At 44.6% G+C, this 69,925-nt stretch overlaps 1 long non-coding RNA gene across 5 annotated transcripts; it reads right to left on the reverse strand.

Moving 5' to 3' along the window:
- Nucleotides 1-9,537: 9,537 nt before the first annotated feature.
- LOC142436267 (uncharacterized) lies at nt 9,538-45,955 on the reverse strand. Of its 5 annotated transcripts, none has more exons than XR_012781841.1 (8): nt 45,006-45,955; nt 43,228-43,401; nt 37,111-37,256; nt 31,953-32,064; nt 31,311-31,492; nt 30,120-30,242; nt 28,117-28,243; nt 9,538-18,473 (listed from the first exon to the last, which is right to left on the reverse strand). It is a non-coding gene; the product is annotated as an uncharacterized LOC142436267 (long non-coding RNA). The 5 variants fall into 5 exon arrangements; XR_012781840.1 differs by lacking the exon at nt 30,120-30,242 and having other exon boundaries at nt 9,544-12,288; nt 18,380-18,473; nt 45,006-45,952; XR_012781838.1 differs by lacking the exon at nt 30,120-30,242 and having other exon boundaries at nt 45,006-45,949.
- Nucleotides 45,956-69,925: the final 23,970 nt, after the last annotated feature.

Here is a 69,925-nt window from a genome sequence, read left to right on the forward strand (position 1 = left end):
CCTAGCCTTCAGGCTAGGGCACCCCTAGGCTTCAGGCTAGGGCTCCCCTAGGCTTTAGGCTCCCCTAGGCTAAGGCTAGGGCTCCCCTAGCCTTCAGGCTAGGGCACCCCTAGGCTTTAGACTCCCCTAGGCTAAGGCTAGGGCTCCCCTCGCCTTCAGGCTAGGGCACCCCTAGGCTTTAGGCTCCCCTGGGCTAAGGCTAGGGCTCCCCTAGCCATCAGGCTAGGGCACCGCTAAGATTTAGGCTCCCCTGGGCTAAGGCTAGGGCTCCCCTAGCCTTCAGGCTAGGGCTCCCCTAGTCTTTAGGCTAGGGCTCCCCAAGCCTTCAGGCTCGGGCTCCCCTAGGCTTTAGGCTAGGGCTCCCCTAGCCTTCAGGCTATGGCACCCCTAGCCGTTAGGCTCCCCTGGGCTAAGGCTAGGGCTCCCCTAGCCTTCAGGCTAGGGCACCCCTAGGCTTTAGGCTCTCCTGGGCTAAGGCTAGGGCTCACCTAGCCTTCAGGCTAGGGCACCCCTAGGCTTTAGGCTCCCCTGGGCTAAGGTAGGGCTCACCTAGCCTTCAGGCTAGGGCACCCCTAGGCTTTATACTCCCCTGGGCTAAGGCTAGGGCTCCCCTAGCCTTCAGGCTAGGGCACCCCTAGGCTTTAGGCTCCCCTAGGCTAAGGCTAGGGCTCCCCTAGGCTAAGGCTAGGGCTCCCCTAGCCTTCAGGCTAGGGCACCCCTAAGCTTTAGGCGCCCCTGGGCTAAGGCTAGGGCTCACCTAGCCTTCAAGCTAGGGCACCCCTAGGCTTTAGGCTCCCCTAGGCTAAGGCTAGGGCTCCCCTATCCTTTAGGCTAGGGCACCCCTAGGCTTTTGGCTCCCCTGGGCTAAGGCTAGGGCTCCCCTTGCCTTCAGGCTAGGGAACCCCTAGGCTTTAGGCTCCCCTGGGCTAAGGCTAGGGCTCCCCTAGCCTTCAGGCTAGGTCACCCCTAGGCTTTAGGCTCTCCTGGGCTAAGGCTAGGGCTCCCCTAGCCTTCAGGCTAGGGCACCCCTAGGCTTTAGGCTCCCCTGGGCTAAGGCTAGGGCTCACCTAGCCTTCAGGCTAGGGCACCCCTAGGCTTTAATTTCCCCTGGGCTAAGGCTAGGGCTCACCTAGCCTTCAGGCTAGGGCACCCCTAGGGTTTAGGCTCCCCTGGGCTAAGGCTAGGGCTCCCCTACCCTTCAGGCTAGGGCACCCCTAGGCTTTAGGCTCCCCTAGGCTAAGGCTAGGGCTCCCCTAGGCTAAGGCTAGGGCTCCCCTAGCCTTCAGGCTAGGGCACCCCTAAGCTTTAGGTGCCCATGGGCTAAGGCAAGGGCTCACCTAGCCTTCACGCTAGGGCACCCCTAGGCTTTAGGCTCCCCTAGGCTAAGGCTAGGGCTCCCGTAGCCTTCAGGCTAGGGCACCCCTAGGCTTTTGGCTCCCCTGGGCTAAGGCTAGGGCTCCCCTAGCCTTCAGGCTAGGGCTCCCCTAGGCTTTAGGCTAGGGCTCCCCTAGCCTTCAGGCTCGGGTTCCCCTAGCCTTCAGGCTAGGGCACCCCTAGGCTTTAGGCTAGGGCTCCCCTAGGCTTTAGGCTAGGGCTCCCCTAGCCTTCAGGCTCGGGTTCCCCTAGCCTTCAGGCTAGGGCACCCCTAGGCTTCAGGCTAGGGCTCCCCTAGGCTTTAGGCTCCCCTAGGCTAAGGCTAGGGCTCCCCTAGCCTTCAGGCTAGGGCACCCCTAGGCTTTAGACTCCCCTAGGCTAAGGCTAGGGCTCCCCTCGCCTTCAGGCTAGGGCACCCCTAGGCTTTAGGCTCCCCTAGGCTAAGGCTAGGGCTCCCCTCGCCTTCAGGCTTGGGCACCCCTAGGCTTTAGGCTCACCTAGTCTAAGGCTAGGGCTCCCCTAGCCTTCAGGCTAGAGCACCCCTAGGCTTTAGGCTCCCCTAGGCTAAGGCTAGGGCTCCCCTAGCCTTCAGGCTAGGGCACCCCTAGGCTTTAGGCTCCCCTAGGCTAAGGATAGGGCTCCCCTAGCCTTCAGGCTAGGGCACCCCTAGGCTTTAGGCTCCCCTAGGCTAAGGATAGGGCTCCCCTAGACCTCAGGTTAGGGTACCCCTAGGCTTAAGGATCCCCTAGGCTAAGGCTAGGGCTCCTCTAGCCCTCAGGGTAGGGCACCGCTAGGCTTGAGGCTCCCTTAGGCTAAGGCTAGGGCTCCCCTAGCCCTCAGGCTAGGGTACACCTAGGCTTGAGGCTCCCCTAGGCTAAGGCTAGGGCTCCCCTTACCCTCAGGCTAGGGCTCCCCTAGGCTTGAGGCTCCCCTAGGCTAAGGCTAGGGCTCCCCTAGAAATCAGGCTAGGGCACCCCTAGGCTTTAGGCTCCCCTGGGCTAAGGCTAGGGCTCCCCTAGCCATCAGGCTAGGGCACCGCTAAGCTTTAGGCTCCCCTGGGCTAAGGCTAGGGCTCCCCTAGCCTTCAGGCTAGGGCTCCCCTAGGCTTTAGGCTAGGGCTCCCCAAGCCTTCAGGCTCGGGCTCCCCTAGGCTTTAGGCTAGGGCTCCCCTAGCCTTCAGGCTATGGCACCCCTAGCCGTTAGGCTCCCCTGGGCTAAGGCTAGGGCTCCCCTAGCCTTCAGGCTAGGGCACCCCTAGGCTTTAGCTCCCCTGGGCTAAGGCTAGGGCTCACCTAGCCTTCAGGCTAGGGCACCCCTAGGCTTTAGGCTCCCCTGGGCTAAGGCTAGGGCTCCCCTAGCCTTCAGGCTAGGGCACCCCTAGGCTTTAGGCTCCCCTAGGCTAAGGCTAGGGCTCCCCTAGGCTAAGGCTAGGGCTCCCCTAGCCTTCAGGCTAGGGCACCCCTAAGCTTTAGGCGCCCCTGGGCTAAGGCTAGGGCTCACCTAGCCTTCAAGCTAGGGCACCCCTAGGCTTTAGGCTCCCCTAGGCTAAGGCTAGGGCTCCCCTAGCCTTTAGGCTAGGGCACCCCTAGGCTTTTGGCTCCCCTCGGCTAAGGCTAGGGCTCTCCTTGCCTTCAGGCTAGGGAACCCCTAGGCTTTAGGCTCCCCTGGGCTAAGGCTAGGGCTCCCCTAGCCTTCAGGCTAGGTCACCCCTAGGCTTTAGGCTCTCCTGGGCTAAGGCTAGGGCTCCCCTAGCCTTCAGGCTAGGGCACCCCTAGGCTTTAGGCTCCCCTGGGCTAAGGCTAGGGCTCACCTAGCCTTCAGGCTAGGGCACCCTTAGGCTTTAATTTCCCCTGGGCTAAGGCTAGGGCTCACCTAACCTTCAGGCTAGGGCACCCCTAGGCTTTAGGCTCCCCTGGGCTAAGGCTAGGGCTCCCCTACCCTTCAGGCTAGGGCACCCCTAGGCTTTAGGCTCCCCTAGGCTAAGGCTAGGGCTCCCCTAGGCTAAGGCTAGGGCTCCCCTAGCCTTCAGGCTAGGGCACCCCTAAGCTTTAGGTGCCCATGGGCTAAGGCAAGGGCTCACCTAGCCTTCAAGCTAGGGCACGCCTAGGCTTTAGGCTCCCCTAGGCTAAGGCTAGGGCTCCCCTAGCCTTCAGGCTAGGGCACCCCTAGGCTTTTGGCTCCCCTGGGCTAAGGCTAGGGCTCCCCTAGCCTTCAGGCTAGGGAACCCCTAGGCTTTAGGCTCCCGTGGGCTAAGGCTAGGGCTCCCCTAGCCTTCAGGCTAGGGCACCCCTAGGCTTTAGGCTCCCCTGGGCTAAGGCTAGGGCTGCCCTAGCCTTCAGGCTAGGGCTCCCCTAGGCTTTAGGCTAGGGCTCCCCTAGCCTTCAGGCTCGGGTTCCCCTAGCCTTCAGGCTAGGGCTCCCCTAGGCTTCAGGCTAGGGCTCCCCTAGGCTTTAGACTCCCCTAGGCTAAGGCTAGGGCTCCCCTCGCCTTCAGGCTAGAGCACCCCTAGGCTTTAGGCTCCCCTAGGCTAAGGCTAGGGCTCCCCTCGCCTTCAGGCTTGGGCACCCCTAGGCTTTAGGCTCCCCTAGTCTAAGGTTAGGGCTCCCCTAGCCTTCAGGCTAGAGCACCCCTAGGCTTTAGGCTCCCCTAGGCTAAGGCTAGGGCTCCCCTAGCCTTCAGGCTAGGGCACCCCTAGGCTTTAGGCTCCCCTAGGCTAAGGATAGGGCTCCCCTAGCCTTCAGGCTAGGGCACCCCTAGGCTTTAGGCTCCCCTAGGCTAAGGATAGGGCTCCCCTAGACCTCAGGTTAGGGTACCCCTAGGCTTAAGGATCCCCTAGGCTAAGGCTAGGGCTCCTTTAGCCCTCAGGCTAGGGCACCTCTAGGCTTGAGGCTCCCTTAGGCTAAGGCTAGGGCTCCCCTAGCCCTCAGGCTAGGGCACCCCTAGACTTGAGGCTCCCCTAGGCTAAGGCTAGGGCTCCCCTAGCCCTCAGGCTAGGGTACACCAAGGCTTGAGGCTCCCCTAGGCTAAGGCTAGGGCTCCCCTTACCCTCAGGTTAGGGCTCCCCTAGGCTTGAGGCTCCCCTAGGCTAAGGCTAGGGCTCCCCTAGAAATCAGGCAAGGGCACCCCTAGGCTTTAGGCTACCCTGGGCTAAGGCTAGGGCTCCCCTAGCCATCAGGCTAGGGCACCGCTAAGCTTTAGGCTCCCCTGGGCTAAGGCTAGGGCTCCCCTAGCCTTCAGGCTAGGGCTCCCCTAGGCTTTAGGCTAGGGCTCCCCAAGCCTTCAGGCTCGGGCTCCCCTAGGCTTTAGGCTAGGGCTCCCCTAGCCTTCAGGCTATGGCACCCCTAGCCGTTAGGCTCCCCTGGGCTAAGGCTAGGGCTCCCCTAGCCTTCAGGCTAGGGCACCCCTAGGCTTTAGGCTCTCCTTGGCTAAGGCTAGGGCTCCCCTAGCCTTCAGGCTAGGGCACCCCTAGGCTTTAGGCTCCCCTGGGCTAAGGCTAGGGCTCACCTAGCCTTCAGGCTAGGGCACCCCTAGGCTTTAGGCTCCCCTGGGCTAAGGCTAGGGCTCCCCTAGCCTTCAGGCTAGGGCACCCCCAGGTTTTAGGCTCTCCTAGGCTAAGGCTAGGGCTCCCCTAGGCTAAGGCTAGGGCTCCCCTAGCCTTCAGGCTAGGGCACCTCTAAGCTTTAGGCGCCCCTGGGCTAAGGCTAGGGCTCACATAGCCTTCAAGCTAGGGCACCCCTAGGCTTTAGGCTCCCCTAGGCTAAGGCTAGGGCTCCCCTAGCCTTTAGGCTAGGGCACCCCTAGGCTTTTGGCTCCCCTGGGCTAAGGCTAGGGCTCCCCTTGCCTTCAGGCTAGGGAACCCCTAGGCTTTAGGCTCCCCTGGGCTAAGGCTAGGGCTCCCCTAGCCTTCAGGCTAGGTCACCCCTAGGCTTTAGGCTCTCAGGGGCTAAGGCTAGGGCTCCCCTAGCCTTCAGGCTAGGGCACCCCTAGGCTTTAGGCTCCCCTGGGCTAAGGCTAGGGCTCACCTAGCCTTCAGGCTAGGGCACCCCTAGGCTTTAATTTCTCCTGGGCTAAGGCTAGGGCTCACCTAGCCTTCAGGCTAGGGCACCCCTAGGCTTTAGGCTCTCCTGGGCTAAGGCTAGGGCTCCTGTACCCTTCAGGCTAGGGCACCCCTAGGCTTTAGGCTCCCCTAGGCTAAGGATAGGGCTACCCTAGGCTAAGGCTAGGGCTCCCCTAGCCTTCAGGCTAGGGCACCCCTAAGCTTTAGGTGCCCATGGGCTAAGGCAAGGGCTCACCTAGCCTTCAAGCTAGGGCACCCCTAGGCTTTAGGCTCCCCTGGGCTAAGGCTAGGGCTCCCCTAGCCTTCAGGCTAGGGCACCCCTAGGCTTTTGGCTCCCCTGGGCTAAGGCTAGGGCTCCCCTAGCCTTCAGGCTAGGGAACCCCTAGGCTTTAGGCTCCCCTGGGCTAAGGCTAGGGCTCCCCTAGCCTTCAGGCTAGGGCACCCCTAGGCTTTAGGCTCCCCTGGGCTAAGGCTAGGGCTGCCCTAGCCTATAGGCTAGGGCTCCCCTAGGCTTTAGGCTAGGGCTCGCCTAGCCTTCAGGCTCGGGTTCCCCTAGCCTTCAGGCTAGGGCTCCCCTAGGCTTCAGGCTAGGGCTCCCCTAGGCTTTAGGCTCCCCTAGGCTAAGGCTAGGGCTCCCCTAGCCTTCAGGCTAGGGCACCCCTAGGCTTTAGACACCCCTAGGCTAAGGCTAGGGCTCCCCTCGCCTTCAGGCTAGGGCACCGCTAGGTTTTAGGCTCCCCTAGGCTAAGGCTAGGGCTCCCCTCGCCTTCAGGCTTGGGCACCCCTAGGCTTTAGGCTCCCCTAGTCTAAGGCTAGGGCTCCCCTAGCCTTCAGGCTAGAGCACCCCTAGGCTTTAGGCTCCCCTAGGCTAAGGATAGGGCTCCCCTAGCCTTCAGGCTAGGGCACCCCTAGGCTTTAGGCTCCCCTAGGCTAAGGATAGGGCTCCCCTAGCCTTCAGGCTAGGGCACCCCTAGGCTTTAGGCTCCCCTAGGCTAAGGATAGGGCTCCCCTAGCCTTCAGAAAAGGGCACCCCTAGGCTTTAGGCTAGGGCTCCCCTAGGCTAAGGCTAGGGCTCCCCTATCCTTTAGGCTAGGGCTCCCCTAGGCTAAGGCAAGGGCTCCCCTAGCCTTCAGGCTAGGGCACCACTAGGCTTTAGGCTAGGGCTCCCCTAGGCTAAGGCTAGGGCTCCCCTAGCCTTCAGGCTAGGGCACCCCTAGGCTTTAGGCTAGGGCTCCCCTAGGCTAAGGCTAGGGCTCCCCTAGCCTTCAGGCTAGGGCACCCCTCGGCTTTAGGCTAGGGCTTCCATAGGCTAAGGTTAGGGCTCCCCCAGCCTTCAGGCTAGGGCACCCCTAGCTTTAGTCTAGGGCTCCCCTAGTCTAAGGCTAGGGCTCCCCTAGCCTTCATGCTAGGGCACCCCTAGGCTTTAGGCTAGGGCTCCACTAGGCTAAGCCTAGGGCTCCTCTAGCCTTCAGGCTAGAGCACCCCTAGGCTTTAGGCAAGGGCTTCCCTAGGCTAAGGCTAAGGCTCCCCAAGCCTTCAGGCTAGGGCACCCCTAGGCTTTAGGCTAGGGCTCCCCTAGGCTAAGGCTAAGGCTCCCCTACCCTTCAGGCTAGGGCACCCCTAGGCTTTAGGCTAGGGCTCCCCTAGGCTAAGGCTAGGGCTCCCCTAGCCTTCAGGCTAGGGCACCCCTAGGCTTTAGGCTAGGGCTTCCATAGGCTAAGGTTAGGGCTCCCCTAGCCTTCAGGCTAGGGCACCCCTAGCTTTAGTCTAGGGCTCCCCTAGGCTAAGGCTAGGGCTCCCCTAGCCTTATCGCTAGGGCACCCCTAGGCTTTAGGCTAGGGCTCCCCTAGGCTAAGCCTAGGGCTCCCCTAGCCTTCAGGCTAGGGCACCCCTAGGCTTTAGGCAAGGGCTCCCCTAGGCTAAGACTAGGCCTCCCCTAGCCTTCAGGCTAGGGCACCCCTAGGCTTTAGGCTAGGGCTCCCCTAGGTTAAGCCTAGGGCTCCCCTAGCCTTCAGGCAAGGGCACCCCTAGGCTTTAGGCTAGGGCTCCCCCAGACAAAGGCTAGGGCTCCCCTAGCCTTCAGGCTAGGGCACCCCTAGGCTTTAGGCTCCCCTAGGCTAAGGGTAGGGCTCCCCTAGCCTACAGGCTAGGGCACCCCAAGGCTTTAGGCTACCCTAGGCTAAGGCTAGGGCTCACATAGCCTTCAGGCTAGGGCACCCCTAGGCTTTAGGCTAGGGCTCCCCTAGGCTAAGCCTAGGGCTCCCCTAGCCTTCAGGCTAGGGCACCCCTAGGATTTAGGCTCCCCTGGTCTAAGGCTAGGGCTCCCCTAGCCTTCAGGCTAGGGCACCCCTAAGCTTTAGGCGCCCTTGGGCTAATGCTAGGGCTCACCTAGCCTTCAAGCAAGGGCACCCCTAGGCCTTAGGCTCCCCTAGGCTAAGGCTAGGGCTCCCCTAGCCTTCAGGCTAGGGCACCCCTATGCTTTAGGCTCCCCTGGGCTGAGGCTAGGGCTCCCCTAGCCTTCAGGTTGGGCACCCCTAGGCTTTAGGCTCCACTAGGCTAAGGCTAGGGCTCCCCTAGCCTTCAGGCTAGGGCACCCCTAGGCTTTAGGCTCCCCTAGGCTAAGGCTAGGGCTCCCCTAGCCTTCAGGCTAGGGCACCCCTAGGCTTTAGGCTAGGGCTCCCCTAAGCTAAGGCTAGGGCTCCCCTAGCCTTCAGGCTTGGGGACCCCTAGGCTTTAGGCTAGGGCTCCCCTAGGCTAAGGCTAGGGCTCCCCTAGCCTTCAGGCTAGGGCACCCCTAGGCTTTAGGCTAGGGCTCCCCTAGGCTAAGGCTAGGGCTCCCCTAGCCTTCAGGCTAGGGCACCCCTAGGCTTTAGGCTAGGGCTCCCCTAGGGTAAGGCTAGGGCTCCCCTAGCCTTCAGGCTAGGGCACCCCTAGGCTTTAGGCTAGGGCTCCCCTAGGCTAAGGCTAGGGCTCCCCTAGCCTTCAGGCTAGGGCACCCCTAGGCTTTAGGCTAGGGCTCCCCTAGCCTTCATGCTAGGGCACCCCTAGGCGTTAGGCTAGGGCTCCCCTCGGCTAAGGCTAGGACTCCCCTAGCCTTCAGGCTAGGGCACCCCTAGGCTTTAGGCTAGGGCTCCCCTAGGCTAAGGCTAGGGCTCCCCTAGCCTTCAGGCTAGGGCACCCCTAGGCTTTAGGCTAGGGCTCCCCTAGCCTTCATGCTAGGGCACCCCTAGGCGTTAGGCTAGGGCTCCCCTCGGCTAAGGCTAGGACTCCCCTAGCCTTCAGGCTCGGGCACCCCTAGGCTTCAGGCTAGCGCTCCCCTAGCCTTCAGGCTAGGGCACCCCTAGGCTTTAGGCTCGGGCTCCCCTAGGCGTTCTCTGTTGGTACACGGAATCCAAATGGACTTTTCTATATTGACCTATGGCGTGTGAAATTGCTGAACATTTCATTTGGATGCAATGATTTTCTTGTAGGGCCTTGGATTGTCCATGTTTAGAGTGATACCATCTCCAATTACAGTTTTACATCTTTGCTACCATTGTCAGCTTTTATTAGACACTTGTTGATCAATAACTGCCATAAAGACTTGCAGCATATTATTAAATAAAAGTGGTATTAAATGGTATCCTTATCAGGTGCCAATATGTAAAGGGAAAAATTTAATTAACTATGCATCAAGCAAAATGTTTGTCATTGGCATTGCATTTTGCTGTTTAAGTCAAATTAAATCATGTCACTCTCATAGAAATGTTAGAGAAAAAAAAGAATGAAACACATATGGGTCCTGCTTCCTTCTCACAGTTGTCAAGTTTGGGCTTAGTTGCAGTTACTGTGATGTTCTATGTTGTTGAAGTTCATCCTTTTTTCAATGATATTTTGCTTTATCAAGCATGATGTCCTTTAATGGACAGATCTCTCAACAAATTTCTAATATACTTAAAATGAATTTTCATAGTATCCATTTATGACAAGCATTATAATTGTACAACTTCTAAGCTACAATTGACAGTGCATCAAACTATCAAGTTCTTCACTAGCACTATAATTAAAATGCATCATTTTACTTTTAAACAGCCTCATTCATTTTTCAACTTTCAGTGGCATATGAGACAATTAAAAATAAAATAGCTTGGATCTGGTAAATATTAGTTCTCAAATAGACACTGCTTTTTAAATGTTTAAAGAGGTCCTGGGAAACAAATATGCCCAGGGAAACACATCACTTGTCTATGGCTTCTGTGTATATTGATTGAGGTCCAAGTGAAATGAAATCCTTGACAACTTCAATGATATCTCCATTTTTCATGGTAATTTGTATTGGTCCTATAGTGAGGATTTTGGTTTTCTTTCATCGAGCTGTATTCTGTAGTTAAGGCACCAGTCTCTGATCTTCATCAGTACGTTTTTCAAGTCAGACTACCTTATGGCATGCAGTATTAAGGCATCTTCACACTACAGGGAATTAATAAGGCTTTCACAAATATTATTTCCGTGCTCTTCTATATTTAGGACAACTTCTTAGATTACTTTCTTTTTTTAACATTTTATTACTCATACAACTCTTATCACAATTCATACGTATACATACATCAATTGTATAAAGCACATCTGTACATTCTTTGTCCTCATCATTTTCAAAGCATTTGCTCTCCATTTAAGCCCTTTGCATCAGATCCTCTTTTTTCCCCTCCCTCCCTGCTACCCCTACCTCATGAGCCCTTAATAATTTTTAAATTATTATTTTGTCATATCTTGCCCTATCCAGCGTCTCCCTTCACCCCTTTTCTGTTGTCCCTCAGGGAGGAGGTCACATGTAGATCCTTGTAATCGGTTTCCCCTTTCCAGCCCACTCACCCTCTACCCTCCCAGTATCGCACCTCACACTCCTGGTCCTGAAGGTATCATCCACCCTGGATTCCCTGTGCCTCCAGCTCCTATATGCACCAGTGTACAACCTCTGCTCTATCAAGGTAGATTTCAGATCATGATAGTTGGGGGGTGGGGTGGAGGAAGCATTTAGGAACTGGAGGAAAGTTGTATACTTCATTGGTGCTACATCGCACCCTGACTGACTCATCTCCTCCCCTAGACTCCTCTGTGAGGGGATCTCCAGTGGCCGACAAATGGGCTTTGGGTCTCCACTCTACACTTCCTCCTTCATTCACGATGTTAAGTTTTTGGGTTTTTTTTTTTTTATGATGATGCCTTATTCCTGATACCTTTGGCACCTCGTGATCACACAAGCTGGTGTGCTTCTTCCGTGTGGGCTTTATTGCTTCTGAGCTAGATGGCCGCTTGCTCACCTTCAAGGCATTAAGACCCCAGACACTATCTCTTTTGATAGCCGGGCATCATCAGATTCCTTTGCCACGTTTGCTTATGCACCCGTTTGTCCTCGACAATCGTATCATGGAGCTGTGCAGCCAATGATATGATTTTTTGCTCTTTGATACCTGAAAACTGATCCCATCGGGACCACGTGATCACACAAGCTGATGTGCTCTTCCATGTGGGCTTTGTTGCTTCTGAGCTAGATGGCCACTTTTGCACCTTCAAGGCTTTAAGACCCCAGACGCTATCTCTTTTGATAGCCGGGCACCATCAACTTTCTTCATATTTACTTGTTCAAATGCTTTGGCTTCAGCAATTGTGTCGGGAGGGTGAGGATCATAGAATGACAATTTAATAGAAGAAACTATTCATGTATTGAGGGAGTGCTTCAGTAGAGGCCCAAGGTCCTTCTGCCACCTTAATACTAAACCTATAAATATAGACACATAGATCTATTTTCCCATCCTCATATATATATATTTGCATGTACATGTCTTTGTCTAGACCTCTATAAATGCACTTTGCCTCCTAGTTCTTTTCTCTATTTCCCTTGACTTTCCTCCTGCCCCACTATCATGCTCCATCCCCACCTGGCTTACAGCTATACCTCTTCTTTAAGTAACCTTGCCCTTATCATTCCCTACCAGGCCAGCCACTCCCCACCTCGCCACCAATTTGGATCCCATGTTGCTCCCTTGTCCCTGGGTTTGTTAACACCACTTCTTTACGCCCAATCTCCCCCTATCCCAGGTACCCCCAGAACTGTCGGTCCCTTTGTTTTTCCTCCAGATAGTTCATCCAGCCTGTCTTATGTAGACAAACCTGTGGAGATAATAACATGCACAAAAATAAGACAGAGGAAAACAAAGCAACAGTATACAGCCAGACAACAAAACAACAACAAACCACTGACAAAGAACAAAACAAAACACATCAAGATAGAAAAGCTTGTAGTTAGTTCAAGGTTCGTTTGTTGGCCTTTAGGAGTGTTTTCCAGTCCAGTCTGTATGGGCACCACGCCCTGGCCCCAAATCCACTTTCAGCATTCCCTGGGGACCTTGCCACTCCATTCCCTTGCTGTTCTGCTGAACTCTCCCAGTGATTTGCCTCAGTGTGGTTGGATCAGGTCAGGTGCAATCTGCACACTGTGTCTCTGATGCTTTCTCCGGTAGCGCCATTGGTCACTGAGGGGTTTCATGTCTTATAGTGGGGGCCATGTTGTCCTCTCTGTGGACTGGCTGCTCTAATCAGGAACATCATCCTCACGGCCTGGTGGGCAAGTCTGTGCTCCACTCTCTCCTCCTCCCCTTCATCTGCGCCCGTGTGCTCTGATCCGATATATCCTTCTGCCCGAGCTGTAGAATCAATGTCGTCCTTTGAAACAAATTCTTCTTGGGGGAGGGGCAGGAATCCACTTAATTTTTGGTGTTGGGGCCAGCCTCCCAGACCTCTCCACTGGTTCCCTACTCCACTCCGGAATGCTGCATTCACACCTCGCGGCACTGGGTGGAAGTCTGGTCCCACTTTCCCTGTGGAGATATAAACAATACCCTCCCCTTGGGTGGGTTAGTGCCCCATGCCCCAGCTCACCTTTTCTTCCTTATATTCATCCTTTTATTTTTCTTTCCCCACCTCCTCCCCAGTTGTCTACTATGTGCATCCCTGGTTTTGATCTGGTCTCTGCCATACTACACAGTCTTCAACCCAAAAATGTGAGTATATAGTAACTTTTTCCCCTATGCCACATTAGCATTTTTTTTTAATATTTGCCTCAGCAGGATCATGTTTTACTTTTCCTTTTGTACCTGACTTACTTCACTTAGCATGATTTCCTCCAGTTCCTCCCAAGCCGGTATGTGCATCATAGTTGAGTTTCTTTCCCTGTGATCTATCTTTCTCAGAGTGGTGTGTTGAAGTCACCCACTATAATTGTCGGGTCTGTGATTTTTTCTTAATCTTTTGGAGTGTTTGGTTGACATATTCAGCTGGTCTCTCATTCAGGGAATATATGTTTACAATGCTTAGTGGTTCATTGTCTATGATTCCCTTGAGCATTAGATAGTATCCTTCCTTATCTCTTTTTATGGTTTGTACTTTGAGGTCAATTTATTCCGAGATTAGGATTGCAACCCCTGCTTTTTTTGTATTGCTGTGTACTTGGTAGGTCCTTCTCCAGCCTTTGATTCTCAGCCTATTTTTGTCTGTAGCCTTGAGATGTGTCTCCTGTAGGCAGCAAATGGATGGGTTGTGTTTTCTAAGCCATTCTGCTAGTCTCAGTCTTTTAATGCCTGAGTTCAGGCCACTGATAATCAGGGTTATTATCTCCATCTGTGGACTCTGTGATGCCATTTTATACCTTTTGTGTTGGGAGTTTTCCTACTTTCCTTTCTCATTAGTGTGTGTTTTTTGTGTGTATCATTCTTGACTTCTTTCCATCCTTAAACCAATGCTATCTTGGGGTCTCTTTTCTCCTTGTTGTGCTCTGGGTGAAGTTGTTCTATGTATTGGTCTCTTATTTGTGCTTGGTGAGTGTTGTTCATCTGCCCATACTGAGTCGGCGAGGATCTTTTGTAAGGCTGGGTTTGTTGTAATGTAATTTTTGAGTTTTTCCTTGTCTGGGAAGACTTTTACTTCTCCATCGATCTTGATCGATAATTTGGCTGGGTAGATATTCTTGGATTTGCGTTGTTTTCCTTCAATTTTTGGAGTAATGTCACTCCACTCTCTCCTTTTTTTCATAGTTTCTGCTGATAGGTCTGAGCATATCCTTATGTGGGAACCTTTATATGTGACTGCTTGTTTTTCCCTGGCTGCTGTCATAATTTTCTCCTTTTCCTCAAAGTTGGATAGTTTAACTATTATGTGCCTTGGTGATTTCATCTTGGGGTCCTGTCATGCTGGTGTTCTTTCAGCCTCCTGGATGGTTGCCTGGTTTTCATTCATTAGGCTGGGCAAGTTTTCCTCCAAGAATTCTCTCGCTATTGTAGCAGATGATTCTTTGTTGTGTCTTCCTCCGGTAGGCCAATAATTCTAATGTTCTGCTTCATAGCATCAGACATAGCTCTTAGGTTTTCTTCAGCTTCTCTGATGCTCTTGTTAGATTTTTGTTCACGTTTATTAAAGTCTGCTTGGCTGTCCTCCAAGACACTGATAGGGTTCTCTGATTCCTCCAATCAATTTTCAAGGAACATGATTGTGCTATTGTTTTTCATTATCTCCTCGCTAAGCTCCTGTATCGTTTCATCCTTTTTCTGTATTGTTTCCCTCATATCCTGCATGGCTCCAAGCAGCATTCTGAGAATTTCTTTGAGTGGCATCTCAATGTCTGCTTCTTCTATGTATGTTGTTATGTTCAGGACATCTTCTGCCTTTGTCTTTTTTTCTCCTGTTTTTTTCGTTGAAGTCGTTAGGGGTGATGGCTTTTTGCGTTGAGTTATTTTAGAGGGACCAGGTGCCATTTTCTAGTCTCTCTCTGGAAGACTTACAGGAATGCTTCTTCGAACTGCCTACAGCTGATTTTGCTATGGTATTAACCTACCACTTTATCTTCCTGTGGCTTCCCTATCAGGGGAGTACCCCAGATGGCAGGTCGGCTGCCTGCCCCAGTGTTGCACAGGCTGGGCTGATGTTCCTGTTATTGGTTTGAATGTTGAAAAGTGTTGGCTGAGCTGCCTTATGTCCCCAGGTACTCAGGCAGGAACTCCCTGGTGAGAAGTCTGAGGAGTATCCCCTGGAGAGCAAGCAGGCCTTTCCCTAGCCTTTGGCTATCTATGCACGGTGGAGCTCACCTAGCTGGGTGTGGCCAAGGCGCAAATGCCCTAGGGCAATGGGAGTGCCCCATATGTCTGCAATGGAGCATGAGAGAGCAGGGTAGGAATAAAGAGCAGGGGGAGAAAAATTAAAATGTTAGACTAGACTCTGCAGGGGTATAGGGAAGTGAGGGAAGCAAAAGCAACTATGTAGCTGAGTCCCACTCCCTGCCTGTGGAGCTGCAAGGGCTTACTCCCTGCCCCAAGCCCCAGCTGCTATCCACAGCTGAGCCCCAAGAGTCGCAAGAAAGCTGCTGAGCAGCCCCCAAAGAAGTGGGGGGACACAGAGCAGAGATGTTAACAGATGCAGCAGTGTAGCTGAACCCTGATCCCTGCCTGTTGGGCTGTGGGGTGTTGGGTTTAGTCCCTGCTCAGACCACGTAGGCACCGCAAGCTGTGGCCATGACATGAAAAAGCTCCTGTGCAGCCCTCCACGGCTGTGTTGGAATAGAGAGCAGAGATATAAACAGAAGCAACAATGTAGCTGAACCCTGATCCCTGCTGGTGGAGCTGCCAGGGTCCTGTCCCTGCCCTGAGGCAGGCAGGGGAAAATTGTGGCTGTGTTTAGACCAAGCCCTGCTACAGGCTCCAAATGGCCCCGGCTCCGGCAGATACATTGGCTGGGCTCCAAATGGTCCGGGCTCCAGCAGTTACAGTGGCTGGGCTAAGGTCAAGCCCCCGGCGGCTTCCAGTGATGTAAGCCAAAACCCACAGGCCTTCAAAACCCAGTGGATGTGTGCATACTTATCTTTATGATGCACCTCCTGCGATCCAGCAGCTTTGAATTTCCCTCTAAGCAACTCTCCTGGGCTGGATTCTGCAGAGTCCCCCTGGCATGTGTCACTACGTTGCCATCGTCCTGTGGGCTCGAACTGATAGTCCTTAAATTGGGGATAGGATTTAGTGCAAGCCCCAAACCCATTCTTTGATCTATTACTTTATTACCTTTTATTTGATAAAATTAAAATTATTTAACTTGGGAACCACTGTATAGGTCATATTGTTCCATAGTTCAATTCTGTCAAAACGAATTGTGCAATTTCTTGCATACTCATACATGTTTTCCAAATGATAGGGTTCCTTCCTAGACTTCTTGAAATCATCTCCCTTTTTTCTCCTCCACCCTTCAAGCACCCTAAAACCTTGTTATGCTTTCTTTCCCTGTGGGCACAACATCCCTAGGTTTCATTTTCTGAAAAATAACCAAACAAATTACACTGCTTCAAGACGGTGAGCTCCAATGGCGGCACACCTGTGAGAAACAGCCTAATGTAGATGAGTATAAGCAGACTGCAACAGAACAGCCACACAGTTGCCAGGATAATACGTCTTAACACAGCACACTTGCTGTACCAAGACTTGTTTGTTAGACAACCAATAGTAGACAGCTCTTGGTACAGCTATTTTCTTCAACCCCAGACACCATGTGTTTTCCAGCTTAATTCCTCAGGTTATAGTGAGTCTGGGGTAGAATCCAGTTCCCCCAGTGGAGTTCCCATTTGGGGATCCCACAGAAGCAGCTCTGCAGCATGACTTGTACTCTGAGAGTCAGGATTCAGTTTCCCACTGTTCTGTGACATCTGACCTGGCTTCCCAGGTAACCCCAGAGTCCTAAGTCAGCTCTGCTCTCCGAGTGCAAGTCATGAAATACCCTCCCTACCTTTTGATCCGAAGAGCACCTGCAGTCTCTCCTTACTCCACTTGGCTGTCAGCTCTCCTTTCCCACACCCGAGCAGACATGCACTTACGTTCACCCAAAATTGACTGTTCCATCTCCCCTCTTCAGTGCTGCCCACGCCCTACCATCACTAAGCCTCACCCCTTTGAGAGGGCCACCACCCTCTCCAGGGGACCTCACCCCAGATCCATATTGCTACTACTCAGCATCCTGCCCCCTTTCCCCCACCAATGGATCCCAGCTATCAGGAGATCAGGAAGTGTCCTCTGGCCAAATGACCTCCACTATACTTACCTTAACCAGAGGATTTGTGGTTCATGGCACTGGTCCAGCTCTTTCCCAGGCGATCTAGCTCCTAGCCAGAGGGCCTGATGACGTGCAAACTTGAGTTTGTGCCCTTTCTGCGACTTTTTCCAAGTGGAGTGAACTTAAATAGCATTTGTCCTTTTGTGCTTGACTAACTTCACTAAGCATGTCTTCCAGATCCTTCCACGACTTGAAGTGTTTCAATGCTGCTTTTTAGGGATTCATATTATTTGTGTGTTTACATCAGAGTTGGTTTTTTTTTAATGTATCCACTTTTCTCTTGATGGGAATTTAGGCTGTTTCCAGCTTCGTGCTATTGTGAACTGTGCTGCAATGATCATGGGGGAACACATGTCTGTTCATCATCTCTTTCTTATTTCTTTGGGGTATATGCCCAGTAATGGTATTGGTGAGTCAGATGGTAGTTCAATTTCCATATGTTTTAGGTATCGCCATATCGCCTTCTATAGTGGCTGTACATATTTACATGACTACTAGCAGTTGTACAAAAGTCCTTATCCCACCAGACCCTGTCCACCCTTTATTGTTCTGTTATGTTTTGTTTTTAAATTGGGATACATTACTGGGCTTTAGTTGGTATCACATTGTTGTTTTGATTTCCAATTCCTGAATGACTACAGACCTAGAACATTTCCACATGTGTTTATTAGCCATTTATCTATCATCTTGTACGAATTGTTTGTTCAGGTCTTTAGCCCATCTTACCAAGTTTTTTTCTTGCTATAACCTTGTAAAATTCTGTGGATCTTAATCATCAGTCTTTTATATGATGTGTCATTACTAAATATCCTTTTCCAGTCTGGGGGCTCTCTTTTTACTCTTTTATTAAATAAACTCTATTGATTTACACAAGTGTTTTCTTTTTCATAGGTCCCATTCATCTATGTTACCTTCTATGGAGTATGTTTCTTTTGTTAATTCTGCCAACCCATGTATTCCCTGGACTAATGATCCTGCTAGCTCTGGATTTTACATGTAGGTTTTAATCCACCTGGAGTTATTTTAGTACATAGAATGAGATATTTCATTTCATTCTTCTGCAGGTGGTTATCCAGATTTTCCAGCACCATTTATTGAGGAGGGCACCTGCTTCCCATTTAATGTCTTTTGGGCCAATGTAAAAATCAATTGTATGTGGATGTTTTTATTGTTGGGTTTTCTGTCCTGATTCATTGACCTGAGAATATTGGTCTTTTAAAATAAATTTATATGCTGTTGGATTCTATTGACCAGGGCTTTGTTGAGGATTTTGGCATCTATATTCATGAGAGATACCAGTCTGTATTTCCAGAGGTTATTGTGGTTTGGGGCAAGGGAGGAGTATAATCAATCCACTACAGTCCCTTATGTACCCTGTGAATTATTTTTAGAAGAGTGCACTTTTATTGTGCTTATAACAGTGGTTTCCTAAACAGCTCAGAATTATCCGCTGTTTATGCGTGGTCCTGGGGTGTCAATTTTCTATTACAATGAATGGCCCAGGGAGGAGTGTACATTCAGAAGTGGATCAGGCTACAGTCTGGGCACCAGTTCTGAAAGGTACCTGGCCTGTGCAGGACAAGTGCCGGAAACCTGGAAATACCAGGTCCTATTTCTACTAGCACGGTGAGGCATTTTGTGATTCCTTTCTCAAAGCAATATAGAAACACCTCCACCGACACCTAGCCCTGCTCCTGGCAGATTCCAAGCACTCCTGTTTCCCCAGTGCTGAGACTCTCTCCACGTGGCCTGATCTAATCATCTGCAGGAAGGAGCTGGGCATAGCTAGGGATTATCACCAGTGGGAGCTCTCCTCCCTCTGCAGACCTTGTGGTTCAGCATCAAGCCTCCAGTTGTCTCTGCAGGCTTCTGTGGGATGATCCTGAAGTATCAACAGTTCGGCCGGGAGTTGCCACAGCATCTGCAAGGGAAGCAAAGCACAGGAAGGTGCTGTGAACTCCGACGGCATGATTGAGAGCACAGCTGTGCTCTCTGTGGATAAACCAATTTAAAGGACACCTGGTATTATATCCCAGGCCCCAACCCAGCTACCTACCTGCAAATTTGGCAATCCCACAGCAGTGAGCTGTTCACAGGGCCGATCCAACACTTAGCTTTCCTTTTAAATATATTTTTTCACTTGCTTTGCTTCAATTTAAAGGTAGATGTACAAAAATAGCCTTATTCTTCCTTCCAATAGTATCCCCCTCTATTGTAATGTAAGGTCAACTTAACAGCATGAATCTGTTAAACCATTGTCTGCGGTCCCCAGCAAAAGCACAGTTTACCAACAAACACTGCATGCAACAGTACTTTGCACACACAGAGAAGAGATGGAGCTGGCTCATCAGTAATGGGTCTCACTACCCCCAGCCAGCAGTCTCACTTTGCGACCAGTGCAGGGATGTTGTTTTGTAAGCATCCTTCGTTTGAGCTGCTAAAAGAACAGTGTTCCCTCCTCACCAGCAAAGATGACAAAATAGGGCTGTGCTATGAGGGAGAATCTACTGGAAGGCAGGGAGTTAGTTTTGTCGTCGTCGTTTGTATTCCTTGTAATATATTTAACAATCAGTTTGGGGAATGTTAGCATGTGTTCAACCAAAGGTAGAAGGGGCAGGCTGTAGGACACCAGACCTAAAGAGTATGTTTGAACACAGAAGCCCTGGAAAGGCAGTGATCCAGCAAGGTCACCACATCCCAGGAGCCAGACTGACATAATTGATCCTAAACACAACTGGTTCAGTCCTGGACTCCAGGGAAGGACAGAAGAGTACACTTGGACTGCCTTCTTCCTCAACTTGCAATTCCTTTTGGGTTCACCTCAGATGTATTTTGCAATTGGGGGTAATTCTCTTGAGTTTTGTTATGTGTCTTTCTGTTTAACAGTATACGAACCCAGAATTGATAAATGTATAGAGGCAGCAAGACAAACAAGGATTTCTTGGAGATACAGTGGGGCAATGGGTGGGGTAAAAGGGAGCCGATATTAAAAAGTTCAAGAAAGATGTTTTCCTCCTGCTTGATGTGATGGAACTGTGGGATGATATGATATCTATGTTACTATGGGTAGACTAGAGAAACAAATTCATAGACACTCACGTCCTTGAGAAATAGCTTTATGTACAAGAGAACTCAAATATCAAGAAAACATCCCAGCCCAGTCCAGATCAATTCCTTAAGTCCAATCTTAGACCATATGTCCGATACGTATTTTTAAAGTCTTCTTCAGACTCACAAAACACATGCAATGATGCCAAATGCAGCAAGAGCACAGGCCAGTGGGTGGGAAGTCTTCTGGATCTGGTGGCATTGTAAGCATCTCAGCGCTCGCATGGGTCCACGTGATTTCTCCAGCTGAGAGCACTCACATAGTTCCACATGTCTTGTCAGCTGCAATGTCTCCCAGGAAGTCAACAGAAAGAGACAGAGAGAGACAGACTCCTACATTCAAGGAGGAATGAAGGAGTTCCCAGAATCCTCAGGAGGCCACTCCAACACAGAGGCCACATTGGCTATGATCTGATTAACTGGCTAGACTCCACCCCTTCACTCTTAATCCTGTGAAATTGACAAATGATTATATGACGACCACAGCTAACTATAAGATGGTTTGGGCAAAAAACAAATAATCAAATAAAATAATAAACATAGATTATTTCATTATGAAATTTTTTATTGTAAATTCAGTTATTGGTTTATATCACAATCCCTTTTCCTGTTCAATATTTTAAAGTTTTTGAAATATTGTACTGGCAAGAATTTCTGTCCGTTTGCAGCTATGTGTGCAAAACTTTCTGTCATGTATTGGAACATATTTTTCTCATGAAACATGCAACAAAATACTATTTGCAACATTCTTCTCAGGTGTAGTTCAGTGGCATTAGAGTATTGTTTTCAACAATTAAAAACATCTGCAAAATTTCCCATCAAACATAACAGAAAACCACCCCCAAAATAATTCTGACTAGAAACTTTCCCCTTAACATCAAATAATTAACTAAAACGTTCCAGTTTCAATTATTTTGAATAGAAGCCTGATTTAAATACTTCCCCGTTCCTCTGTAAAGAAGGCAGCCTAAATCCTGTAGAATATCTTTGTCTTTGAGCCAGATTTTCTTTACCAGTATTTTTTGTGGCTTATATCTCAATATCAAAATCTGTATAAAGAGCTATGTCTGTAGATCATACTTCCTTTCACTGTATCCAGCTCACAGTGTTTGCAACTTGTAGCACTCTCTACCTCTAAAGCTTTTCCCACTGAGGGACCAGAGGTAAAAATAACCTCTGGGAGAAAGTTGACTTGCAGGGGTGCTTAGGCCCCACAGGAGCCTGGATACAGACTGTAGTTAGAGCTGCTGTGCTGACCACTATGGTAGCTCCAGTGCCCGTGTTTGGAAATCTGCAGAGACAACTCCAGGTAACACTCCTGACCAACAATCTGAATGCTTATGACCAGAGAAAATGTTACTGTGTGCCCCACAGAAGTTGGAAGACTGTGTAAGCCCAGGAAACACCTCTCCTGTATGTGATGGGTTGCTGTCAGCAGGGGGCTCAGAATACCCATCACCCACAGAGGGTACTAATCCATGGGAAGAAATATGACCTTCTTAAGACTTCTGTGGGTTCCTGTTTCCCCACAAATAACCTTGTTGGTAGGAAACACTTTTTTTCCAATATTAAACATGGACTATAACGCAGTATATTTTATCCTTTCCCAAATATTCTGAAATGTTATAGGGGAAAGGAGTTTTAGGGAGACATATACTTGTTTCCCTACGTGGTCAAAGGAATGAAAAGATTCAGGTAGGCCTAGTCTTGATTCCATTGCATGGTAAGCCTAGAGATTGTCTTTAATTTCACCAGATCATCTGTGTACTTCTGATGGTAATAGATGTAAAGCTACATTAAACTTAAAATCTACACAGATGTCCACATGATTGGTAGAGGGAAGACCTCAAAGAGAGGGCTGTGTTCTCTCAAGGACTCCACCAGCATCACTTTTCTAGTGTGAGTCCCAGAGGCAGGGGCCCCATTCAGCCCTTTCCACCTTTACATACCATGCACCTCCCACACGCAAATGCCTGACAAGAACCCAAATAAAACCACAACATGCAAGGACTTAAATTCATATTCCTTCTCACCTGGAGAGCATTTTCTGGGTGTCACGAATCTTATCCACATGAACATGAAGCATGTGTGGGTTTTCCTCTTTCTGGCAACTCAGGGTGGTGAGTGGTTCAGGGAGTCAGACATGAAGTCTGGGAGTGAAGAATCGGGGCACATGACTCACTGGGTTTCTCTCTATCCCCAGCTGTATAGGCCCAGGTGCAGGTACAAGAGTCAGGCCCTGGACTAGTGAGGCCCTCACAGACCCTATCTCTCACTTGTGCGGTCTCTAGATTGTCTTTAACCAGCTATCATGTGACCTGGGTCCACCGGGCTCCAGGAAAGGATCTGGAGTGGATTGGGATAATATGGGAGAATGGGGGGCACAAACTATAATCTAGCTCTCCAGTACTGAGTCAGCATCACCAGGGATACATCCCAGAACCAGGTTAATTTAAAACTGAGCTCTGTGAATCCTGACGTCACGGCCATGTATTACTGTGCAAGTTACACAGTGATGGGAACTCAGTGTGAGCCCAGACACAAACTCAGTTTCAGCAGAGACAAGGGAATGAAGGCAGTGAGGCTTTCCTCTCAGAAGCTGTGGTTTCCCCACCTTGTCAGCACTTCTCCAGGGACTACCGTGTATAGTCTAGGGAACCTTCATGCATCTGAGGAAGAACATGCACTCTGTGGAAGTCTGGAAGGTCATCTGTCGCCAAAATGGTGGGCCATGTCAGTAGAGGGACAGCAACACAGAACACGGGTACCCATATGGTAAGTCACAACTGTCCGTTCACACACTTGGCCCAGGCCAAACTCCAGCACCTCTTCCTTTGTTTTGAAAGCTTTGTTACACTAACTCCAATGAAAGTTTTTCTTGATGAAAATTTCTCATGATTAACGAGATCTGATGCCCACATATAAGATGTTCCACATTTAATTCATGCAAAGGGCTTTTTTCCTTTTGTCAAATCTCTGATGTGCTGTAAGGCATTGTGTCTGGCTGAAAGCTTTTCCACATTCATCACATATATGGGGTTTCTCTCCAGTATGAGTTCACTGATGAACAGTAAGAGAAGCCATCCAGATAAAGGCTTTTCCACATTCATGACATACATGGGGTTTCTCCCGAGTGTGAATTAGCTGATGAACAGTGAGAGAAATCTTCTGGATAAAGCCTTTGCCACATATATAGGGTTTTACTCCTGTGAATTTTTATATGAGTTTTGAGATTTCCTTTACGAATGAAGCTTTTGCCACATTCACCACATTTATGTGGTTTCTCTCCACTATGAGTTTGCTGATTAATAGTGAGAGCAGTCTTCTGGATAAATCCTTTTCCACATTCACCACATACATGGAGGTTTTCTCCAGTATGAGTTCGCTGATGAACAGTAAGTTTACTCTTTCTGATAAAAGCTTTTCCACATTGACTACACACATGGGGTTTCTCTCCAGTATGAGTTCGCTGATGAACAGTGAGAGCATGCTTCCGAATAAAGGCTTTTCCACATTCACCACATACATGGGGTTTCTCTCCAGTATGGGTTCACTGATGAACGGTGAGAACATCCTTCGTGAGAAAGGTTTTTCCACATTGACCACATACATAGGATTTCTCACCAGTATGAGTTCGCTGATAAACAGTAAATTTACTCTTCTGGCTAAAGCCTTTGCCATATTCACCACATACATGGGGTTTCTCTCCAGTATGAGTTCGCTGATGAAAAGTGAGAAGAGTCTTCCTGATAAAGGCTTTTCCATATTCACCACATATGTGGGGTTTCTCTCCAGTATGAGTTTGCTGATGAGCAGTGAGATCACTCTGCCTAGTGAAGCCTTTCCCACATTCACTGCATACATAGGACATTCCTGCCACATGAGGTTCCTGATGTCCCTTGAGGTATGATACACTGTGAAAATTTTTCCCACATTGCAAGCATTTTCCTAGCTTTTGTCCTTCATGACTTTTTTGATAATGTTCATTGAGTTTGAACATTTTCTTGAATATTTGCCCACACTGACTGCATTCGTAGGTCTTATCTAGTATACCAATAATCTGGTGTTCATAGAACACAGAGTCTTCAATGAAGGTTGTTCCACATTTATCGCCTGTGTGTGGTTTCTCAATTTCATCAGACTCCTGATGCTGAATGCACTGTGACTTCATGAACCTGGGTGGTTCACACTCAGGGAATTTCATTTCAGTATTAAATTGCTCTTGTTCACTGTGGAGAAAAGTTTTCTCATCTTCAGTGAGCACAACTGACTTCTGTATTTTGTTGCTTCTGTTCTGATTTAATTCCAGAATGATTAAATCTGATTTTACATTTTTTTCATGTAATCCAAACATCTCATAAGTTTCCTTTGGAGGAAAATTATTTTTATGCTGAGAATATGTATTACATTTGTAGCACCATTCCATTCTGTCAATGCATCTTTCACATTGCAAGTGCTCAAGCAAATGATCATCATCTTTCTGGATTTCTATAAAAGAACACAACATTGACTCTTTTAAATATCTTGGTTTTCAATGGACCCCATAAAATACACATTGATATAAAGTAGATCTTTAGTGACAACCCTCTTTTATGACTATAAATAAAACACTATGCTTAATGTTTATTGCCCATTGGACGAAATACAATCATGTAAACAATTCAAATGGTAAAAATAGTTACTATAGAAATCAGGTTGGATATGAAAGTGATAAATGGACACAGGTTTGATATTTGCTTAAAGAGGTACATGAATACATACAACAAACATAACAGAAGGAAGACATGAGACCAATAGACCACAGGAGTGATATGACTTGCTAATTCCATTTGGTAGAGGTTAAATGTATTCATTTAATCAATCTTTACTGAAAGACAACTAAGTGCTAGATAAAGTTGGGAATGCGAAACATGGCGAATATTCTACTTGGGAGAAAACCATTTTTACAGGTATATATGAAAGGGATTATGGTACAGAAACACATTCCTTATGTTTGTGGAGCCTGTATTTTAGCTCACAGCACTCCTCTTACAGTGCTGTCCTGTGGTGGCGTGCAGGTTGCTGTGATGCCAGAAGCACTGCCACCCAGTGTTTCAAATACAAGCAGGACCACCCATGGTGCACAGGTCTTAGTGGATTCTCCAGAAATAGGGACTGGGAGGAAGATCTGGTGATCGACTTCTGGAACATGAACCCCTCAGGTTTAATGGCAATGAAATAACACTGAACAAGTACTAAATCCTCAAAGTACAGTCAACCATAATGATGTAGATGGAGGAAAAGCTTTGGGGACCTTCAGTGCTTGACATGGCATGACTGAAAATGAGAAAAAAGAGCTGCTAATATCCTCTAGTAAATGGAAAATGGCATACATGCAATATTATCATGAAAAATTGCAAGTTGTCAAAACAAAATGGAATGGTAAAAATTGATAGTGTATGCATTATTCAACTTTAATAGACTGGTACTGGCTATTTTTAATTAGATAATCAAGTGGTTTATAAGGCTGAGATCGACAAATTCAAGAAGATTGGCATCATATTCATTATCCAAAAGCACACTGCAATATCTTCCCTGATGTATAATTTTGTCAGTGGTAGGCTAATATTCATATGCCTGCAAGCAAGACCAGTTAGTACAAGTGTTATTCAGTTTTGTGCACCAATTAAAGCAAACATAGAAGCATTCACAAAGTTGGAGAAGAGTCCCAGTCACATACTCTTAGTTAAATATCATCGCCACACTATCCTTTCATTGTAGTGCCACCTTAATGATATCTCATACAAGCGCATGGCTAATTACTATCTGCCAGCAGCTTTAACGACAAGAGCAGACATGTTGTTGTTATTGTTCTCCCCGCTCAGGAGACAATTACTCCACTCCACCTACCCTCAGCACTGGTCTTAAGTTGCTCATCCAATTATTTCAGGGATCCCGATGCTAAAGATCCTGCCTACCTTGTTAGGTAGCTAGGTGTCTGCCTGTGTTTGTGTGGGAGGCGGGGGAGCTGCATGCCCTGAGATTATATAAATTGGTGAAAGAATGCAAAGCCTTTTTATTTCTGCCCTTCAATTACACACCAGTCCTTTAGGACCCATCCAGTGGGCATTTAAGAGAGAAAGAGATAATTGATTCCTTAAGTGACAGCAACAAAGGGAACCTGATTGCTTTCAAAGCTAGGCATCTTTCAGCTGAGAAGCAAGAAGTCAGGCACCTGTAGCAGCTGTATACTAACATCTTCCTGGAGGGCAGTTGGGGGGAAATCTCTGTCTGGAGATTGCTCATTAGCAGTTCTAGCTTTGGGACTTGTGGGGGTTTTCTTCCAACACTAGAACTGGTCTTCCAAGCCCTGTGGTCAGGAGTACAGATATAAGGCTGCTGCTCACACTTTCATCCAGGTTCTGTTTACCACCACAATAATGAAATTGAGGGGAGAAGGGATAAAGGAGAGCTGATATCAAGGAATTAAAGAAGAAAAAGTTTTCAAACTGTGGTAGCTATTGTACAGGACTGCTCCATGTAATTGAACTATGGGAAGTTATGATATCTATAAGAGCTCCCAATAAAATATTTAAAAATATATATTGAAATTTTCACATGAATTTTTCAGCCTGACATTGATCAACCAAACAATCATACACACTGATAAGTGTAAAATTTGGGGAAAGTAGCAGTAGTTGGAAAATGTGACCTTAGTAACAGAAATGACACACAGGTTCACTGATAACATTTTGAGACTAATGATGAATTCATAGCAAATTCCTTATTAAACACCAGAAATGGAAACTACACATATGGATTTTCCGGAATGGAACAAATGAAAATCAAATCAACCACATCTACAGAAAGAAATGGTGGAGAAGCTTATAAGTCAAAACACGCCCAGGGGTTAACTGTGGAACAGATCATAAATTGCTCAAATCCAAGTAGAAGCTAGCCAAAGTAGCTAGAGCACAGCTTAGAGACTATGTAAAGAATAAACATGAGGAATAAAAGTCTGACTGAAGACTAATGACAGAGACCAGATGAGATGTGGGATGACATGAAAGGCAACTTACACATGGAAACCAAAAGGCTACTCAAGAGACAGAAAAGAAAAGAGAGCAATATTGAATGTACTATGCATTGTTTGAATAACAGCAATAAAACCTATTGGAATATACTGCAAAAATGTTCTTTAGAAGCAGCAACAGTCATCTTTCGTGTATTGGACCTGTTAAGAAGGGGTGGGCCTAAGGAAGGGACACTACATAGTAAGAAATATATAGCAGACATTGCTTAATTAAAAAAAAAACATGCCCTTTCCACTTACAAAAATTATTGGAGGAACAGACAACTTAAAAAAATCTTACAGGTAGAAAAAAATGTAAGGTACAGTGCTAAAGTATACTTTAAAGCTGATAATTTTCTTGCTAGGAAGATGATTTTAGATACCTGGAAACAACAGAAGTCATAAATATATTTCACCAAAAGGAGTAAAATATTGGGAAATATGTCTGTTAAAGAATTCCAACAGAGAAGGCAAATTGACCATCTCTCTAAGAAAACAGAAAGAACTGACATCACCTGCATGAAGAAAACTTTAAAGGAACAGGACACCAAATGAGAATATGGACACCAAATCTTTAGAGAAACTCCAAGGGGGGAAGCTAAGGAAGCACAAAGGAGACCCGTTTATGGTGGGAGCTCAAGATGCAAGATGGTGCTGCATACTGCAAATGGATATCCATTCTTACTCAGTAGGGGAGGAATGTGCTGTATTCAGAGGACAGTTACTAATTCAGAGTTCTCTGTTTGGAGAGAAGCGTGCAAGACAGATTTTCATAGTAAAGTGGAAACATAAAAGAAGGGAAAATTTCAGAATGTTAAAGAAAATTATGGAAGCAAACACACATAGTGTAAAACAAGAAAATGGAAATCTAATCTCATAAGAGCTACAGGTGTACTTCCCTCAACATCTTGGACAAGTGAACTCTCACATACAAAGTAGCACACACTTTTATGCATTTTCTGACACCTTTCATAGATATGAGGCCTTCTCCCTGTTCAATCAACTACCCCAGCCAATTCCCCTTAAGGTGTTTTGACCATGCATCTGAGAAAATTCCACTATAGCTTGCTTCTAATACCAAACACAGTTCTCTTGTTCCAACTGAGAGAAAGCTTCTGGGGTGACAATTAGATAACCTGTTTATGGGAAATTACAGAATCATGGACACACCAAAATTAACGTAAAGTTTGTAAAGACTGCAGTTTTGTATTTCTAGAAAAATAATGTTCAAAGGAACAAAGTAAATAGCATTCTTTCAAGGGTAGAAGACCTAACCCACTAACCTAGGATGAGACAATGCAATGAGAATCTACCTCTTTGAGAATACCACAAACACCGCAAAGTTTTTAACATATAAGACAGGAAAAGCCAGTGACGAGGTCAATGACTTGAGAATTCTCCTCACCAATGGAAACCAGGTTGCGATAGTTCTCCAACATCACATCCTGATATAGGGTTTTCTGAGCAGAGTTCAGGAGCTGCAATTCCTTCCGGGTGAACTTTACAGCCACATCGTTGAATGTCAGTGGTTCCTGTAGTAAGAGGGGTCTACTTAATGAAGTATTTTCCATTTGAAGATTTAAAAAAAATATATCTTACAGTAAAAAAAGCAAAACAATAATAAAAACTATTGTGGTAGTTCATTCCATAATGCCTCATTAACTGAGGACTTGGTACAAAATATTTTACCTTATTTCTACATTCACGACCATCAGCCGAGAAAACTAGCCCTAATTTTAGAAAGATCTCCAGTGTTCTGAGAAATAAATGTTTTCAAATACATTCTCCAGGTCAAATACAGTGCCCCCACAATAGCTAGCTCCACATTAAGGAGCAGGCTTAAAGGAGCTCCCATAGTAGAGGAATCATTTCTGTACCTGGCTACTTCACTATGCCTGAAGGTTATCTGTATATCTGAGCAATCAGGTTCTAGAGCCAGCCCAACATAAATGTAGCAAACACCTGGGGAGGGCACAGGGCCGGTTTGAAGTCAACTAACACTAGGTCAAGATGGTAACTCAGCATCTTGCTTGTTTAGAATTTTACCCGCTTATGATATGACCCATTAACTATGTACATGCTAACTGCATGACACGAACGCCTTATGGAAAGACCTGTAAGCTCCATTATATATACCCACTGGAAAATATATTCACTCTCTCAGGCCTGACATGGGAAGAGAGCCCCTGTGTCCAGCTGTCTGCTCTCTGTCTTTTAATATTTTCACAATTGCAATGTCACTCCTGAGGATCACTTTTGGAGTGTTGGGGACCCCAGTGCCTGAAAATAATGCACCCACTCTTAACATTAGAATTTTGAGTTCCAGTGACATTATCTGAATGTTCTAGAAATAGCTCAGCTTTATAATCACACAAGGTAGATAAAGACCTATTTGTTATCAAATGGCATTAGGGTTTCTACCAGCATCACCATTATTAGAGGCTCGGTACCTTCAGTGGCAATAAGTACTGGGAACAGTGCAGATGGGGGAGGTCAAACATACCTCAACTCTCCAACACTTTTTGTCAACTCTAAAACAAGTCAATCCTTCCACACCACTCTGTCTCACTTCTGGGTTTGATAATCTGTTGCTGTGGTCACACAACACTCAATAGATCAAAGTGGTCTATTAATGAACAAGGTACAACTCGGGATCAGGAACAAGAAGCTATAAGTCAGAACCAAGATCAGAATGTTCATAGACATTATCTCCCTTACTGAGTGCAGAACAACTTTCTAAGCTCTTAAAGGCCACCTTAGGACAAGCTCCTCTTGACAACCTTAGGACAAATTCTCCTCAGCCACCTTTGGAGTGAATTATCTTAACTTTAATTGCAAGGTCCTCTTGAACTTGCCATCTTTCACCACATGCTCTCCAAGGCGCCCCCAGCCTAATTCTGCTGGGTGGATCTCTGGAGCCTTCCTAATCTTGCCTAGGCAGGGAAGATGCTGGGTTGGCCCAAGAAGCCAACATATTAAGAGGGAGAGAGAGAACTGCCTGCAGGCATGGTTTGAGAGGAGACAGTGAGGCATTATCCTGTCATCTGAGCTGTTGATTTGGGTTTATTAGCCCCTGCAGCCACACAGTTCAGAATGAACCCATGGATTAGGGATTTGCAGCTTCCAAAAAATTAATGTGGCATTTCCTTGAATGGCAACTATGAGCTGCCTGTGTGACCTGACTTGAGAGCTTCCTCCACTCTATGAGCCATTAGCTTGCTGTCTGACCTTCCAATTTGGGTTCCTCAGCCCCTGCAACCTATTAGCTGACGAGATTCAACAACTTCTCTTTGTGAGGCAGTGGACTGTGGTCTGACCTGATGATCTGGTTCATCAGCGTTTATAAACAAATCAATGAGGAAAAACCTACAGACTGATTCCTGACCTTTATATAGATCTGGAACTCACCAGCTTCCACATCTTGAAGTGCGATTTATTTACTTGATGACTTTTGAGTTTTGTGAGATGTTGCTGAGCAAATCATGGACCATCTTGAACCTCTACCACATAGGGATGGGTCTACTGCTGCTCCTGCAAAATGAACTGTACTATTCATGGGTCAAGAGCTGCACCAATGGAGACAATGACCAGGGTAGAAGGGACAGGAGTGACAGAGCCAATGGTGTCAGGTCCAGAAAGGGCTTTTCAGCCAAGAAAGTGGGACAGGCAGGCAAGATCAAGAAGAGGATATCCAAAAGTAGTTGAGAGGACCATATAAAGATGGAACTAAGAAATGAGCCTATCTTTAGAAGGAAAAATGTCTGATAGGGGACAGGGAAAACAGGCCTTCCCTAAAGAAGAGCAAATGTGCCTACATGGTTCTTTAATATGAAAGTCAATGTGTAGCCTACTAATTCGGATACCAAATTATACTCTGTTACTGAGTAAAACTTGTACCTGTGACTCTGGACTGTAATTAGTCCATGGCCACTGCAAAAAAAAAAAAAAAAAAAAGAATAAGCTGAGTAGGAGAGGAGTGTGGCAAAGATACTGGTGTCAGACTGGAAAACCATTGGAGGGTACAGGTCTGTCTAAGCTCTGCCTCATATGAATCAGAGCTGATGTTGACAGTTAATTCTCTCTCCTGCATCTCTAGTTAGAGGAGGTGAGATGCTGTCTCATTTTTAAACCACTAATGCAACAAGACCCATTTTAGATGCATTGATGAGAATGCTGCTGTGTGGGAGAGTATTTAACATATCACCTTCAGAAATAAGCATTAAAGAAAGTTACTCAAACAAAAATCCCATGGACTACTGAACTCTCCTAAAGAAGTGATTTTATTTCTCCTTAAAAACCATGTATAGCATATAATTTGAAAGATATGCTGGCCATAGAATAATAAATTATGAGCTGGAAGATAATGTTATCCAAAGAATCCTCAGTGCTATATTATGTTCAATGTCAATAGTTTATTGTTAATCCTATGATCAATATATTCCTAATCTTCTCCAGCCAAATGTTGAAATCAGAGTAAAAGTTTAGCTCTAAGTTCTACTATTTCAAATTTCTGCTTTTCCAATGAACTGAATCAGTATTATACAGGCTTCTACAATTCCAGTAGAAAATACAGAAAAGGATAAAACACATCAGAAGCACCTGAGCCTTGGCCATTTTCTTTGGTCCTTAGGACACTACAGGCAACTGGGATGCTCTGTCTTATCTGGATCAGCTCTAATGATGCTCACAAATTTCAATCTCTCGTGAGGAAATCCCAAAAGTAATAATACAAGGCACTCTTCCTCCTTCCTCTAAGCTGCTGGTGATGCACCATCGGCAGGCTGATGGGAGAATACAGTGTAACACATAACCAATAGGTCCAGGTGCTGTTACTGTTCTTTCCTTCTTCTAAACACCCAAAGTCCCCAATACTGTTAACGGTGCCCTTACTGAGTAATGGGAAACATGCTTATACCATGAGCAATAAAATCTAAAACTCATAATGTTCACACATGTGAATAAAAGATTATTTTATAACAAATAGAGATTGGGCAATCAAATATAAATATAAAAAAATAAACAAAGAGTTGGATCCCTACCCCACAGCATACAAACTACCAATTCCTTACTGTGTGACTCTCAAAGAGAATGACAAATCAATGAACCTTTAAGATGATTATGTTAATTAAAGCATCTGGAAACATTTTACATGGGATATATAAAGAGCTATTATAAACTAAAGATTATTTTATAGGAGAACTATAAATTGTAAAATAACTTTAGAAACACTTTTAAACTCACCATCAAGTAGAGTTAGACATATAAGCTGCCGATAGGACACAGGAGAACTGCTGTACAGAGCTTCCAAGATTCTAAAGCCATGACAGGATGCTAATGGGTGTGTACCTCTGACCTTGAGGATAGAAGTCCAACACTTAACACATGTCAAAAACAAGGCTCCATAATAAACATTTATATGACATTTATTAGATTGAAATTTATATCTATACATATATAAATTACATATAAATGTAAATGAAGAAGTATATATCCCCCAATAATGAGTGCACTTTTGAATCCCAATATAGATAATGTTTTTAATATACCATTATTTGTAGTACCTAATGCAGTTAGATCAGTGGTTCTCCACCTATGGGTTGAGACCCTTTTGGGGGTTGAAGGACCCTTTCACAGGGGTTGCCTGATTCATAACAGTAGTAAACTTACTGTCATGAAGTAGCAACAAAAGTAGTTTTATGGTTGGAGCTTCACCACAACATGAGGAACTGCATTAAAGGGTCGCAGCATTAGGAAGGTTGAGAATCACTGAGTCAGACAGGAGGTCTATACAAGTACACAGTCTAGCTATGCCCCCTTAACTTCCTCCAAATTATTTACCTGGGTTTGTCGCCTGCCAATGTGAACGAGGAAAAGTTGTCCCTCATAGTGGTTACTGTCAGGCTGGTAATTGCAAGGTCAGCAATTGGAAACCACCAATTTCTCCTCGAAAGCATGAGTGACATGGCTTTTTACTCCGTTATAAAGTTACAGTCTTGGAAACCCACTGGGGCTGTCATATAAGACAATCGGGCAGCTTGGCCAACAATACATTGGTACCGTTGTGCCTTGTGGTTATGTAAATAAACTGTCTGAAACCTAACCTACAGATTAGTTACTTTGGAATTCATGTTACAACTAATTGAGTTATTTCAGAGACAGAAATTGGGATCTCACTACCAACAAAAAAGAAGAACCAGGGGGACTTCCGGCAAGATGGCGAAGGAGTAACAAACACCAGAGGAACTCCACAGAATTCAAGCTAGGAGAGTTACTTAGAGATAACTGAACACTGCTGGAATGCAGGAGGAGCATCATAAAGACAAGTAGGCACAGACCCATGGGGTTTTGAGGGGCTGGGGGCTTTTGGTTTACTTCAGTGGAGGCCGGCTGGGGCTTGACCTTTGCCCCGCCACTGTCTCTGCCAGAGCCAGGACCATTTGGAGCCTGTAGGGCTGCTTGGTCTCAACACAGCCACAGTTTGCCACCACCTGCCTTGGGGCAGGCACTAGACCTTTGCATCTCCTCTCTGTCACCCTATCAGTCTTGGAGGGCTGTGCAGCAGCCTTTTCTCAACACAGCCACAGCTTGCTGCTACCACCTCCGAACAAGGATTAAACCCTTGCAGCTCCTCTGGCCTGGATAAGGGCTCAGCTACATTGTTGCTTTCTATCCATCTCTTCACTATATTCCCCCTCCCCCACCCCTCATGGGCACATTTGGCTTGCTTTTTAACTTTTTTTTCTCCTCTTTTCCTCTTTCTTGGTCTCTCACACTCTACTGCTAACCTCCAGACCACTCCCTTAGCTTAGGGCATTTACACCTGAGCCACACGCAGCTAGGTGAGCTCCACCCTGTGTAGTTAGCAGGCTGGAAAAATCCCTGCTGGCCCCCAACAGGGGATACTCTGCTCAACTTCTGACTGGGGAACTCCTTCCAGCCTTTGTGCCTGTGGGGCATAAGGCAGCTCGGCCAACACTCCTCAACAAAAGTTACTGCAGGAGCCTCTGCCCAACCTCTGCAACACCAAAGCAGGCAACCCTTCTGGGTCACTCCCCCGAGAGGGAAGCCACAGGAGGACAAAGTGGTAGGTTAATTCCATAGTGAAATAAGCTATAGGCAGTTCAAAGTCTCCCAGAGAGAGCCAGTGCTCTTCGACTCCCTGGAAAATGGCACCTGGCTAATCTAAAACAACGCAACACAAGCAGCCATCAGCCCCAAAAACCTCAACAAAAAAAGGAGAGGAACAAAAGGCAAAGCCAGAAGATGTCCTGAACATAATGCATGCATAGAGGAAGCAGACATTGAGCTGCCACAGAAAGAAATTTTCAGAATGTTACTTGGAGTCAGGGGATATGAGGGAAACAATACAGAAAAATGATGAAATGATAGAAAAGGTAAAAACCATAAATCAAAGAGAAATACAGGAGCTTAGGGAGGAGATAACAAAAACCAGTAGCACACTCATGGACCTCGACAAGCAACTGGAAGAATCAGAGGCCCGCATCAGTGACTTGGAGGACAGCCAAGCAGACTTCAACAAACGAGAACAAAAATCTAATAAGATCATCAGAGAAGCTGAAGAAAACTTAAGAACTAAGTCTGATGCTATGAAGTGGTACATCATTAGAAGTATTGGCTTACTGGAGGAAGACACAACAAAGAAGTCATCTGCAACAGTAGTGAGAGAATTCTTGGAGGAAAGCTTCCCCAGCTTAGTGAATTAAAACAAGGCAACCATTCAGGAAGCTGAAAGAATCCCAGCAAGACTGGATCCCAAGAAGAAGTCATCAAGGCACATAATAGTTAAATTATCCAACTTTGAGGAAAAGGAGAAAATCATGAGAGCAGCTAGGGGAAAACAAGCAATCATATATAAAGGTTCCCAAATAAGAATATGATCAGACCTATCAGCAGAAACTATGAAGAAGAGAGAGTGGAGTAACATTTTCAAAAAATTGAAGGAAAACAATGCAAACCCAAGAATACGCTACCAAGCCAAATTATCAATCAAGATAGATGGAGAAGAGTCATTACATTGCACGCTCATCTCGATAATATGATCACTGAAGACAGATTTGTGCACAAGCAAATGTGGTGAAGAAAGTTGATGGTGCTCAGCTATCAAAAGATATAGCATCTGGGATCTTAATGGCTTGAAGGTAAAAAAGCGGCCATCTAGCTCAGAAGCAACAAAGACCACATGGAAGAAGCATACCAGCCTGTGCAATCACAAGGTATCAAGGGATCAGGTATCAGGCATCATCAGAACAAAAAATCTTACCATAGTGAATCAGCGGGGGAGTGTGGAGTGGAGACCCAAAGCCCATTTGTAGGCCACTGGACATTCCCTTACAGAAGGGTCTTGGGGAGGCGATGAAACAGTCAGGGTGTGATGTAGCAACGATGAAAAATACAACTTTGATCAAGTTTCTGGGTGCTTCCTTCCCCCCTCCAACTGTCATGGTCTGAATCCTGACTTGCAGGTCTGACTAGACCAGGGGATGTACACTGGTGCAGATGGGAACTGAAAATGCAGGGAAGCCATGGCAGATAATCCCCTCAGGACTGGTGGTGTGAGTGGTGATATTTGAAGGGCACAGTGAGGTTGGGTTGGAAAAGTGGAACCTATTTCAAGAATCTACATGTGACCTCCTCCCTGGGGGACATACAACAGAAAAATGGGACACAGAAATATATGACAAAATAACAATTTATAAATTATCAAGGGTTCATGAGGGAGGAGGGAGTGAGGAGGGAGAAGAAAAATTGAGGACCTGAAGCCAGGGGCTTGGGTGGAGAGCAAATGTTTTGAGAATGATGAGGGCAACGAATGTAAAAATGTGCTTTACACAATTGATATATGTATGGATTGTATTAGGAGTTGTATGAGTCCCTAATAAAATGACTTAAAAAAAAAAAAGAACCAGGAGTAGGGGCCTTTAGATCCCAGATTCTTTCACAGAAATTCTTCAATCCAGCAGACAGGCAGCTGTGACACAAGAGTGGACATGAAGGGAAGAAGCAGCAACAGAGACATGGTGGCAGCAGAACCAAGAGCCTGAGACAGAGCAGTGGCATTCCCAGACCACAGAACAAGAGAGCTAAGTGCCTTTGGGCAGGAGGTTAGAGGTGAAATAGGGGTACATTTGAGTTCTTATCTGGGGAACTAGATTTGCCAACCCACATAGAGCTAAGTGTGTCTGGTATAAGGCTAAGGTGCAGAGAGAGAATTTATCCGCAGAACTAAGAGAACTTTGTAATTTTTGTACATTTAGGACAGAAGCCAGGGGGTTGTAGGGCCTGACCTCACCTGCAGGTACGGCTGTCAAGATGCTGTCCCAGAGAACTGTACCTTGAGGCACTGATGATGCTAAATTGTGTGTTAGGGTGGAAAAGTGACTTCTTTGTCAAACATAATTTGAGGAGAGCATTTATTGAACTTTAAGAGACAACAAAAGATACGCACACACATCATATGGATAAGGGAGGCCATTAGCAGTTCAAATGCAACTGAGGATTCAGAGTCGGGACCCTAGATAAATAGGACACAGAACAAAAGGCCATGTCACAGATCATGATTGGTGGCAAAGCAATACATCAGATACAGGTGGGACTGCAGCAGCAGGAATGGGACCATAATTGGGACATGCACATTATTAGATAGAAAGACTTAAAAGATTGGTCCAGGGCCTTCAAACTGAGGCAATCAAGGCCAGACTCATAACAATGGCCCCTGTGCTGTCCTCGCTTAGGTGAGCTCCATCAAGGATACATCTAGGCAGGCCCTTGGAGGGGGATGGATGGAGAGGAGTGCAGGCAATCTATTTTGTAAGGCATTTTCCGCAAGGGTAAGATGATCTACATTCTTGGCTAATTATCAAAAGGAATTCAATGGAGGCTTAATCAAACTGGGGAGGCAGCAAATGGACAGAGTTGTCACTGTCATCAGCAATGCAAACCTTAAACCCAACTCAGTGCCACAGAGTGGATTCTGGTTACAGTGACCCTTTAAAGGGAGGTGGAATGGCCCCTTGTGGATTTCGGAGACTATAACTCTTACCAAGAATGGAAACCTTGTTTTTCTCCTCAGAGGTGACTTGTAATTCTGAACTGCTGACCTTGCAGTTAGCAGTCCAATCTGTAACCACTATGCCACCCGCCTTTTGCAAATTGGAGTGCTCACAATTTAAGTTCTAATACAATTATACATGGTTACATTATCAGCAAATTCTATCATTCCGGGAGATGCGCAAATTGCTCGGACCCCGACCAATGGGGCAGCCTGGGTTCTTGTACACTGGTGTTTCCTGGGTTCAGACCCCAGAAAGCTCAGATCCCTCCTGCTTCCCCTCAAACTCCTCTGCCCAGTGCTGACCCCAGGAACCCCAGGGATGCTCACCCTGCTTGGAGTCAGGTGAATGGATTTGGTTCACGACCCAGTCAGAAGTTGAAGTCCTTCCTTGTCATGCTTCAATGTGCAAGACACTAGTACCAGATTTCTAGCTCCCTAGACTGGACTGTATTTCTCTGTGGCAAATCTTTGTTCTGAAACAGAAGAGGAGGCAATGTTGAAAAAGGCATATCACTTTCTTGGCCTGTACTTCTTGCGCTAAATAGTGACCACCCCCACCACCTGGGATCAAAATCCTGCTCAAAGCTGAGGGTTTGCATTAAACAAGGGTCCACTCTATCTTTGCAGAGCAATTTTACTAATTTCCCAAATATCATGATCAACTTTGGATCCACAAAGTGGAAGTACTTAAGGCCTCAAATTTCTCAAGCTCCATTGAAGGTAAATATCTTCTTTTCACCAGCAATCTAACTGAAGAACGGAATATTTTATGAAGAATGTTCTTTAAAAGCCCATAACGGAACCTCAGACCAAAACCCTTGACATATCTGGTGAAAGTGATCAAGCTGAATCACGCTCATATCTGCCACTCCAACTCAGGCTGAGCTTCTCATTAAGTAAAACCTACTCCAATCCCCTTGCATCCTGGGTATTCTTTACAATATCTATTGTGTGAAGAAATCCCTATGGTTGGGTAGCCCATTTATGCACAATAGTGTAGTAACTAGAGAAAGTTTTTGTACAGGTGGACAACAAGAGACAGAGCGACACCAATAGCACATCCTAGAGGTACCTTGGCCAAGATAGAGATATTCTAAACAAGAAAACAAGCCAGGGGAATCCTTATTTGCTACTCTCTTAAGCTCTTGTGTTTACAGATGTCCGATTTTAAAGCCTTTGGGAAAGACTGCAGCTTACAGTCATGGAATGGCAAGGGGTCATGGTAAGAGCCAAGGTGAGGGAAGATGCTTAAAAATGCAAGATGGATCCAGAAAAGAGATGACTGATCAAACCATTTTGTCATCTTGACCTAAATTCTGGATTCCAAGCTTTCTAGGTAATGCTGACTGATGGCAAACAACACACACTGTAGTAGTGGGCTTATTGGCTTGGGTTCAAGGATGTCCCATCCACAGTCTCAGGTGTGAGTGACGATTTGTCCCGTCAAGAGGGGTGTAAATCATTTATCACTCTAGAGGATCCAGCCAGAGCAAGTGATCTATGAGAGTCGAGTGGGTTTCAGGATGTTCAGAAAGTTTACAATCAACTGAATCACAATTCAATTCCATGAGAAACTTCAAGGCTAACTGTAAGACAGATTAAAGTTGAAGATTCTGGCAGCTAGACAGGAGAGTATTCACGCAATATGAATAGACGCTTTATTCTTTTTGTCTAAGTTCACGTTATTGGGTGAAACATAACAATAATTGTCAGAGTAACCTTATTAATATTTTCTATGAGACCAGTAATAACCTGTAAACAAGGTCAGATAATGATACTTCAAGAAAACTGTAGAGCAATATTGATAATGGATCTACATGAAAAAGTTCTTGAAAACATTGGGAATAGAGTCAGAAAACACATGAAAATAATTACACATGATAATTAAGTAGAATCTATCCTAGAGTTGATTTAATATAAGAAAATGAGCACTGTAATATATACCAATTAATGTAAAAAAGAATTAATAATCTAAATAGACACAAAACTTACTAAACAAAGTCAAAGACTTTTCATGCTAAGGAAAAATAACTCTACAAATCTAACATAAAACAAATATAGTTCAAAATGTTAATATGCTAATATACATTCCTAAAAAGAAAAAGTCATACTTGAAAAAACATCACCCCACGTCAGAAAAAGGACAACCATAAATGTCCACTTTTACCAGTGATATTAAAAATTGACTGTATGTTCTAACTAGAGCTACCAGGTTCACTTTTTTTTAAGGAAGAGGCTTCCAAAAAGACATAAAAATTCCTTTAATCATAATTTAATTATCATATCCATAAAATATTCACGATATGCCATGAATAGCTAATAAATGCTAAAACATTGTAGGCTACATTTAAACACGCTGAAATAACTCTTGGTACTTAACTCCCTAACTATTAATTGTTAATGAGAAGTGGAAGGGGAAGGTGGGGGGAGAAAGAGGGAACCTATCACAATGATCTACGTATAACTCCCTCCCCAGGGGGATAGACAACAGAAAAGTGGGTGAAGGAAGACATAGGGCAGTGTAAGAGATGAACAAATAATACTTTACAAATTATCAAGGGTTCATGAGGAGGGGGGAATAAAAATGAGAAGCTGACAGCAAGGGCTCAAGTAGAAAGAAAATGCTTTGAGAATGAGTATGCCAACAAATGTACTAATGTGCTTGACACAATGGATGGAGGTGTGGATTATGATAAGAGTTCTACAAGACCCAATAAAGTGATTTAATAAAAAAAGAAATACAGCATGATCAAAATTATAGCATTTATCTTACAGAAAAGGAAGTACAAATGTATTCAGATTAAAACCCTGAAACAGGGAATTTGTTTCCACCCATTCTGTGATGAAAGCATGAATTTAGAGTCCTGTAGTTTTCTGTAGTGTTGAAGGTCCTCATATACTGATGAATTAATAAACTAAACCAAGGCATTCGTGTGCACATATAATATTAGAGTGACTATATAGACACACATATATGTATGTGATACACACACATATATGTATGTGATACACACACATATATCAAGCTGGACAACAGATAGGATTGATGCTCACCCAAAAACTGAAGTTTGGGGACTTGAACACACTGAGCCATGGATGCTCTAGGTAGCATTGGACCCATGGGCTTCAGTTGGACTGGGCTGGGATGTTCTCTTGATGAAAAGCTCTCTCTTATGCATATGTCAGTGTCTATAGTTTTATTTTTCTAGAGAACCCAGCCTAAGGCAGAACCCCATCACATTAGTGTCATATGAGGGCGAAAAGGTGTACCTGACATGCTGCTCTTGGAGAAAAACACATCACAAGGAAAGTGTGAAAAGATAATCAACAATTCCCTGACACTGAGCCAGTCCTATGCTCCTCTAGGTCTGTGGAATTTTGGTGGAAGAAAATCTATTTATAACAAAAATATCAGAGGGGCCAGCCCCAATCCCAACTAAGAGGACAGCTGCCCCTTCCCCCAGAAGAATTTACTTCAGAGGACAACACTGAAGCTACAGCTCAGGGAAAGGGACATGTCTGATCAGAGCACACGGGAGAAAATGAAGGGGGAGGAAGAGAGAGTGGAGCACACATCCTGGCCCACCAAGCTTTGAGGACAATATGCCTGCTCTGAGCAGCCCATGCAAAAAGAAGCACTATGGCTGCCCCGACTATGAGTCATGACATCCCTCACTGACCTATAGCCCTATAGGGGACAACACTGGAGACAGTTTGGGAATTGCATCCGATCTGACCCCACCACACCCAGGCAAAACACTAAGGGTGTTGTGCAACAGAACAGCAAGGGAAGTAGAGCAAGGAAGTCCCAAGAGTACCAAAATTAGACTCGGGGGCCAGGGCGTGGCACCCCATCAGACTCCACAGAAAAGCACTCCTAAAGGTCAACATAGAGACCTCTAACTTTTTACAGGCTTTTCTCTTTTTTCCCTTTTTTTCTTGTTGCTGTTGTTTTGTTTTCTTTTGTCATTTTGTTTTGCTCTTTTGTGTGTATGTGTGCTTGTGTGTGTGTATGTGTGTGTGTGTGTGTGTGTGTGTGTGCATATTATATCTGCACTTCTAACTAGATAATATAGGCCAGATAAACAATCTGGAGGAGAAAGCAACAGGACCCATGGTTGGGGCGGGGAGCATGACATGGGAGAAGGGGAGGTGGGGGAAAGAAAGTGGTGTTAACCAACCCAGGGAAAAGGGAACAATCAATAAGTGATCCAAAATAGTGGGAAACAGAAAGATTTCTCCAAGTCATCTCCCCCAAATATATGTTAGACTTAGGACACTGCTCACAATTAATGGTAAATAATTGTCAAGTTACCTCCCTGAAGGCAATCAGCTGTCAGAGGACTGTCTAGTCCCACCACATATAGGGCCCATCCCTGCTGTTAAGGACAATGGGATACTTCCCCCTAAAGGCTTCAATTTAGACCCTGCAAGGTGGGTTTACAGTACACCTTACTGATAATGATTTCTACAGTGAACCAGAGAACAGGTCAAACCTGCTCAGTGACATCCAAAGTTAGGCTGCCATGCTGAATCTCGGGTCCGCCCATCTTGTCACATGCACACCCTTACTCCCTCCTCTTCCAACAGCATATGAACCCCTACAGCATCCCACTCCCATTACTATATTACCTATAGCACAACACTTTCCTGTGATGGATTTCTTCACCTGTAATTAGGGGGCCTGCACATCCCCAGATGATATAAAAGCCTTGGTTAGCAATAAATATTTCTCTCCCCATGTGGACCACCAAGTGAGGCTGAGGTGAACATGCAACTATGAAATGTGTCTGCCTCCATTATTTCAATCCCTCTTCTATCTCTCATGCTCCCTATGACTTTACTATAATCTTTATTTATTATCACTGTACAATTGCACCAACCGACCCGCTGTGATGTGTTAGGGTCTGGCCTTTCCCCTGACACAAAATAAGTGGCAAGGAGGGTGTAAGATGCCTGGTAGGGATTGATCAAGGCAATGTAACTGAGAAGAATTACTGAAACCCTGAAATTACTGAACTACAGACAGAGCATGATAGTGGGACAAGAGGAAAGTAAAAGGAAATAGAGGAAAGAACTAGGAGACAAAGAGCATTTACAGAAGTCTAAATACAAGCATGTGCATATGTAAATATATTTATATTAGGGTGGGGAAATAGATCTAGGTGCATATATTAATAGGTTTAGTATTACGGTATCAGATGGACATTGGGCCTCCATGCAAGTGCTCCCTCAATGCAAGAACACTTTGTTCTATTACCTGGCATTCCACGATGCTCACCTTCCTAAGATGATAGCTGAAGACAACTGTGTGCAAAGAAAATGTGAAGAAAACTGATGGAGCCCAGCTACCAAAAGATATAGCATATGGGATCTTAAAGGGTTGAAGGTAAACAAGTGGCCATCTAGCTTAGAAGCAAGAAAGCCCACATGGAAAAAGCACACAACCTATGGATTGATTACAAGGTGTCGATGGGATCAGTATCGGGCATATTGTGAATGAAGGGGAGTGAAGATTGGGGATCCAAAGCCCGTCTGTCAGCAACTGGACAGCCCCTTACAGAAGGATCATAGGGAAGAGACGAGCCAGTCAGGGTACAGTGTAGAAACAATGAAAATACAACTTTCCCCTACTTCCTAAATGCTCCTCCTCCCCTCCACTATCATGAACCTAATTCTCTTACAAATCCAGCTAGACCAGAGGATGCACACTGGTACAGATAGGAACCTGAAACATAGGGAATCTGGGACAGAAGATGCCTTCAGGACCAGTGGTGAGAGTGGTGCTATCATGAGGGTGAAAGGAAGGTGGGGCAGAAAGGGGGGACCCATTACAAGGATCTACATAAAACCCCCTCCCTGGGGGATGGACAACAGAAAAGTGGGTGAAGGGAGACATCGGACAGTGTAAGGATGAAAAAATAATAATTTATAAATTATCAAGGGTTCATGATGGAGAGGCAGTGAGCAGGGAGGGGGGAAATTGAGGAGCTGATACCAAGGGCTCAAGTAGAAAGCAAATGTTTTGAGGATGATGAGGTAACACATGTACAACTGTGCTTGACACACAATGGATAAATAGATAATAAATAGATAAAGCTATCATGTTAACCTTGAAAAAACACAGAGCTCTTACAAGGCACAATGCACACATAGCCTCTCTGCACCAAAGGTCAACACTCACATTTATAACACGTAAGGAAACTTAGTAGACTCATAGTCACACTTGCTATAAGAAATCAGTATAACACTAAGAGCCTTATATTCATGGGGAAACATGACATCATGCTCCTGAGAGGAAAGTACTACACTTGTTTATATAACAAAGTATTCCCATTACTCAGCTCACATACTGCAATAGCATCACTGAGTATGAAACATACACAAATATACATATACACACGCACGCACACATCTTTCCGTTTTTAATGAAAATATTCATACCTACTGAGGCCAGGTTTCTAAAAGTTTCCATCATCCCGTGTCTCTATAGTTTCCTCTCAGAAAGGTCCAGCAATGCCCATTCTTCCTCGGAGAAATTCAGAGCCACCTCCTCAACAGCCACAGTGTCCTAAAACATCCCGTATATTCTGGCTTGGCAAGGTACCATGCATTCCACTATGTGAAAGGATGAAGAAGACAGTCCTGGGGAAACAGAGACTTCACATGGGCATTAGACACAGGGGTCTTGCTCTAAGGATTTCCATCAGGGTTTAGCTAACCCACTTCACCCACTAGATCAGCTGTTCTGAACCTGTGGGTTGCAACTCCTTTGGGGGTTGAACAACCCTCTCAAAGGGTTCTCCCGTTCATAACAGTAGCAAAATTACAGTAATGAAAATAATTTTTTGGTTGGGGGGTGAGCACACATGAGGAACTGTATTAAAGGGTTGCAGCATTAGGAAGGTTGAGAACCACTGCACTAGACACACTCCCTCACTAATTACATGTTATCCCAAGGACTGCATGCTTCTAGCATAATGAGTTTATCTCTGTACAGTTTGTCTGTGACCAACTGCAGCCTTATTTCTATCTAGCTGTTTCAGAATAGAGAACAGTCAGAACACATAAATCAGATGAATGATCAAAAATAAAAGCCTCGATTCCAAATTCATATCCTCTCTTCCATTGGAGGGAGGATTGAAATTAGAATATTTATCAGAACAGGAAGCACAGGGTGAAAGGAAGATGACAACTAGGAAACACTGCAGAATTTGTGCTTCTCCCTGTCGCCCCTCCTTAGCCATTGGAGAGCTGCTGGTATGAACTAACAAAGTAGGGACCCAAAGCCCTGGAGTCATGGTATCCTCTTGGAGAATTCTACGTGATCAAGAGCTGACGTGTTACCTGGTGATAGAGATGATTATTTGGGGAATTATGAAATTTTCTATAGAGTGTCTATGTTACTCGCCTACTTTCCAGTCACTCTGCAGTTGCACGCTTGTGTATTTTGTATTTTCAATGAGATAGGACAAGCTATTGAAAAGGGAAACCGGGCAAGAGTGAAAGGTAACAATAGAATATAGATACCCTCTGTACACTGGTACAGATAGGAACATGGAAACAAGGAATCCAAGGTGGATGATCCATTCAGGTCCAGTGGTGAGAGTGGCGATACCAGGAGGATGGAGGGAGGGTGGGGTGGAAAGAGCGAACTGATTACAAGGATCTACATATAACCTCCTCCCTGGGGGATTGACAACAGAAAAGTGGGTGAAGGGACATTTTGGACAGTATAAGATATGACAAAATAATAATTTATAAGTTATCAAGGGTTCATAAGGGAGGGGGTAGTGGGGAGGGAGGGGCAAAAATGAGGAGCTGATGCCAGGGGCTTAAGTGAAGTGCAAATGCTTTGATATTGATAATGGAAATGAATGTGCAAATGTGCTTTACACAATTGATGTATGGATTGTGATGAGTTGTAATATAATGATTAAAAAAAAGAATATATGCAGATATCTTGAAAATTTTCCCACTGAGACAAAGCTACTGTCATGTAATTATTATGGACTGCTCCCCTCAAAAAATACTGGATACGCACATCAATACACACTAAGCTCATAGGATATACTGACAAAAGAGCACAATATATTCAGTATCATAATAGCATGTCCTTTTTGCTGATTGGGAAAATGTACTTAGGTTCCAATTTTCTTATAAGTTGACTGAACTTCAGTGCATTTCAATGTTAAACTGTTAGGATACTAGGACTTACATACCAGGCTTTGAGATGTTTTTCACATTTTAGATTTTTAAAGATTTTTTCACATTTGCAGATCATGGAAGGACGACTAGCTGAACATGATGACCACTAGCATTCTCTCAGCTGTGGGACTGGCCTCCATGACTTGTCATACTTTTGTTCCCGCATCTTTTCAGGAGAGACCAGTCCCTGGAGAAGGACATGGTGCTTGGTGAGGGAGAGAGAGGCAAAGAAGAGAAAGGCCTTCGCCAACATGGATCGACACAGGGGCTGTCGCAATGGCTCCAACGTGGGAACATGTGAGGATGGTGCAGGACAGGGCAGTGTGTCGCGCTGTTACATAGAGGGCTTTAGGGGCTGGAATGGACACGAAGCCACCTAACAACAACATAGAAAAGGTTGCACTTTATGCTAAGATTTCACAGCATGGCCAACTAGCTATGGCATAAAGTCGCATGAGCTATCACGGTCACTCCACAATTCTGCTACAACAGTGTAACCTAGTGTCGATCCAATAAGCCTTTCAAAATCTCATCCACAGCAGTGCATCGGGTGCCGGGTTTTAAAGCCTTCCCATTCCTTCATGATGAACCAAAACCAAATGGACTGCGGTCAAGTACATTTTAACTCATTTTGACCATAAAACAGGGAGTGGAACTGCTCGCTAGTGTTTCCAAGTCTGTAAATCTTCACGGGCCCATGCAGCCTCCTTGGCCTCCCTTGATGGGCCTGGAATGCTGGAGCCACAAAGGGTCTGGCCAGCGGCATCGATTAAACCAGTGAACCACTAGGGCCTCTTTCACACAACATGTTCATGATAAAACACTGCATTTATTCAGCAACCACGATTCTGAGGCAATTTCCAAAAAGATTTGGCCACATTGGCTCATTTAGTCCTCTTGTCACTCACTTTTAAGCAGATGTTGCTCCCAATGGGATAGAGCTGAAGTCACCAACATTACTCACAATTTCAGTATTGCTCAAATGAAAACTTGTTGAACCAGGTCAGCATGCAGGTCCATGTGTGTACAACTAAATGCCTGGCAATTACATTTCTGTTCATATGCCCAGAGCTTTTTATTCTGTCAGTCATCAGTTACAGAGATGATCTGGATCTTCTGTGTAGTACAAAGAGGAGACGAAGAAAACAATCTATTCAATTCAGATAACTGGAACGCATTGTCCTGGAAAAGCCAGGACCCTCAGACAATACTGCTTACCTCAGGGCCGTACAACTGGCTCTTGCATATAAGAAATTATTAGATTGATTGAGCAAATAAAAAACCATTGAGCAAATCAGAACAAAACCAGACCAATGTGTTCTGAGAGGGCACACCATTCCAAAACCAACAGTTCAACCCTGGACACATGAGGTGGCTATGAGTTGAAAACACTCCACAGTAAAAAACAAGAACAAAAGCACAAGGCCAAATGATAATAACTCTTATGAGAAATGCAACAGAGGTGGAGTCTAAGCATTAACACATACATATTTACATTTCGTGAGCTAGTGTAGGGAGAAATAAAATGATCACTTTAGGAAACACTAGCCAGAGAACCCTGGCATGATAAGGAAATTCTAACAACATGGGAAGGTTCTGTGATGAATTTGCAAATGCTCAGTTCGATTTCCGTTTCTCAAACATACAGGCTAAGGAGTCAAAGAGCACCCAGGTCTTCAGGGGCCGGAGAGGGAAGCTCCATGGTCAGCCACTAAATGAAAAGCTCGTTAGCAATAAGCATTCATGGAACTTCCCACACTGGAAAATAAGTGGAGCATGAAGAAGCACCAGCAAGAAAGTAAAACAAAAGAGGCAATAGTTAAAAGAAATGCAAATGAGGACGTTCAGGTTTATGACCAATATGTGAAGAGCTCAAAGTCACCATTCCAGTCTCAGAGATAAAAGCTGACCATGTTGAAGTCAGAGTACGGAGGTCACAGGGCATGTTTTTCTTTCTGGTGTACATTTTTTTAAAAAATTACTGTCATTGAGTCAATTCTGACTCAAAGCATCCCCACAGAGCAGAGTAGAACAGGGCCTGCGCGTTTCTGAAACTGCAACTCTTTAAGGGAGTAGAAAGCCTCATCTTCTACTGTGGACCAGTGAGCAGTTTTGAATGGCTGAACATGTGGGTACCAACCCAACGCATAGCACACTACATCACCATGGGTGCAGTGTTGTAATAAATTGGAGAAAACTAGATGGTAACTAACAACAAGAAAAGCATCCTTTTAAATGCCTCTAATTAATTACTCTAGTTAGGACCCAGAGCAAACATCTGTCCTCAATACAGAGGGGCGGTGAAAACAGGTACTCTCTCAGCTGATTTCATTGTGAAATCATTCTGTGTACCTGCCTATGGGGCCCTTTTGTTTACAAGTGGTTTTCCTTATCTGCCCTTAGTAGTCTAATCAATTGCATTCATTGAAAACAGTGATTTGAAGGATGTGATGGGATTAACTAATGGGTAGTCCAAAAGAGTTTGTTCCTAGAGGAGAAAATACCAGACCACAGGGTATTAGGAAGAAATGTACTTGCTATGTTTTAAGGATAGTCAAAGCCCAGGTTGAACAAATACATTTTTATAAGGATAAAGGAAGTCAGAAAGGTGTGTCGTTGGGATTTCAATGAAGAAATGCAAAAAGATTGAAATCAATAAAAAAGTAGCATGTTCCAAAATTTCATACCATTGTGTGCTCACTTTCCCTATAAGATCACTAAAGACAAATGGGGGATGAACAACAGAAAAGTGGGTGAAGGGAGACATCGGACACAGTGGATGGATGTATGGATAGTGATAAGAGTTGTCTGAGCCCAACGTAAATGATTAAAAAAAATAGCATGTTCCAAAACACTCTCCTCCACTAATATATCAGTTCCCAAAACTGTCAACAAAAAATATTCTATTTTTTGCACTTCACAAGAGTCCACAAAAAATGTGAATCAAATTGCATTTAGCCTCAAATAGCTAATAAGGGGTCAAGAACAAGGGTTGGCATTATCCGCACATAACTCCCTGCCACCACATCTGGTCCAACTCACAGCAGAGCTATCACAGAGCAGAACTCCCTGTAGGACTCCCACGCCTGCACATCTTTAGTGGAGCAGGCAGACTCATCTTCTCTGCACATTTCTGGTGAGTGTGCACAGCTGCCCTTGCAGTCAGCAGCCCAATATTTAACCCACTGGACAAAAGGACTCCTTTGTTCACGTGTCCCACATACAATAAAGTATCATTACAGGAACTCATGAAAGATCTACAGAAAAAGAAAAGCAGCTCCAGAAAGGCCCACCAATTTGTAAGGGAAGCTAATTCCTGACACATCAGGCTACACAGGGCTCTGCCTGCAAGCACTCACACTTCAAGATGCAGGTCCCTAAATGGAGTCCCTGAGTAGTGTGAGCAACAGAGTGCTCAGCTACCAAACAAATGATTAGAGACTGAAGGCAACCTTAGAAGAAATCAACAACTTCTGAAGTTAGCCAATGAAAATCTTACGGAGCATAGTTTTACTCTGAAACCACATACGGTCACCATATGGAACCCAATGGTAGGCAAAATGATTGATATTTAACAAGTATTACTTAATTGAGATACAAGGAGCTCATTGGTAGCCAATCCTTCATGCCATGAATGCACAAGGGGTTTTTGAAAAAGGCCATGGGAAAATGGAATAAAAATAATGGAATTTTTCCATTTGGAAGCTACTGCATATCTTTTCCTAATAGATTATGCTAAACAGTGCAAAATTATGCTAAATAGAATAATGTCATAAATCTTTTTTAATTCCTCAAATATTGTACATCTTAAAAGTATTTAGGATCCCTGTTCATCTTCCATGATAATTCAGAAAGAATACTAAGCTATTTACATACAGCATCTCTCTTAAAGATCTATTAAAGCTGATATTAATTTTATTCTCTATCTATGGTAAAGAGACCAGTTAGGTTACCGTATATATGTACGATACACATAAAAACTTGAGAGCTGAAAATTTACAGAATGACTTTATTTTTCTGGGTCCTGCAAATTTTACAAATTCAACTGTGTGGTTTTTCATGTTATAGTTAGAAACTCAATCTCCTTGTAGTTTTGAATTTTCCTTCTTTGATAGATTGCCAGGTTTCATAGGTTCTGGCATGTGTGTACATACACACATGTGTGTCTTGCTTAGTTTTTTATGTCCCTGAGCATGATAATGGTTACCATGGATAGGTGTTCATGGAAAGGCTGGAAGTTTGTGTCTACTCAGTCTCCAGGGAAGAAAGCCTGGGTGATGCACTTGAGAAACCAGTCACTGAAACCCCTCGGCAACATCCCTGCACTCTGACTCACATGGAGTCCCCAGGAGTTGGTGTGGGTTTGATGGCAGATGCTTGATTTGGTTCATTCCTTTGGGGGAAAAATGAATTCTGGTATCATTTGCTACTCTGCAGGCTGGCAGTTCAACCTCACCAGCACATCTGCAAAAGGAAAATGAGGCTGGTTGCTTCTGTATAGATTTTGTTATCAGATACCTATGGAGGAACACTATGAGTCAGAATTGACTGTGTGGCAGTGAGTTTGTTTTGGGGGGTGGGACAAAGTTTCTAGGTGGCACAAACAGCTTGCACTAGACTGTTCCCCTGAGGCTTGATGGGGGTAAACAGCCCGCATTACTGTGGAAGAACAGGAGATCTGCTTCCACAAACATGATGCTCCAGAAAAACTATGGAACAGTTCTGCTCTATAACACATGACATAGCCATAAGATGGAACTAACTCCATGACACCTAACCAAAGGGGAAATTGAACATGATCACATATTCTTGTCTATGTATACACATGGATATTACATTGAAATTATGACTAAATCAAAAACAAATATAATTCCCATTAAGAATCACCATGTCTGCAATGAATAACATGTCAGTGTGGCCCATCTAAATTAGTCCGTGAAGAAGCCCCACTGCTCCAGTGGTTAAAGGACTGGCAGCTCCATGAAGTGGCCATCTGGTAACGCATGATTATAGCCTAGAAACCCCAACGAGGAGTGGAAGGTGCTGTGACATCACTCACAGAATCCACTGTAGCGCAGTGGACAAAACAAGCCTCTTATCAAGAACGCGTGGATAAAAGGCTAGAACATTCAAGCATTACCATGCAGTGGGGCACAGAGAAAATAACATGCTATCTTACTATATATAACAGTTATATATCTGGAGGTTGCCTTCTATTAGAAATAATCATGACACAAATTTTAAAAGGAGGAGCTATTAGTAGGACTCTGTTCTTGAACAGCAAATGCAAACAAATTGAAGAGCTAACATATGAAAAAAAAGTAAATCAAAAGATTAATCAGGGCCACAGGGAAAAGGATCAAATGCAAAGCTTCACTGGAGCTGGCCGCCAGGAAACAGCTGGCGCTCAATCCATCGGGCCCCAAGCGCACTACTTGAACTCTGGTTTATACAGCAAGAAACCACGAACGGTCGGGAATACTTTTCTCCTCCGATCACAACTGTACACGCTGACTAAGGGGGGTGGAGCAGCTAGGGAACTTCCTGCTGATATCCAACATGGGCATGGGCAGCAGCCCACTAACATTTTGAATCTGGTGGGTCCGGGGACCAATGCAGAAATAGCAAGCTTAAGCAATGGAAATATAGAGGCGAGTGTCAGCAGGTTAGCAAATGAGACTTAGGGTCGTTCAGTCACAGTATGCAGCCATTAGGATGTGGATGTATGTCCACTATTAATGATTTCAAAATAAATCATGTGGGGAGAGGGGGTTGGGGAGGATGGGGACCAACTCAAGCATAAGCTGGAAAATATAGAAGCTAAATTCATCTGGTTAATTAATAAACATCAGGATATTTCAAACGCTTTCTGTATCCAGTAGGATAAATGATGGATTTCAATCTATGTCACTGTGAAAATAAAATAACTGAAATTACCAAAAAGTGCTGACCTTGACCACATGTGCCACTAACTTACATCAATTCTGACTCACAGTGACCCCCGAGGACAGAGTAGAACTGCCCTGTGGATTTTCAAAACTGAAACACTACAGGGGAAGACCTATTATTTCTCCACATTAATATATAAAATGACTTGAAAATAAGTAAGTAAAATAATTGCTGGGTCCTGCAAATCAAAAGGATGTAAAAGGAAACCAAAACTCCCTATTAAAAATATGAGTGGATATTAAATCTGGGCCAGCAAGCTCTAAGAGCCAAGAAGGATCATAAGAGGGTGGCGGCAGGGGGGAAAGTGGCAGTTTAAAGAGAGATGAGCCATCAATGCAACCAATCTCTGAGATGAGGCTTATAGGGGAAACATCCCCCCCTGGGGCTCTTCACACTCCAAGTGGAAAAGTCCAGCATCCGCAGACACAAATCTCAGGAGCTGTATTAGAGATTAAAGTCTTAGCACTCCAGTGAGTAAAGCGCTATAGGATAGATGGCTGTAGATTAAGCCTCCATTGAATTCTTTCTGATCATCAAGCAAGGAAATAGATTAAATTGGCCCAGGGACAGAGGAACTGGGAAGGTGAACACCATTCACTGATCTCCAGGTAATGCAGAGGGTCCTATAGTCAGGAGCCCAAAATGCCTTAGCAGTTGAGCCCTGACTGCCTGGGTCAGAAGGACTTGGAACAATCTTGTAAAATGCTCTATCTGGCAATGAAGGTGGCTCAGTTACAGTCCTGTCCCTGCTTCTGTAGTCCCATTTATAACATGCTGTACTGATGCTCCACCAATCAGAAACGTGTGACCGTTTCCTCTGTTGCAATCTTATTTCATTCGATTCCCGACTTGACTGTTTCCCTGAACTGCACTATGATCTCCATCCGGTGATGGGTCCGTGTCTTTGTATTCTCTTTGTCTCTTTTAATAATTAATAAATGTTCTCCGTAAATTATATTTGAGATTGGAGTTCCTTTTGTAGTCCAAATCAGAGCACAAGCTAGTTTTTGATGGGCAGAAATGGTTAAGAACATGCAGTAGAGTAAAAAGGAGACCGCGTTTTAAATATAGTTTAAAGAGAACATCTATTAAATCTTATGAGACAAAGACAGCACAAGGGCACAAACACATCATCTGAATGAAGGAAGCCACCAACAGGAGGTGGAAATGGCTTCCAAGGTTCACAACTGAGATGTGAGCCAAAGAGGGTGTGGGGGAGGGGCGGGGCAAAGGAAACTCACAAAAGCATGCATCTCAATGGCAGACATTCCATCCTTAGATAGCAGGCTTACAAAATGGGTCCAGGGCCTCCTGACCAATGCAGTCAGGGAAAGGCTAAAAGCAAGTGGCTCCTGACTAGGAGTCCCCTGGACTGTCTCCAGTTTGGTGACCTCCATCAAGGACACACACTCAGGCAAACCTCCAAGAGAAACTGCTTCTCCATGGGCTGCCTGCAGAGGTGAAGCAAAGCCACCCTGCAAAGCCTGAGGGCCAGATTACCTACTACCTTGGTTCCTGGACAGAAACCACTCAATAGAGGCTCACTCCATGTGGGGCTCTGCAATCTATGCAAGGACCAGATCTGTGCGGGGATTTGGGGCTGTCACTGCTCTGGTACCCCTTTGCAAAGCAGGGTGCTGAGAAGTTAAGCTCTAATACAGACCTCGGTCATCAGTGGGGTGGCCTGATGACTGCAAGGCTGCCTCTCCTTTCAGTAAAGGCCACTCTGGGGTCCCCATGCTCTCATGCCCGCGACCTGACACGAAGGGACAGGCCCCAGGCAACCCCCCCCCCAAAAAAAAAAAAAAAAAAACACGCAATCGCGCCTTTCTGGACGGAGGAGCTCTGAGCAGAAAAAGCGGCCAGAGTATTCCCGCGCCCGAAGGCAAAGGCCTGCAACCAATTCAATAAGGATTTAACTGGAAATGTCCCAGGGGGTCGCGGCGACCTGGAACACTGTTGTATGGGGTGCGGGAAGTGTAACGTCCACGGGAACCCGGACACAGCTGGGACTCCAGGCCTGCAGGGGATTCCGCGCCAGGGATCAGCACAGAAACACAGAAACTCACCCACAGAAGCTCTTGGGCCGCACTCTTGGATCCTTCTCACTCAGAGGAAATGGGTTCAGCAGGAAACTATCACCTGGGGAGGGGGTGGGGTGGTCTCTGTGGGAAGGGGCAGGGCCTGGAGGTAATGAGGGTGTCGTGGAGGGAGGTTCCTGGAGGTGAGGCTCAGGGCCTGGCAAGGCAAAGGATTCATTCTTAGTAGTTTCTTCTTAGTCTGGAAGCCCTGCTGAAATCTGAGCACTTTGGGTGGCCCAGCTTGCATTTGAAAAGCGTTTGCATTTGAATCCCAACACCACACAAGTCCAGGCACAAAGACAAACTGAAAGAAAAGTGATGGGTGGAAGGCATGCTTCCCAAGTGGGAATTTCCCCAAGAGACACTCCAGCAGCTAGGGCCACAGAGACACACACTTGACAGCATCTGCTGCCATCTGCTCCACCTGACCACATCTCTCCTGCTTTTCACCTGGACGCCTCTGAAACTCAGACACTGATTTCAGGCTCTGCTCCCTGTGCTTCAGGCTCTGCTCCCTGTGTATGATCAGGTGAGCATCAAGATGGGGAATCCCTGAAAATGCCAGTTATCCTGTTGTCTTCTTCTCCTCCCTTGCTCTCTCTCTCTCCCCGCACTGCTTAAGATTTATTTCCCCCCAATCTGTGGGTTCTTATGTTTACATAGGTTTTTATGAAACCTTTCTATGTGAACAAGTGTCTATTTCGACCAAGTTACAGTCAACTAATTGTCCTACACAGAATGTTTCCTTTAATATATTTCATGTGTTGAGGTCTCTCCTTTCTATTTCTATGTTATTGAGGGTTTTTATCAGGAATAGGTAGTAGATATTGTCAAATGCCTTTTACGCATCTACTAATATGATATGGTTCTTATTATTTGTCCTATTTATGTGGTTGGTTACATTAATTTTTTCTAATATCGAAACATTCTTGTATCCCTGGTAATAATCCCACTTAATCAAGTTGAAATATGAACTCAAAGTCAGGGATAGGCGCTCTCTAACTCAATCCATCCCATTTCCACAAATGTAAAGATAAACTGGTCTGATGTATGATCTACTCACTCACCTAAACCAATAGTTATGTAATCATCAAATATGTTCCTTTATTGTTAAAATATTAGTATAATATATTCTGTTGTAGAGTGTATTTTATAAATAATTTTACCCCATATTCTCTGTAGTCATAAAATTTTCTTTTAAAGTTTCTCATGCATTAATAAAAAGGTTTCTTGTACAAATCTATATTTATTCAATTTTGTCCTTTACTATTGATTCATATTGCAGGTATACATATTAAAACCATGATTATATTTTTTTCAACAAGATTCTGGAATGATTATTACTTTATTGCTTATTTTAAAAAGAAACACTCTAACATTTCAGTACTTATTGTACATACAGTCCCTGTACAAGAGAGGTTGTTGTTAGGTGTCACTAAGTTAGTTCCAAATCATAGTGACCATATCACCACAGGGAGAAACACTGGCTTGCCCTAAACCGTCCTCATAATTGTTCTTATATTTGAGCCCATTGTCTCAGCCTCTTTCAATCTAAAAAGTTTTCCTCTTGTTTACCAAGCTCCATGGTTGAAGTGATATACCTCTTGTTTTTGCCTCCGGTTTGCAAATACACAAAACTCTAAAGGTTTTACATATATGGAATAAGAAAACACATTTAAAAGAACAATAAAGTCAGAGCTGTTGTGTGAATTCTGACTCATAGAACCACAGAGAGCAGAGAAACAGCTCCTTAGGCTTTTGTGTTTTACATTTTATAGAACATGTTTCATCTTTACCACAGCAAGTAGTGTCCTTATAGACAATAGTCCAAAACTAGACAGGTGATGCAGTGGTTGATTTTCTCAGTCTCAGACATGTATAAGCACCACCTGGAAGTTAAAATGTACTCGACTATCCAAGAGCTGAAGAATATATTCAGTTTATTTTGTATACAACTGTGTCGATATGGTAGAAGTGTATTGTTAATTGTTTTATGAGGCCCTGAGCACAGCTGTGAGATTCTGGTTGTAAGAGAATGACATCCTGACCCACTATCACAGTGACTCAGGCGTCACCTTTTCCGATGTGGATACTGAATGTCACAGGTTGGTGCTTTTAGCTCAGTGCTGTATGGGATATGTGACTTTGATCATACATGTAATACTAATCTAACCGTTTTTCAGGATAAGAATCTGGTGGGGGGGTTTTCCCCACTAAGACCTACACATTGCATTATTTCCAACTCATCTGAATTATTTCCTGTATGGTCAGTGTTATGAAGAACAAACTTTCAGATACGTTGGTGGGAATTTAAGCACCAGGAACTACTGTTTTTGATGTCTCTGCCACATCCATATTAACCTCTACCACATCCATATTTTCCTGAATATCTGTGCTTAATGAAGTCTGTCCTGACTGAATTTTCACTTATGTGTTTCCCAATCACACCCATGACTATGCTTCTCCTATTCCGGGTCACGCTGAGACAGGACAGAAGTGGCAGTGTCCTAGCCGGAAGTGAGGGTCATAGCTAGGTTCCTACTTGCTGTGCACGGTGTGGAGCCAGAGAAGTGTTGCAGCCTGAGCTCTGTGTAGTCGGCGCGCCCACGTTGGGGTCGTGTTGGTGACCAGTTGGGGTGACCTTGCCGCACACAGCAGCCTGGCTCGGGTGCAAGCACCCTTCTCCCCTCACCTCCTCTTATCCAGTACCTCTCCCCTTGTACGGTGAGATGTGGGAGGGTGTCCCAGAGACTGGTCCCATCCCCCTGTTTGGGGATTGGTTGGAATTCCTTGCGAGAAACCTGTTGGAGAAAGGGGGATCCCAGACTGGCTTTGGGCGTCTGTGTTCCCGATTAGTCGCTTTGCAGGTCTCTCCTAAGCCCCCTGCATTGTCTCCATACAGTGTGCCACCTCCCCGAGACTCCTGGAACATCTTCAGCTCAAAGATGAGCCCCGGGTCCCTTTCTTCTCTCGCTATGAAGAAGTGAACGCTATTCAGGAAGCGAGTGGTTGCAGCTGGTGCACAGAACGTTAGGGCTTCCTCCTGAGGTTTGCCCAATGTTGTGACCTGTGCAGTAACTTTCCCCGGGGAGCGGGGCGGGGGGAGAACCCAGGTCTGGAAATGCCCTGGCTCCTTGCCAGCCAGTAGGGTGTCTGCGGGGAGTACACCCACCCTTGAGGTTGTTGAAGTGATATTCCAGCGCACGCACGGCGCACTGAGACATGATTGGCATTCCCAGGTAGCTGGGCTAAGTCCTTCCAGGACTGGAGGCCTCAAGCGAGGTGACCCAGGTTGGTGGCTATCAGTCAACAGTCTGGCAGGTGGCAAGTAAAAGGAGAAAGAGACAGGCCCAGCTGTACAAAGATGGGGTTCAGTGAGCAGGAACTCAGCCAAAGTGAAGGCCAGTCTTTCTTTGGGAAAGCGTATTGGTCTCGATAGAAGGGCAAGAGCCAAGTACGGAAGATCTCCCTTCCCACATACACTCTTCAAGAATTTTGCGTTGTTTCTTTAATTTTTACAAAGCCGGGGGAGTGTGGGAGCTGCTCCTGCTTATTTATTGCCCAAAGGTAAATTTCTGTTTCCTCTGAAGAAGTTTCTAGTAGCTTGTCCTATGTTTAGACTTATGCCGACTCCATTTTAACTGTGTATTCCCACCTGGAGTCATTTTATCTCTATTTTAATTCCCTGAGTGTGTTGCTTTGTTTGGGGACATTTTTTTAAAATTTGTTTTTATCTTGCACACTCATACAAGGTTGTGTCCTCAATTTCAATCCATTCATTTGCATAGGGAAAGTATTTTGAAATCATTTCTTGAGGTAGTTCATCTGCCTGGATTTGTGAAACATATTCTGCTGTGTGACCCTTGGCTTTATATATGGATCAATCTGTTCTAGTATATTCTCTAGAAACTAGCTAATTCACATCCAGAATACCTGAGACACAAGTGAGTGATTTTTTTTCCAGGTGGACATTTCCAGAGAAGACTGTCTTAGGGACTCAGAGACAAGTCTAGCGATGATCCACTTAAACTGTGATTGTCCGTTTTCCCATAGGTCAATCTCAGGTGCAGTTATAGGGATTGTCCCCCCACCCCCAAACACCCAACTTAACTGCTGTTGAATCAATTAAGATTCATAGAAACTGTACAGGACAAACCATCATTGCCCCTTTGGATTTCTGAGACTGTAAAACCTTCCATGATCAGAAAGCTTTGTCTTTCTCCTGAGGATTAGATGATGGTCTTGAACTGCAGAACTTGCAAATAGTAGTCTATTTTGTAATCTACAACACCACTGGATCTCCTAGGTATGGAGTGTCTGTGTAGTTTTGGCCTTTTTATGATGGATTTGTTTCATTTTTTTAAGTTGAAGAGTAATTTTTAATAAATCAGTTTATTGGGGCTCATACAACTCTTATCACAATCCATACATACATCAATTGAGTAAAGCATCCTTATACATTCATTGCCCTCATCATTCTCAAAATTCGCCTTCCACTTGGGTTCCTGGAATCATCTCATTTTCCTTTTTCCCCTACCCCTCCCTCTTTTCTCCCCCCTCCCCCATGAACCCTTAATAGTTTATAAATTATTATTTTATCTTATCTTATACTGTCCGGTCTCTCCCCTCACCTTCCTTCCCGTTTCCCATCACCCAGAGAGGAGGTTACATGTAGATCCCCTAGATCGGTTCTCCCTTTCTATACCCCCTTCCCTCCAGGTGTCGCCACTCTCACCGCTGGTCCTAAGGGGTTCATCCGTCCTAGATTCCCTGTTTCCAGATCCTTACTGCACCGCTGTGCATCCTCTGGTCTAACCAGGTCCCCAAGGCAGAATTGGGATCATGAGAATTGAGGGGAGGAAGCGTTCAAGCACTAGAGGAAGGTTTTGATTTTCATTGTTGCTACACTGAACCCTGAGTGACTCATCTCCTCCCATTTCTTTTAAAATATGGTCAGTAATTTCCATGTCCTTGAAGATAGACACTGGGATCTTGGTCAGAAGTTAATTATAATGGTAATTGCATTATAATTATAGATTGCTTAGAGTGTGTTATTTTCACAAAGCTGAGCCTTCTGCTTCATGAACATGGTCCATTAGTCTCATTATTTGCATTTCTTTTGGTAACTTGGAGTAGTGTTTTTCTTATAGACTTCTTTCTACAAGACTTTGGTTCTCTTAGGTTTATTCCATTTATTTTATCTTTTAGGTAGCTATTGTAAATGATATTATTTTCTGATTTCCTTTTCAGAGCTTTCAACAATTTTCTTCTAGGGCTTTTGGATTTTCTATGTTTAGAAAATCATCAGCAATTACAGAGAGTTGTCATCAGCAATTATAGAGAGTTTTACCTCTTTGTTGCCATTTAGGATGCATTTGGTTTTCATTTGTTGACTGATAGCTATTGTTCAAAGTTTGTGTTAGTCAGGGTGGACTAGAGAAACAAACTCATAGACACTCAAATCTGTTTAAGAAAGACCTTTACATAAAAGAGCAATTGTATATTGAGAAAACATCCTATCCAAGTCCATACGTCCTATATTAACCCATATGTCCAATACCAATCTAAAAATACCGCTTCAGACTCATGCAACACATGCAATGACCCTGGATACAGGAAGATCGCAGGCCAGTAGGTGGAAAGACTTGTGGATCCAGAGGCAATGGAAACTCTCAATGCTGGCAGGGGTCTCTACAGGATCCTCCAGCTGCAGGAATCTAGTGTAGCTCCATGTGTCTTATCAGCAGGAACGTGTCACAGGGAGTGTGAGGTAAAGGTCAGCCTCCCACAACTAATTGCAGGTTTGATAGGCACAATAGTACAGTTGAGATATATAAAGATTATAATAAAGTCCTAGAGAATACGGAGAGATTAGAAGAGAGATTGAAATAATGGAGTCAGACACATTTCCTGGTAGCATGCTCACCTCAGCCCCACTTGGTGGTCCACGTGGAGATGGGAGACAGGAGGGCAGGAGAGAGGGGGAGAGGAAGGAGGACAATGGGAAAGGGAACAGGGGAGCAAGGATGGAGGGAGATGAAGGGAGAGCTGAGAGCCAGGGAGAGTGAGGGGAGAGGGCTTTATATTGTTAACCCAGGCTTATATATCTTCTTTTGGGTGGGGCATGTAAGCCCCCGAATTACAGGTAAAGACATACATCAGAGAAAAGGGTTGTGGAATAGGTAATACAGTAGTGGTACGGGGGGGGGTGATATAGGGGTACATACACTATAGGAAGAGGAGGGATTAAGGGTTTACATGTGATAAGATGGGTGGATCCTAGATTCAGGATGGCAGCCTAACTTTGTATGTCACCAAGCAGGTTTGACCTGTTTCCTGGCTCTCCATGGAAACCATTAACAGTTGGGTGGGTACCCCACCTAGAGTGGAACAGATGCCTGCAGGAGGAATATGTCTAAGCATCTGACCTCCCACCATGAGCTTTCAAATAACCTCTGTTTGTCAGAAATTTGTGTGAGACAAAGCTGGGGGGCATTTTGTATCCCACAACTAGAGTGAGTGTGTATCCCTCCTCCAGCAAGCTATTTATTTCCATAGCATTACCAAATGAGGTCATCAAGCTGTGACCCGATTGACAGGCTAAATTCCACCCCTTCACTTTCAATATTCTCAAGCTGACACCAGATTATTTAACTACCACAGTTTCAGCACAATACGAATTAAGATTGGTATTTAATGATAGCCTTATCTGATTCCAATTTGAAAGGTGAATGCCTTCACTTACTCTGCATTGAGTTCAATGTTTGTCATTGACCTTGCATTTTGCTGTTTTAAGTCCTATCAAATAAATTTGGACCCACAGCAACACTAGAGAAAACAGAATGAAGCGTAGGTCTTGCTTCATTCTCACAGTTGTGATGTATGAGGCCTTTTTTGCAGTTACTGTGCCAATCTAGCTTGTTAAAGGTTACCTTTTTTAATAACCTTATGTTTCATAAAGCATTAGGTCCTTATCCAAGTTCTGATTTTCCTAACAAATGTCCGAAGTACTTGAGATGAAGTAATCACCTCCTCCCTTCTTTCTATTAAGCATTGCACATCATTCAATATACAATTGTTTGTTCTTCTGGTGGTCCATCCTACCATCAAATTATTCTCCAGTACCATAATTCAGGTACATCGTTTGATCTTTCATCCTTTTCATTCATTGTCCGACTTTGACATGCACATGAGACAATTGGAAACCTCATAATTTGGGCCAGGTACATCTGAGTCTTCAAAGAGACTTCCTTGCTCTTCACCTTTGACGAGGTCTGTGCAGCAGGTTTCCTCAACTAAATGCAGCAGTTGATTGAGTCAAGCTTCCATGAATATTGATTGTAGATCCAAGAGAGATGAACTTCTTCCAAATTTCAATATTATCCCCATTTATCCTGATACTTTCCATTGGTCCCATATTAGGGAGTTTAATTTTCTTTACATTGAATTTTAATCTAAAGTGAAGGCAGTAATCCCTGCTCTTTATCAGTAAGTTCTACAAGTCATATTGTCTTGCAACATGTAGTTTTATGTCATTTGCATGTGCCGGATTATGAACCTGGCTTCCTTCAATCTTGATGTCATAGTTTTCAGTTAGTACAGCTTCTCAGGTTATTTGCTCAGAACAGCGTGTTGCACAGAGAAACTACTACAGCTTTCAATGATTCTGTATTACTGTGATGCACAATGAAAATTCATGGAAAAAACAAACAAACCACACTACAGGTTGTATTAAACATATATGTTTTAGAAAAAATATTCCGTGAAAGTGCTTAAAATGTTTTCCAGAAAATATGGCCAGGTATTCTGTAACCATTCCAAGAAAAGATCTCAAAAACAAAGTCAACCAAATAAACAATAACACCACCAATGAGTAATGGGAATTAACATATTTGTATGTGTATCTTTGCAAATTGAATGTCCCCTTTAGTCAAGTATCTATTCATGTCCTTTGCCCATTTGCATCTCAAAACTCTGTACATGTCCACCATCTCAACTCGTGCTAATTTACATGTTAGGCTAAAGAAAGAGGACTGAATTTTCAAGAGACTATTCAGAGAAATGAGAGAACACAGTAGAAGTAATATCCACTGTCAGCTGGGGGTTAATGAAATCAGAATTTCTTAACACTCTCTAAGCTTTCTGTGTCCAGACATTTTCTCCACTCTTTGGTGTAAGGAACTTGAGTTCTCAATAAATGGAAGCCAATTCCAGAGAAGATGAAGACATTAGATTCTCTTTTCGGTTTTTTGAGAAAAGATTGAAAGTATCTCTACTTTGTTCTCCTTGGGCTCTAACATGCAGATCACTCCTTCAATTTCCAGGTTAAAGTTCAAAACATGGTGAAAGGCACCACACTGGTCACAATTCTCCAGAAACTGTATAACCTGTCCGCAAGTTTTTATTTTCTTTCATATATTCTTTGGCCTGGAAGTTATGTCTCTCGTAATAGCAAGAGACTCCAAAAATGGGTTAACATAAAAGAGACTTACATTAGTTGTCAGCATGGATTTTTTTCCTCCCTGTCCTGGGTGCCCTGTGACAGGTACAGCATCAGGATTTGAGCCCAGGAGTGATGAATCCCTCACAAATCCTCTCCCTAAGATTTGCTGTCTCTTGTGGCTCCATATTTCTGGACCTGAATCCACCACAACCAGCAGAAAAGTTTGCAGCACTTGTTATCAATATGTCTGAGCATCAGGAAACAATTACCTGCCTTAATGCAGCTGACTCTCAAGCGCCAAAAGCATATCCACCAAGCAGTTCTCCCCGCAGCTGAGCGCAATGACCACTGAGGGCACAGCTGTCCATTACTGTGTGAGAGGAACAGTGAGAGGACTCAGTGCCATCCAGGCACAACCTTCCCTGTAATAATGACCTTAGTCTATAGGGATCACAGGAGCTGCACAGAGCACAGGAGCCAGACTTCTGGGCAAGGGCAATGGGGGAGGCATGGGAGCAAGGAGCTTCCTCTTAGTATCTAGGGTTTCCTTTCCCTCCAAAACATTTTCTCTGAGAATCTTGTCTTCCTAAATATTACAAAACACCACATCAATTTCAATATTCATTCATTTATATGTTGTATGCATAAACACATTTAAATATATGTATGCATAAATGAATCCTGGTGGTGTTTTGGTTACTCATTAAGCTGCGACCTGAAATTTCAGGAGTTCTTAAGTACTAGCTGTTCCACAGTAGAAAAACAGGGCTTTCTTCTCCCTAAAGAGTTACAGTTTCAGAAGTGCTCAAGGACAATTCTACGCTGTCTATAGGGTCATGATGAGTCTGCACTGGCTCATGGCAGTGAGTGTGAGTGATGAATATATGGATATATACTATATTATTTGTGTCATGAACATGTGTTTAATGATTTTCACATCCTGGATGGCTGTACTGGATTAAATGAAATCACAAGACAACAAACCGTGGGGTTCATCTGAAGAGAACTTAATGAGGAATTCATAGCAACACACAGTTGTATAGTGTAGAAGTAAAACTCTGAGATTGATTACTTCAGTTTCCAACTAATGGAACTAGAAAAAGGTGAGTATGCATAGGTAATATCCATGTCATAGGTAGCACGGGCCTGGGAGAGACAATAAAAAAGTAACCAAGGTAAATGAAATAACAGGAACACAACCAGTAAGCTGATTATATGAAAACTGACTCTTTTAGAAGATGAAGAAAAGTGATAAATAGCCAGGTTTCCTGATTATCACAAAAGCAGGAGGACTGGAATCTCTCAGATCAGAAACCGGAGAGGAGACACCATTCTGCATGTTTTGTGGACATGCTTTATGAAGAACTTCCTGTCCACACTGTACAAATATCACTGAAATATGGAAATGCTTAGAAGGAAAGAAAATCAGTAAGGTTCCCACACAAGAAACAGGTAATAGAACGGTCCACTATCATCATGTGAATCCACACCATAAGGGGAATCAGAGAGGATGCATTGTGAATGCTCATACCACTCAATTAGAAAGTTTGTTATGTATGTAATATAAAGTTTACAAATTGAAAACTATTTTTTAAAAAGATTGATAATTGATAACTAACAATTAAAGCAATGCTTGATAAACAACCTGCTTAAGAGCTGTTTTCTGTTGGGAGTGCTCGTTCAGTCTGAGGGAGAACTCTTGTCCATATTCTCTACTCATCTGCTTCTAAATATCAGGGGACATGCAAATGCAGCTCTCTGCCTGCTGATAAAACAACCACAGGCCCTGATGTGGGACTTCTCAGAGGACAGTACCCGTTTCTGGGGTCTCTGCTGTTAATATTTTGAAAGCAAGAGCTAGTCCAGAGGACACATAATGAATTTGGTACCAAACGTGGCTTTCATTTTGGCCATTTTACATGGTAATCATTGTAGAGCTTGCTGTGTGTGTGTATAATTGTGAGTGCATGTGTTTGTATGTAAGTCATCTAATCAGAGTGTCTGTTTGCAGGTGTTCAGTGTGAGGTGCACCTGGTGTAGTCTGTGGGCGATCTGAAAAAGCCTGGAGAGTCTTTGAGACTCTCTTGTGCAGCTTCTGGATTCACCTTCAGTGACCATGGATGAGCTGGGCCCGCCAGTATCCAGGGAAGGGCCTGCAGTGGGTCGCAGGCATTAGTACTGGTGTTAGTACATACTATACAGATTCAGTAAAGGGCCAATTAACCATCTCCAGAGACAACGCCAAGAACACGCTGTATCTGCAGATGAACAGCCTGAAAGCCGAAGACACAGCCATGTATTACTGTGCAAGAGACACAGTGAGGGGAAGTCAGTGAGAGCCCGGACACAAACTTCCCCTGGTGGGAGGATATTGGTCTCCAGGGGGTGCGCAGGACCCACAAAGCACAGGACTCAGACCCAGGAGCAGCTGGAGCTCAAGGCTGGTTTCCTGTGGTTATATGTGGATTCTCAGAAATCTCAGTTCCTTGTGGGAAATCTCTAATTTAAAAAATAATACTTCTGTGCCTACTCCTGGCATCTGTGAATTCAAAGTTATATTGTAACCAAAACTATATTCTGTCCCACAGCAACAATCCGCTTCTTAACCTTTAAGGACAGGAAATGACTTTGCCAGCGGTCCCTGCATCAGAGTTCTCAAGACGCTCAGATAAAATATTTTCCAATCAGACTTCAGGAAAATGGTGCCTGGGTAAAGGTATCTATTAAGTGTTTGAGTATTGGCTGAAAGTCTAACAGTATGTTCTTTCAGCACACTCTGAGGAATTCTGGCAATCATCTAGCTAATAATTTAATAAAAGATAGGCAGTCTGCCTATTTTATATTGAATTGTTTCTTCAAATGACACAATTTTTGTTGTTGCTGATTTTTGCTTTTTTTGTTTTCCTTTTTTTTACCCCAGGGTAGAGTGCAAACGCAGGGCTCTACTACCACAAATTATTCAGTCAAGTTTCCAACATTTGGGGAAATCTCAGGGGTCAGGACAGCTTTGGTTGTTTTTCCTAACCTTTGTGGCTGTGTGTGTGTGTGTGTATCTTTTCTGGAATCCCATCTGAAAATACATAAATTCGCCAACTGCATTTTATTATCTGGGTGTTAATATCCTATATCAGTCTATCCTTCAGAACCTGCAGCCCATGATAGTCCAGGAAACACACTACCTTTTTGTGAAAATTCAGGATTCAGGGAGAGCTTAGGGCCAAACGGGATCATTCAGTTCTTCATGCTGGATGTTGTATCTTCACCTTCACAGCCCCAAAGAATGTCGGCCACTCCTTCTGGTTTTACCCAGAGGGTCCACATTTGTCCTATTAATGAGCTCATCCTTCTCCTAGTGGCTTTGCTAGTATTTTGTTGTTTGATACCGGTAACATTCCCAGTATCCATTGACACACAACCTTAAGTGAAGAATTTCAGCTATTTTGGTATAAGATCCTGTATGAAATGTAAGATTAGGTGTGAATAACTTTATTAATGATGACTTTGTGGATACTACATGTCTTCCTGTGTCAAAGGTAATTTTTTTAGTGTTGCATGTACTCTTTCCACACTAGAATAACTCTTGAGTAGATGTAGGAGTGTAGTTGTCAAAGAAAAGTTCTTCCTTCTTAGTGACTTACAAAAGCCACTCCTATTTACAGCACGCATTGAATGGGAGCTATTTTTGGCTGAATTCAATGAGATTTCTAGATTTAGCTGACCTTCAAATATTTGAATATCTAATTTTACATAATCTATTGCAGAGAGAAAATGTGTATCTGACAATTTAAATGCTCTTGGTTTTGTTCTGAGTATCTTAGAAAGATATAAGTCCCTGAGAGGAGAGGACTACTGCCTTTATTCCCAAAGCTGTTCTCAAACTTAATTTGTGTCTCCCTCCTCAACCATCTTCTTCATCACTTTCTGTGGCCTGAAAGAATAGGCCTTGTTCTTGAAGAATGGAGAAGTCACGGAAGGGAATGTGTTCTATGAGGAAGCAGCCAACATTCTCATCTCAGATTGACCCCTTTTAAACTTTATTACAAAGTTACCACTCACATGCAAATCTGCACATAGTCCATTGGATATAGTCTCATGATGTATTTACTCAAATTTAGCTCTTATTCTGATTTAATACACCTGGGAAAATAGGCCTCATTGCCAATATGTCAGTTTCTTCCTCTTCTTGGGGAAACTCTCAGAGGTGAAACGCTCAGGGATTGAAGCATGGGGTTTTGTGACTGCTTTATCTGTGAATCAGGCTCATTCACTCCAGGAGAAGCATATGCAAATAAAGGCCCTCCTTATGCTGATAAAAAAAAACACCCCAATCCCAACAAAACAGTTCTTGGAGAAGATCCTCAGTACCATAATCTACAAGAGTCGCTGTTCTGAAATTTGTATGAACACAGAATCATCATGGAGTCTGTACTAAGCTGGGTTTTTCAGGCAGCTATTTTAATAAGTAATGCTATTGAGAGCAAGTGTGTGTGAGTGGGTATGAGTTGCACACAGTTGACATGTGTGATCGTTTTCATGACCGGCATATATTTTGTTTGAAAATGGCAATTGCAATGTGCAACTGGTTGAGTCTGAAGGAAACTTGAGGGAGCATAAGACATTTTTGAGATTCTAATGTGCAAACTCTGGATTTACATTTAGTAACTTTTCCATGACCTGTATGAGCCAAGTTCCAGGCCTGCAGGGTGTCTTATTAGTACTGTTGATATCACATATTGTACAGATTCCATGAAAGCTGGTTTACCATCTCCAGAGACATTGCCAAGAACACACCGTATCAGCGAAAGGACAGTCTAAAAGTCAATCACACGTCCATGTATAATGGTGGGGAAGAAACACAGAGAGAAGTCAAAGTGAGTACAGACACAAACCTCCTATGCAGGGAGGGAGCTGTGTTGCAGGGCTCTGTAAGGGCATGAACAGAAGGAATGATTCTGGATCATGTGCATTTGGAGAGGGAGTTTCTAGTCTGGATCTCTATTGTGATCCAGGGTTCTTCATCTCACTATTTCACACGGGAATTTATGTTTTGTTTTCTTTTTATGATTCAGTTCCTACCCTTAATATCTGTGAATTCAAAGTTGTATTGTAAGAAAATAAAACATTCTCATAGAGAGAAAAACAACCAACCAAAATGAGCTTGTCCCATAGGGAGTAGAAATTTTCCAGGGGTGATCAGCGTGTATTTTGAGAAGGTCAGTGTTTTAGTCCTGGTGGACTGGAGAAACAAATTCATAGACACTCCTATGTGTATAGGAAAAAGCTTTATATAAAGAGCAACGGTATATTGAGAAAACACACCAGTCCAGTGCAGATTAAACCCATAAGGCCAATATTAGCCCATATGTCTGATACCATTCTGTAAATTCCTCTTCAGACTCATGCAATACATGATACAATGCCAGGTGCAAGAAAATCACAGGTTAGTGGGTGGAAAGTCTTGTGGATCCAGTGGCATTAGAAGCATCTTACTGCTGGCGTGGGCCTCCACGTGACTCCTCCAGCTCCAAGGTTCTGGCTGCCATTAGCATAGCTCCATGTGGCTTGTCAACAACAATGCCTCACAGGGAGAGAGTGTATCTAGCCTTCAGTGAGCTATTCATCTCCTTTGCACCTCCAAATGAGGTCATGAAGGCGTGACCTGATTGACAGGCTAGACTGCACCCCTTCGCAGGTTCACAGGAGATCATGTAACTGCCACAGTCTGAATATCTTTCAGGAAGACTCAGTGGAGTGCTAACCGTTAAGGCCTCAATTAATGGCTGTAAAGTTGGTGGTTTGAAACGTGGTGTCATTTATTCAAGTACAATATATTGTAAAAAGTTGCTTTCACCCAAACTAAAATTCTGTTGACATTGATCAGTTCCAAGTCATAGTAATCCTAGAGGACAGACTAGAACTGCTCCTACAAGATTTCCAAGCCTGTATTTCCTTATGAGATTATTCCACCACAAATTCTCCCACACAGCAGTTCGTGGGTCTGAATGACTGAATTTTCATTTAACAGCTAGGCAAGTCATGACTGTCCCATTAGGATTGGTAGTTCTTACTTATCTATCAGTTATTTTTAAAAAATATTATATCCTGTCAAACAGTCTTCATAGTTTAGAATTATGTTTTTCATCAAGCCTTGCTGTTTTTCATCCAGATTCTTCCCCTAGATCAGGGGTCAGTAAATTTCTTTTTTCAAAAAGACCTCTGAAAACTATAATTGATTATTCCATTGGTCATATAGACTTGGAGACAATTATTCAACCTTACTGATTGTGAAAACAACAGCAGGAAAGAGAAAAGGGCATAGCTGTGTGCTAATAGAATGTTATTCACAAAGACAGGCACTGGGCCATGAGCCTGTTAACCAAAGCCCTTCAATGAGGGTCTGTGTAAGTAACAGATGATCTTCTGTTTCTTTTCTAAAACAGTTTTATTGGAATTTCATGCACATGATATAATTCAATCATATCAAGAAGAGGCATATACCTGTCTTGATTTTCTCTGCAGCAGGAGCAGCTTGCCTGCCACTACCCCTCATCCCCTAAAAATTTTTGCCAGTGCCAAATTCTTCTCCACTCATCCCTTGGTCAGGAATGCCTCCCAGCTGATGAGATGTCCCATCTGTGGCGCAGAAACATCCTAGACACTGACAGAAGAGCGCTTCAGCAGCTTGGCATCCCTACATTCCCTGACTTGATTGATCCCTAGTCACAGCTTCCAAACCAGCATATCTCAAAGGACATTGACACAGCAGCCAAGCTCATTGGGGCTGCCACAGTTGGAGTGGCATCTCTGGAGCCCGCATTGGGACTGGGTTTGGGAGCCTCATCCTTGCTTATGCCAGGAACCCTTCTCTGAAGCAGCCGCTCTTCTCCTATGCCATCCTGGGCTTTGCCTTCTCGAAGGCCCTCGGGCTTTTCTGCCTGATGGTGGCCTTCCTCATCCTTTTTACCATGTGAAGGAGCCATATCTACCCCCCACATTTCTCTGTCCCAAGTCTCTCTGCCCAAAATTTCCCTTCCCTGCACCTCCCCGGACAGCCTGGGGAAAATAATTGGCTCAAGGTTTGACAGAGACAAATAAATACTGTATTAATAAAGATGCTTCTTTTTTTTAAAAAAAGTGGGGGGCATACAATCATCATCACTATCGATTAAATTTTTTCTTCCTTTTGTTCATATCATTACATTTTTGGCAAAATGTACACAAGAAAACATTCTCCAATTCAACCACTGTTATATGTACAATTGAGTATCTTTGATGATACTTTTCATGTTTACAACCATTATTGATATCCTTTTCAAAATTATCCCATCACCAATAATATAAACTGAATTCCCCCTAAGCAACAACCATTTCACCTTCACCCATGGTAACCATTGGTCAAGCTTTGTTTGTTTTTATATAGTTTTAAAAATAGATGTATATAATATTCACATATCAGGCATCAAAGAACAAAAAAATCTTTATAATTGGGTGCATACCTCCATGATACAATCACCGAGGACAAACAGGTGCATATGCAAATGTGGTGAACAAAGCTGATGGTGCCGGCTATCAAAAGAGATAGTGTCTGGGGTCTTAAAGGCTTGAAGGTAAACAAACGGCTATCTAACTCAGAAGCAACAAAGCCCACATGGAAGAAGCACACCAGCCTGTGTCATCAAGAGGTGTGGAAGGGATCAGGTATAGGCATCATAAGAAAAAAAAAATCTTACCAGAGTGAATGAAGGGGAAAGTGCAGAGTGGTGACCCTAAGCCCATTTGTTGGCCACTGTAGATCCCCTTGCAGAGCGGTCTAGGGGAGGACTTGAGTCAGTCAGGGTGTGATATAGCACTGATGAAGAATACAGCTTTCCTCCAGTTCATAAATGCTTCCACCCCTCCCTCCACCCCACCCCACCCCACTACCATGATCCAAATTCTACCTTGCAAGTCTGGATAGAGCAGAGGATGTACACTGGTGCAGATAGGAGCTGGAGGCACAGGGAATCCAGGGAGGATGATACCTTCAGGACCAGGGTGTGAGGGGTGATACTGGCAGGGTAGAGGGTGAGTAGGTTGGAAAGAGGGAACCGATTACAAGGCTCTACATGTGACCTCCTCCCTGGGGGACAGACAACAGAAAAGGGGGTGAAGGGAGACTCTGAACTGGGCAAGATATGACAAAATAATAATTTATAAATTGTCAAGGGAACATGAGGGAGGAGGGAGCTTTGAAAATGATGAGGGCAAAGAATGTACAGATGTGCTTTATACAATTAATGTAAGTATGGATTGTCATAAGAGTTGTCTGAGTCCCTAATAAAATGTTTTTTAAAAATAGTATTCATTTACATAGATGTTTAAAATGTTGTACTATATGTATATATGCATATATATAATAATGAATTCTTTGGTTCTCTCCCCCTCCCACATTCATTGTTTGCTCCCGAAAGTTCCTCACCCT

This window comes from Tenrec ecaudatus, unplaced genomic scaffold (assembly GCF_050624435.1).
Source record: "Tenrec ecaudatus isolate mTenEca1 unplaced genomic scaffold, mTenEca1.hap1 Scaffold_1885, whole genome shotgun sequence".
NCBI classification, from domain to species: Eukaryota; Metazoa; Chordata; class Mammalia; order Afrosoricida; family Tenrecidae; genus Tenrec; species Tenrec ecaudatus.